The 71,379-nt window shown below is 45.4% G+C and overlaps 1 protein-coding gene across 1 annotated transcript; it reads left to right on the top strand.

The window, feature by feature from the left end:
- Positions 1 to 26,840: 26,840 nt before the first annotated feature.
- On the top strand, positions 26,841 to 67,907 carry FRMD1 (FERM domain containing 1). Its single transcript, XM_065631973.1, has 14 exons — positions 26,841 to 26,902; positions 37,115 to 37,279; positions 43,141 to 43,231; positions 52,443 to 52,522; positions 54,636 to 54,712; positions 56,409 to 56,595; positions 59,115 to 59,270; positions 61,516 to 61,581; positions 61,781 to 61,849; positions 62,036 to 62,210; positions 63,891 to 64,226; positions 64,367 to 64,495; positions 65,237 to 65,316; positions 67,410 to 67,907. Exons 2-14 carry the CDS (start codon positions 37,184 to 37,186, stop codon positions 67,695 to 67,697), a joined length of 1,830 nt encoding a protein of 609 aa, XP_065488045.1. The 5' UTR covers positions 26,841 to 26,902; positions 37,115 to 37,183; the 3' UTR covers positions 67,698 to 67,907.
- Positions 67,908 to 71,379: the final 3,472 nt, after the last annotated feature.

The following is a 71,379-nucleotide window of genomic DNA, read 5'->3' as shown; positions in this document are numbered from 1 at the left end:
AGTGAGAGGTGTGTTTGTTGCAAAGCTCATCCTGGCAGACAACAGGAGTGCACTGTTCCTTTCCAGGGCTGGAGCACAGCTGTGGGAAGGGCTCTGCTGACCCCAGCACTGCAGCGTGGCTCGTCTGCCCATTGCTCATTCCAAACTGGGATGTTTCTTGGTGAGAACAGAGTTGCTGTCACAAGCACTGGGCTGTCTGGACCTGTAGTTGAACAGGTTAAGTGACTCCAAACCTTCCTTTTTCCAAGTTCTCCTCTTTTTTCCTGAGATATTGCAGGCAGTACAGATACATTTGAGAGGTGATGTGATAAAAATACAAATAAGATAATCCTGCTGAACAATATTGTCCTGAGTGGAAAACAACTGGCCATTGTTTCAGCCTCCTCCTCTGCTTTCTTATCTCATGTGAAAAATACCTGTTGTTCTCAGAGGACATTTCAAATATGAAGGAGAGAGTGAGGCCAGCACAGACTTCTGCTTGGCAAAGCTACATCTGTCAAAGGTGTGAAGAACAGTGTTCTCTGACAGACATAACTATGCTGGCCAAGAGCTCCTACATGAGCATGGCAACATCATCAAGTATGCATTTTCTCTCTCTAATTTTAACCACAGAGTTTCTGACAAAGCCAGGCTTGTATTAGTGCTTTAAAGTACTGGTCTTCTGAGTGAATTTAGCAGTACTGCTTGGGGGGCTGTCAGTCCAGTGCAGAGGTTGCCCCTGGCATGATGGTGTTAACTCCTCCAGTAGGCCTGGGAATGGGCATGAGGGGAACGTGGGGTGTTCATTCATCTCCCCTGCTTCTCCCTGTGAGCCTTCATGAAAGACAAAGCATTTGTGCCTGTCCTGGGTAGACACCTGTGAGAGTGGAGACAGGGAAGATCTGTGTGAGAAACTGGGGTGGCACTGAAGACAGAGTGTGCTCCTGAGCCTGTGCATCCTCGTCCTTGACAGACTGCACAGGCACACGTGTGGAGCCACACACTCGCATCAGGGCAGCTTGCTGTCTTGTGGGTTTACAAAGCCCAATCCTCACTCACACAGATTTCACCATCTGTCAGCAATCTCTCCTCATTCTGCAGAAGCTACTTTTTTCTCTCCTCCTCTTCCACCGCAGCCCCAGAGAGCATTGTTCAGTGTGAAATGCGTCAGCCCTGTGCCAGGCACAAATCACAGAGAGCTGTGGAGAGGAGCTAAACAGAAAAGCGTTTAGTGAAGGCACTGCAAAAATACTTGTATCTTCACCTATGCTGTAAAAATAAACAAACAAAAAAACAAACAAACAAAACCCCAAAAAAACTAGCTTCCTTTGCACATCTGAGCTGCTTTGAGCTGAAGTCTGGGTGACCATGTCTTATATCTGTAAGACTCCCAGAGAGATTTAATAGCACAGTTTCCTCAGTAGCCAAAGATTAAAGCAAGCTCTATCTCTGGCTTCTAAATTGTGTGATTTTCCTAGCATCTTTAAAGATAATATCATAAAGTTAATTTTATTTCAGTTATGGTCCTGCAGTTGCATCTGGGAAGAGGCCATGTGTCACCAAGGAGAGAATAGGGGGGTAGAGAACCCCTGTATAGTGTACAGAGGTGGGGGAACTGTATATGCTGAGAAGCTGCTATAAGGTGTAACCTAGAGCACCTGCAGTGACCATCGCGATAGCTTTTCAGTGTTAACTTCACCACCTCTGGTAAGAGGGACTGAGGGGGTGCTGGTTTTAGGGGTGTAGAGCTGGGGCACTGCCAGCTCTGCCTGTCCCAGTCAGACCTCATTTCAGCCCCCTAGGGCTCCCCCTACCCTGCCCAGGGCCCAGGACTCCCATGTCAGCCCCCCAAGGACTGTCAGCCCCTGCTCCAGCATCGCCACAGCAGGGCCAATCTCCCCACAGCCCTGCTCTGCCCAGCCATGGGCCTCAGCCTGTCCCCATCCCCAGACATGAGGATAGTTAAAGCTCACAGCCAAGTTTCACTCCTCATTTGGCTGCTCCTGACAAGGACATTCAGGCTATGCACTCACCCTCCCCCTGCTCCCAACTAAGTGTCTACAGCATCTCAAAACTGGATTCACAGCACATTATGAACCAGCCCTTGAACCTAACTTGCTCAGAAATTTGTTTCTAGGGAAACAAGTGTGCAATCTTAAACAAAAAACGAACAAACAAACAGAAAAGCAAAAACTCTGCATGAGACAGACATCCTCATTGTCTTCCTGAAGGCTGGATAGTGGGGCTGGGTAATGAGTGCCATGTCCACCTTAAGCAGAAGCAATGAAAGCATCCACCTGACATATGGTCTGGGGCAAGAGAGGCTCCCCAGAGTAAAATCTCAGGTGTGTTCAGAAAGCAACCAGCAGGCTGGGCTGCAGGCTCAGTGCCTGAGGCCACAGCAAATTATGGGTGACCCAAAATAAACAAAGCATGGGTTAATGCTCTTTTCCCATGTGCTTCGTTAATGTGCAACAATGCTGAGTAAATAATGTAAGCTGAAAGCAATGACTGTTCTGATTCCAGCCTCATTATTTTCATAGTTCTTGGTATCTGAAAAACTATTGCTATGTGAGTAACAGGAGTGTCAAGCTTTCACGCCTTCCAAGTGACAAGCAGCTCAGATAACCCCAGTCCAAACAACCATATTTTTAACAAATCTATAAAGTCAGTGAGACTCCAAGGATTTACCACTTTAAATACTCAGAGTCTTGAAAGTCATGTGCTTCAACACGGAGCTCAATTCTGTGCAAAGGCAACCAGAGCTTCAGTATCCCAAGTTAGTCATCTGATCAATTACTTGATCATCTCCAAAGAAAACCTGAAAGTGGCTGGGGTGATTCTATTACATGTCATTACATGATGCATCTGTGTTCTCCTGGTGGGATGTCAGTGCCAACAGCGCTGCTCCCGACCGCACGTAGCCCTGACCTCACCAAACAGGTACCGTGGGTGAGCACAACAGGTAACTTGTGCTGGAGGCTTTCATCTTGGGCTTTGAAGAACAAACAAAAGACAGGGGAAGAGAAAGCCTTGAAACTTCTCCGTTAAACAGGATCTGTAGCTTAGTATCTATCTCTTGGTGTGAGGCAAGAAGAGGTTGGTTTGTAAGCTGAATGCAGAGAGGGGTAGGGAGGGAATTGTTGTGTATGGACATTCACCACATTCCCAGTGGTCAAACCACAGGTATTTCTTTAATTCATTAGAGCTTACCTACAACTCTGCTTAAGTATGTGAATATATAAATAATACACAGCTCATACTCCAGGCTTTGCACAACAAACACTCTCCAGCACAGCCGGGAACCATTGTGTCTCTCTTCAGCTTCACTGATAAAGTATGAATCATAATGAAGCAGCAAGAAAAATCCACCTGGATGTCTTTGACGTCTGTGACTATAAAAATAAATGTTTTCTTCCACCTCTGCAAAATCTAAACTTCAGACAAAAATCTTTTAAAAAAGAGCTGAGTCACACTGCCTTTTAAAACTTTATAAACCGATGAAGTTTTGATAATACTAAGCACACGGCATGAAGGAAATGCTTTATATAAGGTGAAATACTTAGCTGAAAGTGCTACCATATCCATAAGCACCCTTCAGTAACAATTGCTCCACACATCTCATCCTTCACGTATTTCCTTCCTGGACTACAGAATAGCAGCATCCCTGGGAAACCATGTGTAAAGCAGGGCCAGCTGCAAGCTGACTGTCATCATCTTGCACCTCATTCTTTCAAATTCATTCAGCCCTCTGGTGTGGCATGCAATGGGACACCCATACTGTTGTACCATCCCTTTCAATTTCCTAAAAGACCCAGATATCGACAGAGCCTGAAGGTGCCCAGCACTGCCTGTGGCACTGGCCAGGCTCTGGGAACACCCTTCACCTCTGATGGGACTTTCCTTCCACCCTCACAAAAGCCTGGAAAAGCAACATGTATGAAAAGGCTGATGGACGGTCTTGTTGCTTCCTCAATCAGAGGATGAAAAGCAGCTTCTGTCTTTCTCCAGGCATCAACAGTTCCTTAGCCATCTAAAATTTGGGTGTTAATTTAGTTATCCAAGCTTCATCTACAGTTAATGGAGATAAAGGCACCTCAAAAGTACAGATGTTCCCATATATGTTAGACATCTACTTTAACACAAGATCAGTTGCTACCTGGAGGAGCATTGATTAAAAAGTAAGGCAGACAAGTAGCACAAACTAAGTGCTGAACTTTCAGAGAGAAAAGCTAGGTAAATATTATCTCTGATCGCATATTTTGTTACCTGAGGAAAGAAGCAGAGAAAAATCCTATAAAGAGGGAGAGATTAAATCTATGAGGTATAAAAAAAGAGAAATTACAAAGATAAATTTGTTTGATGCTATCCTTCCCAAGCTGAGGATGAAGAAGGAGCAGGCTTGGCTTTCATGGGTACATTTGCTAAAGGCTCAGCTTGCAATGTAATCACCATCCCAAGCTAAGCACCCAGCCTCCATGGGCTTTTCTGATCTTTGCATCAGAGGCACCTGCAGGGAGCACAGCTCATTGAAAGCCCATCCCAGGGCCCTGCCAGGCTCTCTGGGGCTTTGTGTTCCCTGTTCCCAATGCAGAATGCAACAGCAGCTTTGTTTGCAGCTTTGTACTGCAGTGGACTGGTGTTATACCAAGCAAATCACAACCAGGCATAGCTAGGTTGTACCAGGCAGGGACAGAGTAAATCCAGGCCCTCTGATTATATTCCAAACCCTGGAAGGGGAGTTTGAGAGGCAAGTGATTTACAGCCTAGGTAATAACATCTTTCTCTCACTCCATTATTTTTATGGCATACATAGAGAACTTCTTACATTATTCATTTTAAAAAAGTGGAACAGCAAATCTGTGATGTAGGAAAGGCTTTTAGGCTGGTGTGGACAATTTATCAGAAGCTGTCGTGGGAGTGGTGAAATAGCTGGAACGAGGCAGAGATTACTGGAAGTCTCATTCCAACAACACTCTACCATATTGTCTGGGATTGCTGTAGCCACTTCATTGTCAATGCTCTGCCTTTGATTATGGAGACCTTTCATTAATGGATTAAGATGTATAAGAAAAAAACTGCTTTCTAGAGCTATTTTGAGGAATCTGGTCAAATGCTTCCACTCTAGGAGGAAGGATCATGTGCTAGCTCTCCCTACAGGTCCTGCAGTCCTAAAGAGAAATTCTGCGCTATAAAATCAGGACTTTGGCCATAGCAAGAAAACTCACCCTCCCCTCTCCCACTTTTCACACCTGCAGTCCTATTTCTCTCTGAGTAACAGAACTCCAAGCATTTTCATCTGCATTTTTGTTTGGTTTTGTAGCACCTCACAAGTGCCTGACCTTCATTTACTTCTCAACCACAGGAGATACGGCTGGTCTACAACTTCTCACAATGATCTCTGTCATACCTGAGCAAACTCAGCACATTACAACCCCACTGGGGACCTTGGCCTTTCCTACCATTTGTGTAGGACGTTTGCTATGAGGACCAGTCATGCCTGTTCACTCAGGTGAGGAACTAAAAGTCACGGTCAGGCCTGTGATGGATCCTACCTGTCCTTCCCCTCGGGGCCTTGAGCACCCCTGGTGATCTCTTTAGAAAACGAAGTGGAGACAGGGGCAGGGATGCCTGGGATTCCTGCAGCAGGGCCAAAGCGCTCTTTGCCTTTTCATCCCTTACAGAAGGCAAACATAAATGGGATATGGCAGTAGGATCATTTGCATCAGCATCCTTGGTGCTCATATCAGTATAGTAAATGCGTGGAAAATACATTGGCGGAAGAAGAGGGACTGTCGCTGAGAGGAAGAGGTCTCCTTACTCCTCCATACTGTTCCCTAATACCATGTTAGCCTTTCACTTTATAGCAGGAGTTTTGGGATCACCTTTTCAAAACGCTGCTTTTCCATTTCACTGACTTATCCCTGTATTACACACAGAGGAGTAGAGGTTTATCTGTACAAGGAAAGATGAATTTCAGCTCTACCTTCACTCCTTGCCTGTCTCCCTCCTGTGCTGCACCCCTTTTCAACTGTCTGCCCATTCCCTGAAAAAAATAATTTCCTTATCTCTCAGTCTCACCTGAGACGTGTTTCCCCATGCATGGAGCACGCATGGCTGGGTTTCAGCAGCCGGGGCTGTGGTGGGGACCTGAGTGGAGCGAGTCCATGAGTTGCCCAGGACCAGTTGCACCTGAGTCCAGACACCTCTGAAACCAGTGTGGGTGACCATCATGCACCACATCTGCAGCCAGGCAGAGGATCCCACAACACTGTGGCTCAGATGTATTTCAGGAAGACCAGCAGCCATTGCAGGCAGGAGACAGGCAAGGGACACTCTTAGGGAGACAGATGGCAGGAGAGACAGCTGCAGAGATGTGGAGCTGGAGGTGCACTCTTGGAAGGACGAGCTTCATGTCAAAACGGGACCTCCTGTGGCCTGTGAGCGACCCACACTGGGCTAGGACATCCCTGAGGAACTGTGGCTGTGGGTGACCAGCACCAGGGCAGCGACAATCCTGAGGGACTGTTGCTATGGGTGACCAATGCTGGAGGAGGGACCACCCTGAGGGACTGTGGTCACCAGGCAAACCAGTAAGAAGCACAAAGGAGTGAGGAAAACCAGTAAGAATGTCAGATGAACAAAGGAACCCCAGTAAGAAGCATGGAAGAGCAGCAGACCAAACCCATTACATACCCACCCTCAGCCTCTGGAGTTGCTCATTGTAACCCACAGCAAAACCACAGGGAGGTGAGTCCAGGAAGGATGGAGAAATTTAACTGAAGTTATGCCTGAGATAAAGAAAACTGATTACCCAAGTGTTTGTTTAATTGTTCATGTTTTCTTTTTCTCAATATCCAAATCAGTGATTAGAAGCTTGTATTAATTGGCAATAAACTAAAGTAAGTAAAAATCCCCTGAGCTGAGACTGTTTTACTAGTAAAACCACATCATTTGGCATTTACTTTCTCTGCCTCTTTTCCCTCTCTGCAAATAATCTTCCAGATGCTGTCCTGGTGACACCAGAGGACCAGTGTTTCAACAGACCCACCAGCTTTTCTACCCTGTCTTCCATCTCATCACTTCACTCATTTATTCTTTGTTCTGCCAGACCTGATCAGCTCAGCCTTGTGAAAGCCCAGGCTTCCAGCTAACAAAAGATAAAGTCACAGCAGGAGTCTGGTGAGCAAAGAGCACCTGGACATGCTCAACAAAAGAGGGTCGCCTCATCTTTGTGCCCATGTTGTGAACCTGGCCAGCTCTGACAAAGAACAGAGTGGCTGAGAGCAGCTTGTGCCTTCCTGGCTGCTGACTGACAAGATAATGGAGCCCAGGAGAAATCTCAGCATGATGCTTTCTGCTGCGCTGAGACATATCATTCAAGTAATATGAACAGTATTAAATACAAATAGGAAAGAATTTGTTTGCAGTATGCTGTTTGCCTGCAGCATCTCTTCTCCATTATTCACAGTCAATTTCAGTAGATTAGACTTGTGCAGACCTTAAGAAACTACTGAACAATATTTTGGCCCTTGTGCTCCAAAATTGATAGCTTTACCCTCAATGTTGTATGTTCACATATGCTCTTTATTTCCCATTCGAATTTATCTGCCTGCCTCTTCCACTGTGGCTCACCTGCCACTCAGTATTCAGAAAGAGGGAGGGAAAAAATTCAGACAGTATAAGATGCACCATGATCTTGCAGTTTAGCCAGAGAAAAGCACTAAACTGCACTGTTGTTATTCAGATGGGAGACAGAAAGATCAAGCAATGATGTATTTGAATAAAAAGAAAGCAATGGATTTCACTATTATGCAGGCAGCCCGCACAAGCCTTATATATTAATTGCACACTTGTTGAGATTGAGTCTGAAATCTCTTGGGGCAGCTACGTAGTGTACAAACTTTGCACTGGCTTTTACACTCAATTAAGAGTTTCACCCTTACAGTCTCTGCCCTTGAAAAAAGTAGACCCCTCTCTGTGAAAGCCACAGGTTCTCGCTGCCTGGTGAGGGTGGTGGGTGCCCAGCCCTGCTGGGATCTGCACTGAGAGGCAGGGAAGAAAGAGGAGAGCTGCTGAGTCCACTAGTGAGATCTGCTGAAAGATATGAGCAGCCTGAGGGTAAGGAGACTTGGCTGAGAGAGCCAAGAAAACTCCTAGGGAGTGGTCGAGCTGAACTAACAAAATTCTTTCCCATGCACATGCCTAATACTTAAAATAATAAAAACACCTTTTGGGGACTACCGAGGCATGGGAAAGCCAAACAAAATCTGTTTTGGATTTGCTTTAGTCAGCGGCACAGGAATATCAGAGACCCTGCTACATGAACTGGAGATTTAAATACTACAAAATTCCAGATAGTGCGATAAAGATGGACTTTTATTTGCCAAGAGGGGATGTGCTTGTGCAATGTTCACAGCAATGGTGCATTTACCCTCCTTGATGGAGTGGAGTGGTATACCTCCCAGAACTGGTGGGATTGCCTCCCTTACTCAGCCCTTCAGCCCACTGTGGAGTCCCGTAGAAACAGATTTCCCATAGACCAAACAGCTCAGTGATGGCCCAGCCCAATCTCTCCATGCAGAAAAATGCTGGGACTGGAGCAGTTCATTTATGCAGTTAAGCAAAGAAGCTTCTAGATTTCGCACTAAATTTTGCTTCAAAATTTTTGTGGGCTTTCTCTGGGCTGCCTGTCACTACTACCTGCAGCACTACAGCCAAAGCTGGAACTCTCAAATGCAACAGCCACCGCAGGTAAAAGCTCCAGCCTTGGGGTAGGTTGCACAGTTTGGTCACCTCTGAATAGTAGTAGCTGGAAAACCCAGTGGGCCTTCACAGTCACCGGGGAAGGGTGCTCATCAGAAAAGTGTTTTGTGGAGAAAATGTGTTCTTCAGTATGTTTCCCTCTTGTTTGGTTTAGAAGCAGATTTTGCCTGATGATAACACTCAGGCAGATGTCTCCATGCATTCCTTTTGCTTAATGCAAACATATGTTGATTCTTCGAAAGACAGCATGTTTTTGCTGATCGTGGCTTAGGTGGTGGTGTGGAGACATCTTAAGGAGGAGGCAGGGAGTGGGACTGGCAGCTGTAGACTTTGCTCTCTGCCTGCACTTTGAACAGGATAAATCCTTGATGCTGCAAGTGCTGAGGGCAGAGGGTCCTGGAGGAAAGGTTCACCTTGCACGCTACTTGACCTTTTCCTTTAGGGAGTGCTGTGAACACCACAAGACAGAGTTTGAGTCTGCCTTCACCTGTGGGAGCAGAACCAGGCATGACGGGGAACACCATGCAGAGACATCTGAAACTGTTAACTCAAATTCAGCACAGTGTAAACATTGCTGGACTGCTTCCAAACTTCTTGTAGGACATCTGTGTACTACTGCAAATGGCCAGACTGGGTTTCTCACAGCTCAGGAATCCTTCCTTCATGGGGAAGGCAGCCTGCAAAGACATGTGCAACCACTCAACTGAGGAGCAACTGGATGAAGAGACGTGTCAGAAGGCGAGGAACAATAGCAGTATTCAGTCACGACCAACATGGTTTGAAAGTACTGAACTAGAGATGAAAGAGATTTGCTACAGATGTGTCCCAGGTTATTCAGGACCCCAAGAAGAGTCAAGGCTATAGTTTGATTATATTGTAAATCCAGTTTTAGAGTTTTCATTAGATCAAAAATGTTGCATCCTCATGCCAAAGGAGACAAAAAAAATAAGTTTAAAGTAGGAGTAAGTGCTGTATCACTTATCAACTGTAACAGTTTCACTGGCATATGGCACAGTAATTTCTCTCCTCAGATGCTGTGTGAAAGCAAGATATAAAGAATCTCCAGAACAAGTCTGCAGGAGGGGAAACAGCTGAACTGACAATGCATAACATCATGTTTATGAAGTAAACAAACTGGAGAGACAAAAGCAAACTTCCTCTCAAATCTTTAGTTAAAAGAGCCTTTGTGTACAGCATGCAGCTATTAGTCTGAGCACAGCACAGATGAGACAGAGAGATTTGAAACTGCTGTTCCTTTAGTCTGCCATGTGCTGCTGGATCAGTAGCTATCTCTCAAAGTCCCGGTTTAGAAACAAACACTATTTACTAGATTACCAGGAGGCAAAGCCGTGTCACCAAACTCATATCCAGTAGTCGCATCAAGAGTCACCGAGTTGCAGCATCTGAGAACCACTGTCAGCAGCAGACTGGATCTGCAGCCTCAATCAGTTTCTCCAAAAGATGCTTCCTGAAGCAAACACAGTGGGGGTTTGAAGTATTTCAGTGCTCTTGTCCTCTCCAAAAGTACCTGCAACAGGATGCAAACTGACGTGTGCAACTGCAGCTTGCCTTACACAAGTGACGCTGGATATTTTTCTGTGTGTAGAAGAAGAAACACAAGTAACTCTGCTGCATGCAGACACCTTGTACAATTAGAGGGCCATGAACAGCATTAAAACTGGACTTGCAAATGCATTCTGTCAACAGGATCTCCACACCACTGATCCTTCTGCTACATCAACATGCTACAGAGACATGGACGCTGTGTCTTGAATTACTCCATAAGTCATAGAATCATTTTGGTTGGAAGAGACCCTCAAGACCACCAAGTGAAACCATAACCTAACTCTGGCACTAAATCACGTCCCCAAGAACTTCATCTATATGTCTTTTGAACACCTCCAGGGATGGTGACTCAACCACATCCCTGGGCAGCCTGTTCCAATGCCTGACAATCCTCTCCGTGAAGAAATTTTTCCTAATATCCAGTGTGAACCTTCGCTTGTACAACTTGAGGAGGCCACTTCCTCTCATCCCATCACTTGCTACCTGGGAGAAGAGACCAACACCCTCCATGCTAAAACCTCCTTTCAGGTAGTTGTAGACAGCAATAAGGTCTCCCCTCAGCCTCCTTTTCTCCAGGCTAAACAACCCCAGCTCCCTCAGCTGCTCCTCATAAGACTTGTGCTCCAGACCCTTCACCAGTTTCGTTGCCCTCCTCTGAACTCTCTCCAGCACCTCAATGTCTTTATTGTAGTGAGGAGCCCAAAACTGAACACTGTATTCGAAGTGCAGCCTCACCAGCGCGACAATCACTTCCCTAGCACTACTGGCCATGCTATTCTTGATGCACACCAGGTTGCTGTTGGTCTTTTCGGCTACTGCTTGGCCTCTTCTTGATCAAAGACGAACCAGTTCTGCCATGTTGAAGCCAGCTCTGCCCATAAGTCGGGGTAAGGTGAGAACCCCACGCATGCACATACTGATGCACTCACACTTACTAAACCCGGCAGTGAGTAGTTGTCCTCAGCACCATTTTGCTTTCCTTAGTCTCGCATTTTTCCCACAAAACCTTTGTGGTGACACCCAGAACTACCACCGTGGGGTAAATAAGCAGGCTGCTTCAGCGTGAATGGGGGCTCTGGGGGCAACAAGTTAATGTTGTGGTGCTATTATTCCAAACGGTAAGCTATCAGTGCAGAAAAACAAAGAAAGAAGGCTTGAGAAAGATGTTTGTTTCATGACGTTAGGTCAGCTGGTGCTCCACTTGTCCCAGGTGTTAACCTTCCATGGTAGAGCCCAGCCAAGACCGCCTGGATGCACCAGTCTAAAAGACTGCATGAAATTACACTTAAGACATTCAACACTAAGGCCATTCATCTCCTGAGACATGGAAAATTCACTCTTGGATCAGAACATATCTTTGGTTCATTTTATTGGCAAAATACCCTGGAGTATGAACCTCCCAGCCCTCACACAAAGGTTCAGAGCATTTTGGTTTCAGAGGGGTGGGCAAAGGCACTGGGGAGGGTGGGGGGGCAGGATTATGGCTGGTTGTTGTTCTGTTGAAAGTCGGTTTGTTTTCGTCTCATAAAGTATGCAAGAATGTTCCCAGGCTCTGCTCGGGCCAGCCCCAGCAGCATGCTTTGCACATTAGCAGCTGATGCTGGAATGCGGCGTTCCCAGGGCAACTATTAACCCCCCATTGAGCAGAGCCAGCCCCCCGCCATTGTGTGGGCCTTGGCTGGAGGCCGCTTTGTTGGGTGATGTAATGCCGTGTATGCAAACTAAGCCAGGGGCACAAATGGCAATTGGAAACTGTTCCCTCACTTCAAAGGGTGGTCTGACTGACTCCAACTCAGGCTGCCTGGCTCAGGCCTACAACTTCGCTGCCATGTTTCACCTACTCTCCCACCCTGTCGTTACTACTACCGTGGCAATAGCCCTGGCAGAAGATCTGCCGTGGATGGGACTCAAGTGTTGCTACCACTATGTCAGCCTAGCTTAGTCACCCACGTGTCCCCCACTGCACCTCTAGGGTACAGTCAGGAGGCTTTTTTTGAAATATTTTTCTTTCTTGCTGATTGAGTATGGGACTGAAGAGAGTGCCTCACAGTAAGAAAGATTTGTCCTCTCAGATCCATATCCTGGCTATGGACACAGCTGAATTCTTACCCACTGTCTTCAATAATTCAGCTAATTCTATAGCACTATATCCTCAAGTGATATGACTTCATATTGATTAGAGTTTTAGGCTCCAGGGACACATGACTTGATGTAGACTTAACTCTGTGTAAATGTTAGAAAAACATTATTCTTGTCCCTGAAGCTTTGCTGGGTTCTACAGGTAATGAATACTGAGAGGGCAATTGGAGGTTTGCCACCAGCTTCAAAAAGATAGATCATTGTTATTGTTACATTTTAAATCCACTTATTAGATGGCTGACTAAATTCAGTTACATCAAGTGCAGAAATAGAATACATCAGGGCATTGGGGGGGACTAATCAATTCCTTAACAGCATCTCAGGTTCAATGAAAATCTCTGCTTCAGACCACTTACATGCCAGATTGATTGAGAAACAACGAAAATGTGTCTGTTCTGTGAGCCTAGTTTCTGTTCTCAACAAGAAATTGGAGGAGGTATTTCAAAGGCTATTAAAAAAAGGCAAGTGGAAAATACGCAGTGTTCAAAACAATCTTTACAGCGCTCTTTGGTTGTGCAACAGCAAACCAATATGTAACTCCAACTAGGACAGAGAAAACTCCTTCCTCAGAACCAGTGGCATCCCTGTTCCATACCTATTTGCAGATTGCAAAATGCCTTAATACTGACATCTTGTCCTACTACAATTTGGCACAGTTGTTTGAAGATCTACAGAGTGCAGGAAGATGCATATAAGCATCAGTGAGTTAAGTGTCTTATAACAGTTTGGGCTGTCCTTCTTTCTATTGACATCTTTCAGTAGCAAGACCTTGTCAAATTATCTCAGACATTTCCTGTGGCGCTTGTGAGAGGCAGGCAAGTCAAGTGCAGCGATGATGTTTTTATCCAGTGCAAAATCAATATGCAAAGTGGTTAGTATTTTGGCCACTGTGGTGACAAAATTCAGACAAGAAGCGAATAGATGCAGATGGAAGAACTCCTCTTGATTTCAGGAGGGCCTGGGCCAAGGTTGCTCCTGCAGCTGCCTAACTCACCTGCCATATATCACGGTGATTTCATGATCACACAGTGCCTCTGACGGGAATGAGAACTGAATTACAGTGTTCTCCACAATAAAGATAAAGCAAAATAAAATAAAATAAAACAAACAAACAAACACATGATTGAAAGCCAAGAAATTCAAAGATACTCTTAAAACAACTTTGTAATGTGGAAGTAGAGATGAATATAAAGCATATAACCTTAAGACTGTCAATGTGTCCTTACCAAAACTGCAGCAGGAGGACTGCTGCTTCATTCATCCAGCCCCCAAAAAATGAAGCTGAGTAGAGAATCTTCCTGATCTGCTCTAGTGAGACCCAATCTTGCTTCCCTTCAGGTTATACAAAGCTCCCATTACTTTCAGTGGGAACAGCTTAGCAGTTCTAGCAGTGTGAATGAATGCATTATAATGTCAGTAATAACAAATGTCATGCACATTCCATGATTCGCTAGAAAAATGATTCTAGGGTTAAATAGGCATGTCTTATTCAGATGCATGTCACTGAGCTGGGCCCATCACCTAGGTACTGGATGCCATCTCTCCCTTTTTCTCCTTCTCCTATTGCTAAACATGCTAATCCCGCACAGCAACCAAACATCATTATTGCAGGCCTGTCCAAAAATTATGCAGAGACAATTAGCCTCATTGAAAAAGGTATCAAAGACCTCACAGTATCATTCATCTGTCCCTCAGTGCACACGCACACAGGCATCCAAGGGATTTTTAACATAGCTAAAGACAGTGTTTTCATTAGTTCACCGTGAATGGCAGTGACTTCATGCATTAAAAACTCTGCGCCTCCCCCTGTGGTGTAATGCCTGAGCACTGAGATGAATGGCTTTGCTGCAGCTTTTTGTCCTGAAAGGCTAGGAGAGAGATACTCACCAGTCCCAAGGGAGATTGCAGCTCAATGTGCCCTATTATGATGATGCTGGCAGCATCTGTTGATTGTAAAAAGCAGGTGATTGCATCCCCATCAAAATAAACACAGGGATAAATCAAGCACCTTGAAGTGGATGACATGGCAACTGGTAAAGGGGAACTTAGAGGAATGCCACTGTTTTAGCTTCTCCTACAGTAGAAGTAGTCAGCAACAGCAGAAGTTTGTACTTCCAGGATGCTTTACTAGTATGAACAGTCACAGTGCTCCTGAGAAGTAGAAATGACATCCCTTGTCTTCTTTATGTTATAAAGGTAAGAAAAAGAAGCATAAGGTGTGTTTGATCACAGTGCTTCCAAATGTAACCCTCAGCACCCACACAGCATGTGGGGACAGAAAGACTAAAAGGTAGACAAGTGGATGCAGTAGGGATCCAGATGTTTGCAGGAAACTGTGTAAGTAGTCTGCTGTGGCTATAAGGTTTCTGCAGTGGTTTCCATATGAAATTATACTATTAAAGGAGTGTTTCTTGTTAAAAAAATGCTTTTCATGTATTTTGATATTGGTTTTTACTACAACAATGCATATATTCTGTGTCCTGTATTAGTTATTTTCTTTTTCACAAGTGTTCAGTGCATATTTATTACAAATACATGTGGTGATACAGTTGTGAGAGAGTATCTGAAACACTACAGAGCGGTACTGAGTGAATCGGCCCACTGAATGAGATAAGAAATCGCTTCACACTTTATGTTGTCAACAGAGAATGTGAAAAAAGCCTCACAATTGTAACTTTTGTTGGGAGACTTGGCAGAGCAGCCACAGCTGTACCAAGCTATCGAAGCTGAGCTCTTGGGAGCAGCTGATGACGAAGAGCCTCTGGGCCCAAAAGCTGAGTCACTTTTTGCAGCTGTATAGCTGTTACTGCCTCCTAATAGTACTTCTCTGGATCTCCAAAGCTGCAACAATTTCAATGCTGCAACTCTTCAGACCAGTGCCTTTCACAGGATGTATCAACTGCCTGATCTGAAACTGATAGCCACAAACAGAAGCACAGCCGTTCTAAAAACTTAGCTCTTGAGTCTGCTTGAAAATGCAAGCCCAAGCTTTCCCAGATTCTTTTAATTAAAATATATACATGCTTTGAAATAAACTACAGACTACTATCATCCCTGTAACAGCTCTATGGAAAATCATTGTCACAGCAGATAAATACATTTTTAAGTCAGGCTACTTTTTAAGGGTGAATTAAACCCCACAGAAGAGGCTTCACACAGCCTTTAGGAATTTGTTGCTGTTAATGATTAAACTGCACACCATTACCTAAAGTTGGTGCTGCAGCCAAAACGCAGTCCATAGGTGGGCAGCAGAAACCAGGCAGAGTAACTGTTCTTCTAATAAAGAACGATTACTGCCTTCAAGCATAATGCTTTTGACAGGCTGGTCTAAACTCTTGTCGGGGTCACAAGGTTAATCTCACAGCAGCCACAGGCCCCCTTACTGCTGAGCGTGAACAATATGGTTAACATTTTTGGAATGGAGTTAAACTTCTTTGTCATTCCTAGCCTACACCTGACAGACACAGCCCTCTTCTCTGCTTTCATAACCTGCCATCTGGAAGATAACAAATTCTTATCTAGCCCGTTGATCTTTTCTTCAATCGCCATGGAGTGTTTCCCACTGCTGACCAAAAGACCAGAAAACAGAGTTTACCCACCTGAAATAAACTCTGAGCTTTCCTAAGGCTAATTCCTTCAGATCCTAATGTGACTGCGAAATACAGGAATGTGTGACACAGCAAAGAGCTCTCAATCGCAGCAGCATTCCTCCGGCTCATCACCACAACCACCACAGCTCTCATTCCTGGGCTACTGACTAAATGAAAATAAATCTTGACATTGTTTTTTGTTCATTATCTCATCGTATTTGGCTTTCTTCATCAGTTTATCCTCATGTAAGACTAAGAGTAGGTTAATACAAATGGATGATGCCGTTTAGCTTATGTCCCAACAAACAAGATGTTGCACTTTGCCTGAGCACCCACGTTGACGGTGCAGTATTTACTTTTGGTAAATTAGCATCATCAACCATTTACTGACAATTTCAGTAAGGGATCTACCTGTTCTCATGAAGACTTGTGCCCCATGCAGGGGGAATTCTGTAAATCACAGTATTAAGACTCAATAGTGAAATCCTTAACCTCAGTCCTTGCAATCATCTGCAAGTGTCACCTACAGCCCCATGTCTTATCCAAATGTATTTGTGGCTTAGCATATTTTCTTGGACTCAGGCAAGATTCTTTTCATCCTCCATATTCCTGTCAGGAGCTCAAAGATGTCATGGCCAGGGTTTCATATCCAAACCTCTCTCATTCTACATACAATTAAGCAAGAAACTGCAAATTTGTCAGCAGTGCAGACCAAATACTTATGGTCCCGTTCTACAAACAATGAGGTCTTATTTACATGCACACATTCATTCAAACAATTGAAGTCAGGTGCGTACACAGTCATGAAGACCTGGACTATTGACAGCCATTTCTGCTGCCTAATTTTGGGTGAAGCAGCCTGTATGGTCACAGAAGGGAGAGAGGACACCCAGGCCCAGTCAGAGGTAAGGTTTTTGGTCTCCTTTTCAAATCAGCTGATGTGGCCCATCCAGGGTAAAGGGAAAGAGAAAGTACTCTGGGAAAGGTGGATATATAGAGAGCCACAAAACTCTCCCAGAAGAGAAGAGGCATGGTATGAAAAATTTGAGAATCCTATCTCTTAAGTAGCATCTCTGTTGCCTCTGTTAGGAACACAGACTAACCTCCCAGATGCAGCAACTCTAGCTATCCACTCCTACTCTCCTGCTTCACATCAGATCTAACGAGCATGCAATTGCCCGGAGATTTAAGCCTTTTCTTTCTGTGAGTTAGGCGCTACTTGATGTTTTACTAGACCTCATTAAAACAGTGGGTTTCTGTTGGAAAAGGTGGTTTGCAACTGCAGCATCTCCAACTGCAGTGTCCCTGCCATCTCTCCCATATCCTATGAGAGCAGAGTGCTTCAATTCAGCTGCCTCAGAGTGATAAAAACCGTTCAGTTTTTCCACAAGATTAGTCTTCTGGGGTCGGCCAAATGGACCGATTCACCCTGCAGCTGTACAATCACTAGGCTGCACCCCAAAGAAGCAGCAGAAGTGTACGGCAGAGAGAGGAAGAGGAGCAGAGTGCTCCTTTTGGCTGGCCCAACTTGTCTGTAACCTGAAACCATACCATAAATTAGGTGCCTTAAACACAGATAGCAGGAATTTGCCCCCTTGCCACCCAGGAGCAATGCTTAGGCCACATGGCAGCGACATGGTCAGCAGTGAGCTGTGCAATCGGTTTGCCTCCTCAGCAGGTCGTGACATTCCCACTTTTAGGTCATGTGTGGGCAACAGAGAAGAACAATCTTTACCATGGGCATTCCCAGTACATCGGTGTCAGTGATGTTCACCTCGTCCTTTGAGATGTAGGACATGCCTGGACACATGCACATAGGTATTTATGCGTGAAGTAAAATGAGGTGATCAAGTCCAAACTATTTTGGAAATACTATTTTCTGTTTCAGACAGGTGAGCTTGCAGGGGAAAGAGCAAAGTAGATAGATAAAAGGTATCGTAAGTGTCTGAAAGTACTTTCTACCTGTTAGTGTAGGGACTCAGGACTGGCTTTCTACACTTGAGACATGACTGAGAGGGTGACAAAGGTATCTCTATTAACTTAACAGTACTTACCCTACTCATTTCTACCCCCGTGGAGTCACAATACAGTAAATTAAAAACCTAATGAGCACAGATGCACACAACTGGCATATGCATGGTAATTGTAAATTAATACCCATTTCTACTTTTCCTAGAATTCTTTTCAACACAAAAACTTACGGAAAACAAAAAGTATTTGTCATCTAAAATCAAGCCAAACAACTGAAAAAAGTATAAGATGGGCATTATAATGTGCTATGTACTTTACTTCTCAATGGCCTGAAAAAGGAGAGCCTGCAGCCTAAGACACGTGGTTGAAAACCCTTCGACTTTTGCTGAAACGACCTTTTCCAGCAGTATGGGTATTTCCCTGTACCTACCTGACCAAGCGCTATATATGGGGCAATGTCCAGAGCCCACTGCATCCCCTGATAACAAGACCACTGCCAAGGAACTCTCTTCCATGCTAGAAAGGCTTCCCTCTGCTACAGCTCGGCTTTACCACTGGAGATGGCAAACAGTAACTCTGAAAATTGCTTTCACTGCTATGAGATGCTTATTTGCTCTGTCATTTTAATGGATGGAATAGAACTAGCTATTTTTAAATAGTACGACTCAGTTCTTTATGGGATCGTTTCTGAGAGGCTGTGTACATCTTCCTGCAGAAAACAAACAAACAAACAAGCAAACAAACAACTAAAACAAACAAACAAAAAACCCCACCAAAATTCAAGCCTCAGCTTGAAACTAGAAGATTAAAAATAATCAGTAGTAGTAACAGTTTTTATGGGATATAATTGATATATACAAAGAATTAAAGAATACTTCTTACCTTTTAGAGTTTTTAAACGCATTTTGGAAGCAACTTTAAGTGAACGAGGCTTACTTGTGTTTCTCATCTTTACTTGATGTATGATGACAAAAGGAGATAACCTCAGTATAGATGGCATGATTTATTCAGAACTGAAGACAGTGAGACATGCTTGCAGTCATTGCAGATTAGTAACCCTTGTGTGTACATTTTTTATTACTTTAGGCTGTTCTCCACCTCCTACCCTTCATCTCCAGCTTTTACTTTGTCTTTGCCTGTCTTGAAGTAATGTCCTTTCTAAAGGACAGAAACCAATCCCACTGAGGATTATATTTCACAGCCACATTCTTTATTTACAAGGGGTTTTCACTGCTCAAGACTTTTTATACTTAAAATACACTTCAGTTGTTTTTATAACTTGATGAAATGTTTATAATGTGATGAAATAGCTTTCAATTCAGAAATACTTTAACAAGAAGAGTTACAGCAGACATTTTAACACCTCCAGGCAGCCTCCAAAATTATTGTAGTTTGGTGAAATGTGATTATATCTCTTGATATAAGCTTTTAAATCGGCTCTGATTTTTTTCAGGAACAAGTCATTTTTTCCTTCCTGCAGAATGACAGGCTGAAACATTCAATTGCAAGTAAATTGCTTTGTTCAGGCACTAAAAGACCCACTAACCCTTCCAGAGCCAAGGCAAAACTACAAATCGTCAGGAACTGCTATTACAGGCAACCAAGCCTCTGAGGGGAGGAGAGCTGCTGGCGATGGGTAGGGGAACAGCCCTGTCTGTGAGCTAGAGGGGGGCTGTGTGGAGCTTCTGGAGCACCGTCAGCCCTGACCCCCATTTTCAGAGGTGAGAGCAAAGCCTGACTAACTCCACTCCAAGGCACCCACCCAACCCATCAGAAGGCACATATAAGAGGAGATCTACTTGCCTCTTTTATTCATTTACTTCAAAACGTGCTCTCTGGGTGGAGTAAACCCCATATTTCAGGCACTTTTACTAATGTCACCTCCTGTATGGACAGGTATCACAGCACTCTGCCCAGGGACCTCTCCTGGCTTTGCACAGGAGCTGGGAATTTATCCAGACCCCCTGCTCAGTGCCCAGGTAACATGAGGAGGAAGGAAGCAGACGGGACCTAAACACCGTAGGAATTTTATCCAAAACATGCTGGAGAGAAGAATAATATTTATGGAATTTATCTGTGCAGGAGATGAACACACTACAGCAGAAGATACCTTTTTGTGAATTTCAATAGCTTTTTAAGTCAGGTACAGGCAATGCCTTTTCTTCATGTTTTGAACTGTTTTGCCCCAATCAATGCAAAAATTAGAAACAGGCTTTAGCTAAAGTGACTACATTTGACCTCCATTTGCATTGACATTGTTGTAAATTCAAATGATTTCACTCTAGGATCTTAATTTGCTAGAACATAACTGACTTCTAATTATCATTTTTACAAGCCTTTGTTTACAGATTTCACCAATTCTTTGCTGCCATATTATATCCCATTCCTGCTGCCTAATTTCAAAGCCCTTGCTGCTTTGACACAGCATACCAGTGTTAATACATAACTCATGCATTTACTAAATGGGCAGGCGGGAAAAACAGATGAGCAAGAGTAGGGTAAGCGCTTGAGTGTAATTATCTGTGAATAGGCTTAGGTCAGCAGTGATAATGGTAGAAATAGATTTTACGTGTCAGGCTAAATTCGTCTTGTGGGTAATTCAAATCATCTTAGTGCCGTTCCTTCATGGAAATGTTCAGGCTAGATGTGGCTTTTTTTTCTTCCCTTTCCTCACTCATTTCTCATTTAAGAAGCAGGATGGCATAGCACATAAGGGTATCTATTCTCTTCCCTTAAACGTGCAGTATTGTATCCTCATTTTTGGCTTTCTCCCCACTTTTACGCAGTGTTTTCCCATCTAGGCACAAGACTCCCCAAGGCGGGGGAAATCTGCAACGCTGCCTTGTAACAGGAGGCAGAGAAAGGGCTGGGGCATCTGCAAGCGGTGGCCTCCGTTCAGCCAATTGTTTCCTGCACATAGGATTCTGGAACTTGTGGAGCTGCTCCGAGGCACGTTTACCTCCCCCAGCACTCCAGGCCCCCTCCCCGTTCCCCCACCAGAAACACCAGCTCTCCTTTGTGTGAAGGCGCACGGCACTCCCCAGGCAGGGGGCTGCAGGCAGGACCCCAGCAGCCAAGATTACATTTCTTCCACATCCCAGTTTGCTGGGGGTTGGATCAAAGGGGGCACAAACAGCATTTGCAGAAAACGGGAAGGGGCAACACTTTTGGCATGAAAGAAATCTGTGATTTTGTAAAAGAATCTTTCCTAGTTCTACTGCCTCTTTATTAATACTAGAACGCTTTGTAATTGCAGACGCTTCCATTACTTGGCCTAGGGAAGAACACAGAAATGCAGATGAAAAATATGAAAAAGGTAAAACACTGAAATTCAGATGAACAATAAAATCTGCATTATATATATATGTGTGTATATATATATCTCTCTCTCTAAGCCTAACCAGGGAATATAGTTCCAAATATGTCAAAGGTCGATTAGTTTTTGTAACCAAAATCTACCCTTTCCCATCACATAGTGGTGTTATTTTTCCTTTTGGATTAAAAGTACTTAGGTAAGCTAGAGAGAAAAACGGAAAGAATCAGAAAACAATATTACAGAAAGTAATTCTAATCAGAGCAAAAATAAACACGTACCTGAAAGAAAATAAAATCAAGACAAAAGCTCTTGTGAAACACATCTTCAGGGATACCAGAGGCCATTTACTCCCTTGGGAGGTACAGCTTTGGCAGGATTGTTGCTGTCCTTAGGGGGAGAGAGGAAAACTTGCAGGGAACAGACAGCAGGAAAGATTTTCGTAATAAGCAGCAAATGACAATGTCTGTATATGTTTGCCATGCAGAGGACATGCAATTATTTCAGCATTATGATCGAAGCCTAGCACACACATGATAAGCACTGAGAAACCCTGGGCAGGGATTTAACAGCTGTGGAATAGTTTCAAACTCATCTGAAAGTAACCAAAACTTCATAGGTCAAACTGCAGCTTATGGTTAAGTAAGTAGACAACTCCTTTGTCACTACGGTATTAAACACTGACAAACTCCACTGGGGAAGAGCTGTTATAGATCTATTACATTTTATTTGATAAAGTACATGGAAGTGGCATCACTGAAACCCTAGAAAGGGCTTCATACCAGCAGTTTATGCACTTTGTCTGTATTCAGCTACAGATACCAACTTGCCAGAGCACCTGTATAGGCAAATGTATGTCAAGTGGGTTCTGTTAGAGAGAATGTGATTTAAACACCTCATGGCCAGCAGCCACGTCAGCCCTAGCTGTGATCTCAGGAGGCTGTAATGAACGCAGGTTCGGGCTTGATTAGAGCTTGGGTTAGGAAATCTTGAAATGAAGGGCCCTGGGAGTCTGGTCAGATTTAGAATGAAATCATGAGCCTGTAATGATGTCAAATTATTTAGTGTTACTGAAAGACTCTATTTTTCTGTTTCACTTTAGAAGTAAAATGAAGCTTATGACCATTTCAGTAAATGCAGTCCCACGGAGACTCTGCCAAGGGTAAGAGTTACAACCTCTGGGCTCTAGGGACAAATTTGACTTAGGAATCCACTCTCCCTACCCAGATTCCCCACACAGTTTCCAAAGGCTGTTGATGGGGCGACATTAAGCAGCTGTTTCCTTACTACCTGAAGGTGTCTCTGTTTCAATGGCAAATGAAAAAACTCCCTTTGAGGAAGCACATCAGGATCCGCTGGGGTGAAAGAAATAATACACAGTGCCTATAAGACGCAACAGGGTGTGACGCACTGTGCTGGCAGTCACACGGCACAGCCCTGGCATAGGAGCCATACCTCAATTGCCCACAACAAGTTTATGGCTCCAGAGCTGTACCTTGGCCTCATTCTCAGCCTAATGTGGTCAATGATCATCACAACAAACATCTGATTTTTATTTATTGTAAACTGGTGTCTCAAACCTCACAAATTATATCTATACCCTGTACACAGCTTTTGGTATGATAATGACTAATTATTACTAATAATGTAACCAATAGTGTTATTAGCATATAAGCCACCCTGCAACTTCATAAGTATTTTTTGTTTGCATCTATTGTAGACAGATTTGATCTTTTAGATGTGACCAAAAAAAAGAATTCCTTGTCCCAGAGCTCAAAACTAAACCTGATTTTGCAACATGCTAATCATGAAAGCCCTGGCATGATGACTAGTCCCACTGAAGCTATCAATGATTTTCCAGGAATAAGGCAAGAGCCAGCAAAATCAAGCTCTAACATGCACTGAAAACATCAAAAAGTAAGATTTTGCTTCAGCATGTACGCTAACAGAAAGCAGATTATTATCATTTCATCTGTAATACCTATAATGACTGTATACACAATGACAAATATTCACAAATAATTATTACTCCTGCAAGAGCTGCATTATGGTTGGAAGGTCTCTGCAACATGCAGCTGGTTAAATCTGACTGGTTTAAACTGAGAATGCAGAGTTCTGCAAATAACCTTTCACGTAAGACAGTTGAGTAATTTTTATTTTAAAGGTTCCCTGACTGTCAGATCACTGCAGCCACAGCAAACTTTCTTTAGGATTCATTTCATGCCCTCCTTTCTGTTAATATTCCCAAGATCAATCCTTTCTCTAATGAATAGCTGACCTATTCTTCTTCGATTTACCATTGATTTCCTCTGCTTACCTCCCAATGCTTTGCCTGTTGATTAAACGCTAGACATAAGAATGCCTCAAATTTCTGACTTCTGAGTCATCCTCTCATGACCTGAACAGCTTGAACAGCTTGAAGCCAGCTTCAGCTCCCCGAGATCATTAGTGAAAACTCCTTTTGTTTCTAGACTCTACAAACAAACCATTTCTCTCCAAGCTTAGGTGCTGCTTGTGAACTAGATAATAAATAGCAGCAACAAAATTAGCTCCTATATACATTGCTAAAATTATTGTAAGAAAAGGAAAGGGATACTTTTCCAAGGCTGTGAAGGAAAACCCCAATTTTCCCTTTTGCACTGGGAAATCTTTGCATCTATATGCAATGCAGACAAGACCATGAGCAAAGACATCTACTCATGGAAATTTTTACTTTTGCATAGGGTCCCTCTGAGTTAGGCATGTCTCTGCATGAGACACAGGCTTGCAAAAGGGGCTCTATTTTTGATTTTTCTAAATCAAGACACTGGTTTACAAGAACTCGTTCACAAATCTCCCTCTCCAGCTTCCACTTTGCAGAGCAAGCTGGATGAAATTGCTTATCTGCACTGAAAGATGGAGAGCTAGAGTTGATGCTTTGAAAACGTGCAGTGGTATTTCCTTGGAACGCAGATATCTTCAGTCTCCAACACTTTGATGTTTTCTCCAAAAACAAACAGACTAATGTTATCTCCATTTTCCTGCAGTTCTGATGTTTCTCAAGATGCAGCTTGTTTTCTCTGGGCTGACACACAAGGTCTGACAATCCTAGGAGACCACCTATGCATGATAATTACCACACTTCTAATTAAGGTAGTCATACCCGACATACTGTACTGTATTCTATTCTGACCATGGCGAGATGGGGAGCATCAGCCGCACATGACCCACACTTTCCTCACTCTCCTACTCAGGTTTTGTGGGAAAGGAACACAGCTCTAAGGTGAAAGCCCTGAGGTTTCTGGTGGGAATGATGAGGACAGCAGGTTAACATGGTGTCCAACGAAACACACCCCCATCTCAACAGCCTAAATAAGGTCCTTTGCTCCTGTGATAGCTAAAGCACAATGCAACATAAAGCCAGTCTAAAAGTTTGTAAGCAACTGTAACACTTTCTTCTTCAAATGATCAGAACCCAGAAGCATGCAGCAACTCTTCAGAGCTGTTTGCTAACATTTCAAGTTCTCCACTAGCTGTCAGGACATGACAGAAAGTCTTGCCGTGACTAGAGCACTGTGCTGGCTCTGCTGCAAGCTTCATGTATGGTATTGGTCAAGTTAAATAAGAACAAGTTCAACAATAGAGCCTACACTTGGGCACCAGATTCCCTGCCCTTGCATTTAATCCTGCAACCCATGCTGGAAAGTGAGGAGGTGTAGGTGATGATATTACAAGATGCCAGTTCCAGCACTGTTTGGACCACTCCATGAGACAAACTAAATCACCAACATGACAGACCACTTGTCCAGCAAAAAAGAAGCTGGAATTTTCTGTCCCTTTAGTGAGTTTGGCCAGCTTAGCAGTCTGAAGTGCTCCAGTGCTGGCACAAGGATGGTCCTACAGCCACAAGCAAAGTGAATGAAGGCAACAGAATACTGAAGATGGGAAGGAATAAAAAGGAGAGGACAGTGAGACATCTTGCTATAAGCAGAGGGGAGCTGTCATGCCAGCTTAGCTGCCCGTGAAACCACATATTAGGCGACTCAGAACAGCATTAGGAACAGCTGGCATGCTGAGAGGGTAACTGTATAAATCAGCCTAGGTTCAACGAAAGGACAAGCCATGAGAGACTTAACCTTCGTCACTGGGGGTTGACTATCCACCTAGGGCCCACAGCCCTGAAACCATTACTGAAATTAAATGCCTACACACTTGCTCAGATAATGAGTAAGATGCCAATATTTTCTCTCAGAATACCACTGTGGGAAGAGAAAGGGTTGGCGATGAGATGTCCCCTGCACCCACAGAGCAGCCCCACTACTACAATCCAGCTGGGAAGAAGCAGAGGTAAGCTATCATCCACGCTGGCAAGGCTGAGATTTATCCAACCTAAAACACCGCAGAAAAACCTGCAAACAAGGTCAGGTCACCCAATGTTCTGCTTCCCTCACTCTAACAGGTGGCCACGTCACACCAGCAAGTCAGGCTTGCTCTTGTGCTCTCCCCCAGGGAAAATTCAACTCTTGCTGCAGAGCTGTGCAACACTGCACAAAAGCCTTCCCGCCTGCCCCCTTAGAGCTTGCTGCCACTCCAGTTGCCATGCGGGCGGCACCCTCAGAAACAACTGGATATGGTGGGAAATTAAGGGGCGGGCTACTTGTGAGGGAGAGGGAGCAACACAACAGAACTTGAGATGATGTCAGCCTTCTTTAGGAAATTTACTTTATTAAAAAGCAAACTATTGCACAAAAGAGGGAGGGGGCAAGAAGATTTGTAACACGTATGCAACACAGCACCTCGTTCCCCAGCAGGCTGCTCCGGCACACGCTGGCCCCCAGACCCCGCAAGGTGTTCCCAAACCCGACCCCGACTCTTCGGCTGCACCTCTTCACACTTTGTACCATCTCCCCCGCTGCCCATCCAGCCTGGTTACGGCGGAGCGACACAGCCTGAATTCTCCTGCCTTGCTGCCATCACTCGTAATTAAAATTTCACCTCCGCAGAGTTTATTGCTGCCAGCGCGGAGCACGTAGCTCCCCGCCAGGATCCAGAGTGACACTGAAGAACGGGTGACAAAACCCCCGGCAGCCCCCGCAGGCAGCCCCTCGTCACCCGCCCACACGCGGGCTCCCCACGGGCAGTTCGCACGGGTCCCCCCCGGCCCGCCCCACCGACCCCCGTTTCCCATCAGCGGCCGCTACGGCCCCGCGCTCCCCGCCTCGCTCCACGCTCCCCAAGCTCAGCCGCCGGCCGCGGCGCGGATTGACGGCCGCACTGGCCAATCCGAGGCCGCGCGACGGACCCGCCCCGCCCACTCCCTCCGCGGCTCTGCCAATCCGCTGATGGAGCGGCGCGGTGTGTGTGGAGGGGCGGGGGGTGCCGTGCGGGGCTGCTGCGGGTGTGCAGCCCCGGGGCGGAGTGGGGCCGGGCCGGGGCTGGAGGGCGCGTCCCGCCACGCCCGCCCCCGCCCCCAGCCCCGCTCCTCCTCCGGGGCACCGGCGTGCGCTTGCCGCCTGCCTGGGTACCTCGCTCGGCTCGGAGGACGCTGGATACCGCTCCGGAGAGGACGTCGGAGCGCTGCGGCTGGGGCCACCCCGCGGTAAGTGCGCGGGCGGCGCCGTGCTGCCAGCAGAGCTCGGGCTCCGCCGCCGGGGCAGCGGCACGGGGAGGTGCTGGTGCTCCCGCGTCCCCCGAGGCTCCTCTGTCAGCGAGGGGGGCGGGCGCGGCCCCGGTGAGCTGCCGGGGGACAAAGGACGGGCGGGGGCCGGGTCCCGAGTGCGGGGCGGGCGCGGGGCAGGAGCGGCACCTGCCCCCGGCGGGCTGCGGGGAGCGGAGCGCTCGCAGCCCGTGGGGCCGGTGCGGCTGCAGGCGGGGCTGTGACCGGAGAGACAGGCGAAGTGCCCGCCGCCCGGACCGGGTGAGCGAGCCCTTTGCACCGGCGCCGCGGAGGCGCTCGGCAAGGTGCCTGCTGTCCGGGGAGCTGCGGGAGCCTTTTTCTGTGTGCGCCTTTTTCTGTGTGCGCCGGTCGGTCTAGCCCTACGTTAGTGGCTGCAAAAGTCGATTCACAACTTTGTCGATAAAGGGAGGTCTGAGTTTCGGCTGGAGCGCCCCGGTGATTTCTAGCTACATGACGAATTTTGCCGTCAAAGGGGTGGTTAGCGCTGGGCTGGGGCCGCGGGTGTCTCTGCGAGCGCGGAGCTGCGGCTCCCGGAGGCAGCGAGGGTGGGCGGGCACCGGCTGGAAACGGGAGGGGATGTGGCTCTGGGAGAGTTCTGGGGGTCGTGGCGACTCCTTCATCCCTCGCTGTCGTCTTCTGCCACCGGTGCGTCTCGCCGGTGCTAGAAGACGAGGTGATGCCGGGACGCATTCCCCGGCCCCGCAGTCCCACCGGCTGTGTGAGGCGAGGGACCTGCGGCACGCCCGGGGCGGCTGCCCGTGTCCCCAAGGGCTCCTTTGGGGCAGAAGATGACACTGATCTGGGACCCGGTAGACTCTTGTTTCCCTGCCACCTGCCTTGCAGGTGCTGAAGGAGAATGCCGTGGCCCAGCGGTGCAGGATGGCTTCGGGGCCAGTGGGGTGCAGGTCCCTGCACGCCAGAGCACCCCAAGCAGGGTGGCCTCTGTGGGGCAGGCAGCCGAACACCTGGACCTCCTCGGGGGCAACCTCGGGGGCGAGGGGCTGGACGGAGGCATCCCGTGGAGCTGGTTTGGGTGTTCTGGCCATGGTGATGGACTCAGCCACCAGCACAGGGCAGGAGGGGGATGGAGATGAGTGTCCCAGCAGGTACATGTGCACGGGAGAAGGGGTGGGTGTCAAAAAGGAAAAAGTCTCCATATTTCATTGTTTCTCCATCTCTTGAATTCTTTCTTGGTACTGATTTACAGGGAAAGGCTCTGGGTCTCCTGTGCTGAGAAATTGTCATCCTCTGCATCCAGAGATGTTCCTCCTGCTGCTCGGCAGTGACGGGCTCTCAGGTTAACTCCCAGGTGGCATTTAAAATGCACATCTGTTTTTTTCCACCACACCAGGAAACTGTGATGTGCTGTCTGAACCTTGTCCCTTCTTCAGAGAACCGCCATGATGCCCAAGCCTTGACAATAAATACTTAAAAAGCGTAGGGCACTTTCCCAGAGAAGATAATGAGGATGTATTTCTAGCACTGATTTTGTCTGGAGTAATGTTTTAAAAAGAACAAAACAAAAGAACTTTTTGAACGTTGGCTTCCCATTCATTTGTCTAACTTTTATCTTTGTGGTGGTTGTTCCTGAAATACTTGGAATGGCAACAGAATGCCTTGACCTCACTCTGTTTATTCCTCCAGTTTAGTTGTGCACTCGTAATCAAAGTGTTCTGTTTTCAGCAGTGATGATATTGAGAGTATGTGTAGTAGCCAGTGTTTTGGCTTCATGTGAGGAATACCAAATTGGAAGAAAATGGAAACCAAAAGGGGGAAAAAAAAGGATTTTTTGCAGAAATCACCTTAAAAAAAGAGGGAAGAGGAGAGGGAAACAAAAAAGGGTAATACAAGTATAAGCAAAAATAAAACTACAAAATGCTATTGAAGAAAATGAGTTGTAGTGATTCTCTTTAGTGGTTTACCAAAAAATACTGTCTGTGCTCTTCGGACAGGTGGGGTTTTTTTTCCCATTTGTTATTGTTGACTAGATTTTTAAAGGAAATCTATAAAGTGGGATAAACACCAGTGATGAATAAATTTGTGAAATCCTAGAACAAATAAACAAAAATTGTATTGTATGTATACAAAAAATTGTATTTAATGTGTCTTTCCAATTTAAGTGTCTTTTGAGAGCAGGTAGGAGCCATGCCATTTCATTTCTTTTATTTGTTTGGTTTGGGATTGGTTGTGGGGGTTTTTTGTGTATGTGTGTGTGGTGTTTTGTTTTTGTTGTTTTTTAAAAAAACAAACAACAAAGCTGATAGTTCTTTAAAGCTACAGCATTCTCTTCTATTCTCAACACTACAGGTAAAAAATATATGAATCCAGTGGTTAACTCTGTATCAGTTAGCTTTTGTAGCAGAGTAAATGTTCGTCCTACTGTTCATCCAGTGCAAGACAATGTAAATTACTGGCATGCCTACTGTGCTCCAGGGTTACACTTCTTTTCTTGCAGAAAGTCCGGTGCTACTGCACCGCTCCTTGATTATCTTGGTGTTTAGCAGTGGTACCTTAATTCGTCATGTGTGATTAGTAACTGAGCATGGGCAAATGATGGTCTCAGCCCAAAAGAAGTCCTCTGACAAGGAGGAGCTGCTCCTTGGAGAATCGCAGAAGGAAATAATTTGCTTCTTGTTAAACCATTTCTTATGCTTGCTTTTTCTTTTTTTTTTCCTTTTTTTTTTTTTCCTCAATTTCTTCTTGCAAAATTTGGCATCACCTCAAAAGTGCAGCACCCTCTGTAAAGCTGTTTTTTGTTCTGTTTCTTTTTTGGGACATGTCTTCCTGTTTTCCCTATTGCTTTGCTGAAGTCAATGCCCGGCAGTACTGTGTGCAGTCTCTGGAGCTGCATCTAATTGTAAAGACCCTGCTGTTTGTGTTAATTGTGTCAAGGTGTTGGCAGGTTGGCATTTTCACACTTGTAATAGAAGCAAGCTGTGTCGCAGGGTGAGTTTTGTCTATTATTTCTACAAGTCCCTCCACTTTGTGTAAATCAGTGTTCCTTTCTTTTCTGAATATGTTCAAGACTAGCTGTATACTTTAGCGGGGGGGAAAGTTAGAAGCAGACCAATGTGGAAGCTGGCTAGTTGGTCTAAATATTTAAACAGTCATTCAAATGCCATGAGATCAGTGGTGAACCTTCTTCTTCCTCTGGGGAAGTTAGCCTCTTTTTTATTTTTTTCTTTTTTTTTTTTTATAACCTGCTTATTACTGGTAGTTAAACTATTCCTGCTCAGAAGAGTTCTTTACATGATATATTGGTAAAAGCATGTCTGTTCTTATTTGTCCTGCAACTCCAGGTATGGCCTGTGAAGTTATAATTTTTTTTTTTTTAATAAAGATTTCATAGTCTGATTGCTTCTAGAACTGTTACAAGATCTTGATGAGAATAGAAAATGAAGGAAGAGTTTATTCACACTTTTTTTGACAGCTCTGCAAAGTATTTCAAGGAGGCTTGGTGATCTGTTCCAATTTAGTCCAGCCCAGCTCAAGTGTAAAAATCCCATCAGAGTGGAACAATTTCTGCAAAGACAGTCTTGTAGAAGGGTGTCTCTCAGCTGTTGTGCTTAAGGCAAGAGTATAATAGATCTGCTTGAGAGAAATCCTTTTTATACCCTTGGTACACTTAAAAAAAAGGAAGAAAAAAGGGTCACGAGACCTTGCACATTTGCAATTTGCATGATATGGAAAGGTGCTTCTCTCCTGAGTTGCTGGTAGAGAGACCAGGTCTTGCTGCTGCTTTCCATGCTGAAGCTTTCTGACAGTTACAGGACAGGAAGCCTCACCTCCCTTGTTTTAGAGACCTTGCTGCGGCTCTCCATCTTGCCTTTCCTGTTACCTCTAGATACAAAAGATGAACAGTCTCAAGTAAAGATTGCACTACGTGGCAGAAGTGTGCAAGGCGAGCAATGGAGCACCAAACTGAAGTATCTTCTGTTGGTGTCCTTCAACACTGAGACACCAAACTGTGGCATTTCCTTTATTGTGCTCCTGGCTCTGCATATGTATGCCCATGGATAAGCTTCCTGTAAGGCTCCCTCTCAAAGTAGATGTGTCCATGTGTTTGAGTGGCGGCAAGCTTGCTGTTATTGAACGCCTATTCAAGCAATTCACTTCCCTTAATCTTTGGAAGATCTCATGTCATGCTGTCTTGGTCATCCAGCTGAGAAAACAGAGCTTTGCACTTGTGAGCAGGCTTCCTTTGCAGCTGCTTTATGTGCAGTGTAATGGACACTGAGGTTGGCTTGGGTCTTGTCCCATATTTTGCTGGTTCTTTTTTATGATTCTGCATTTGTCTAGGCCAATTGATGCCTTCCATGGCTACTTACTCAAATTTTAATGCGCTTGATTTATGAAGTATGAGGAGGCCCTATGTGTGGTTGGTAGTTAATAAACAGGTCCAGTAGTAGATTATGCAGAAGTAAACAAATACATTGTAATGAGAAATTTCATGTTGGTAGTCAGATGTGACAGGGTACACACTACTACTTTTACCAGTCACTGAAAAGGCAGGATCAGCTCTTCCTGCGTTGGCAAGACGATGTTTTTTCCCCTCAAGAAAAAGGCACGCTGGAAAGGAATTGCATGCTCTAGCTTCAGACTTTACTGTTTGGGTATTGTTTAAAGTATGTACATTGCTAAGTTTTGCATATACTTCTGATACAACAATGTATTTTAAAAGGCTGCATGTTTTTGTATACAAAAATTCAAAGGCACTTTCCATCACTTGGAAGTGGTGGAAAAACATAGTCCCTGTCAGCTTAATTCATGCCTTTTTGCCTGGAGCCTTTAATGATCATTGTCTGTTTCCCTCAAAAGGCTCCTGAATTCAGTTTTGGTTTCAGAGAAGGATGAAGCCCAGATGATTCACACTGGACTCTCCTCATTGGGAGCAAGCTGCTGAGGAGCTTTTTTCATCCCATGGGGAAGCGGGATAGAAGTGTGGCAGGCACTTTGCATGGTCCTGCCACTGCTGCCCTGCTATTGAGCTTCCATGCGCTGTTGGAGCACCTCCTTTGGTGCTCTGTCCTCAGCTAAGACTTCTTCCTCCTCTTGAGGACTAGTTCACAGCAGTAAGGACTGAGGCGTGCCCAAAACATGTGTTACTTTCACTTGACTACCAGAGGATGCTGCATCATCCATGGGTAGGAAAGTTGTCCCCCGTCTTTGAGCATGAAGACTAGGGTGGGCTACAGACAGAATAGCATAGCAGTGTGGTATGGGGTTAGGAATGGGAATGTTGGGAGGCTCCTTCTTCCTGAGCACACTGGCCACGTTGTGGGAGGTGCAGAGCAGAAGAGTTACAAACTCAAGAGCACATTTCGTGTTCTAGTGCTCACTGGTGCTGCTCGACTTGGGGCAGGGAAACTTCACAGCACCAAGGTGGAGTGTGAGCAGTCATGCCTAAGTAAGAACTGTGTCTAATCCTACGATGAAGACTTAACAAGAAAGCATTTTTCTGTCTATTGTTAAAGCTTGTTGTCACCAGGGAGTGCTGCTTGTACAGAAGGAAAAGAATGAAGAATGTCAGTTGACATCTAGGACCAATGCTCAGCGATTTCCCCATCTGTCTCAAAAGGTACAGGACAATGACCAAGTCTGCTAGAGCTGCACAGCCCTGGAGTTTTCAGAGGCGTCTCCCATTGTATCTTTTGAAAAATCCCAAAGGAAAGGTGGGAGCCAGGCCCACATCCCACCTCTGTGAGAGGGCTGCCCAGGTGTTGCCAGCCGATGCCCAAGGCCTGCTGAGGTTGCATCTCCCACTGCTGTGGACTGACAGCCAGTTGTCTTTGCTGCCAGTGTTGCACTGCCCCGTGGCCAAGCTGCGTTGGTTCGGGGATCCAGTCCTTTAGAGCACCCAAGTGACTGGGAGGTGTCTTGGTGTTCCTCATTCAATGGTTTTCAATAGGGGCTTCCTATTAAGGGGCGCTCAGTGTCTGAAGGCACGTATGTGTTGTATCCCAAAAGCGATATGTGGACGGTGAATTCAGGACCTTACGTCCTTGTGGCATTCTTACCCTTGGATGCGTCATGCTAGTCCTGGAGTCATGGTGAGGCAGGTATGTTTGAGAACTCAATGTCCTTCTGGGAACTGGCTGCAGGACATGACCTAGTTGTCCTGGCTGTTGGTTGCAGGTGACATTTTCACACCATCTGCAGCCGGTCTTGCTTTCTGCCCTGATGAGCAACTTTGTTTCCCTCCCTCCTCACTGATGCGTCTTTCCAGAAAAACTTTCATCATCTCAGGGGGTAGTCAAAGGAGGTGTATTTGGGGTCTTAAAGTTGCTGGGAAAGGCTAATATATGCCTTAATTACATCTTTTACTCGCTCAGGCTTTTTATTACTCTGCTTTGCAAATAGCACAGGTGTCCTACTGGTTTGCCTCTGAGAGGACAAAATACCTGGTAGTTGGTAGGGGGTTCTTGGTTTTAAGGCCGTGTTTCATCATCAGTATGAGGCAGCCCAGGTGTGGGTTGCTGCCAAAGGCCGGTTTGTTTCCTGGCAGTTGTCTGTCTGTCTGTCTTGCTGCAGGGTTGCCTTGATTAAAGCTGCTTAAGCTGATTGTGAAACTGCAGCCTAGGAGTCTAGTTGTCTTAGGAGCCTAAGATGTCTCTGGATAATGTCTGGAAAGCATTAAGAAGAGTATTAACGTTTCTGGACATTTTTTTGATAGGACTCCTTAGGGCTACTCTCGTAAAGTTTTTCATCTGGAAGATGCTCAGTGCTAATTTTCTGTCAGCTCTAGCAAATCCAGCTTTCCTAAGATATTTTACTGTAATAAACCTTACGAAACATGTTTCCAGGTGTTTCGAGAGCAGCACAAAATTCCTCATGCTTTTTTCTTGATAGAGGACTTCTGTTTTGCTGGTTTGAGTTCGCTTTATCCCCTTGACAAGTAGTTGCGGCAGTACCTAGAGGCAGAAATCAGGATTAGGACCCAATTTACTGTGGCCTTCGAACTGATGTGTAAAATACACCTGTGCTCATAAAGCGACTTGAACCCACATGCTGTTTGGATGCGACCTGCTTCTGTACAGGCTGGCTGTGGCACGGCCCCAAATTCAGCAGTGGCAAGTCATCCTTGCGCCCTTGTCGTGTACCTGGGCTGTGTGAGGTGGTTTACCTAGCCATGCTGCTGACATCCAAAGCAAACAGTCTCCTCCTCCTCCTACCTTGGATTTCCCTGCCACTATTGCCCTCTTGCTGGGGCGAACCTCAGCAATTCCTGCTTTGACCCAATGAATGCTGAGGTTCTGCTCTGGTGCTGGGAGGCAGCTCACGGGGCCACAGAGAGAGGAGGGGAAGTTTAGGGCTTTGCTTAATGAGTTTTTAGGGCTGTGCTTGAGCTGTTTAATCAGAGGAGTCTCGAAATCTATGACAGGCATGTTTTCCAAAGCTCTGGTGCACGTGTGTATTAGGTAAAATAAATGGTGCTAAACAAGGTGTACCATCATTCTGGGCACTAATAAGTCTCCTGACTGATACCAGAAGAATACAAATAAATAGCACCTTTGATGGTTTCATTGATAGACTGCAGGGACTTTGACCAAGTAATTACATCTCAAAATGTACTTCTCTGGGGGCTGAAACATGAAGTCATGTTGTTTAAGAAAAAAATACAACAAAAACAACCAACCCGTAGGATGTCCCAGAGGCCAATGATTGACTTCAGCTTTTATTAATTCATCTGCAGTGTATTTGCTGGAGCTTTTAGGGTTTAATTGAGGTTAAGAGGTTGGAATCTGTGGTAAACAAAAGAATGGCATATGGGCAGTCTGAAATTGTGTGTGTTTAAGTAAGAGCATTCCTTCTGGCCACTTGTTTTCATTGGACAGTTACTCTTGGCTCACAACTTTTTTTTTTTTTTTTTTTTTAAAAATGTACATGCAATCCTAGCAAGTTAATGATTCATTATGTTTTATCACATCCTAACATACCTCTAAAGAAGAGAAGGCTGAGCTGGGCTTGTGTTTGACCTCCCCCTTCAGATTAAGGATGTTTCTTGTTTAACCTCTTACCTGCTGTGACGGGGTCCACAAACTCATTTGTTTTAAAACGTAAGAAGAAAAAAACCTCCCTCTCATTTCTCACTTCCTTGCTCCCAGGGTCCACAGTTGTTCTTTTTAAAATTCAAATGGACAAAGCAGGTATGAGACCAGAGGAAAAGCTTTCCAGAAGCTTTGTTTTATAGAGGCTATGGGGGAGTGGGATTTAGTTTCCTCTGTTATCCACAGAAAACTGTGTACACGTGTTTTTTACCATCACTACTTTGTCCTATTTTCAGTTCTGTTATGAGCTGTGTGAACATTTTCACTGGATATGATCTCCCCTTGCGAATGGGAATGTGCACCAGCCAGGGCAGTGCCTTGATAATTAAGACAAACCTCCTTATGTTGGAAAGCCTGAGCTCATACTCCTAGGTCTTCATGCTGTTGATAAAATTTATGGTGCATATGACATCAGCTGGCAATAATAATGGTGACCTGCTGCCCTCGAGTCATTCTGTAGACATTTGTAATTTATATACATCTGTTAATAGTGTGTAGCCTGGAGCTTAAGAGAGCTCATCGCTATAATTATATTGATAAGAAAGAGGATAAATCACAGTTTTTCTCTTAATATATCATTTAATAGAAGCTTTCACCTGACCCAGGAAGTCAAATGTGTCTTTCCTGCTTGGTTATAATTTAGAGCAATCTTCTTTTTAAAACTCCTAGTTCTTGTTGAATTAAATTCTGATTTTTGAAAAAAAGTAATAATAGCCATTAATAACTCCCTCTTTTAATTAATACAATAAATGCAAATTTTTTGTACTTCTGTCTCATAAGGGATGCTCTACATAAATAACTTGTATCAAAAATGCTCTGTTAAAAAGCATTCTGTATGCTGGCTCAGGGAAGGAGGTGCATGGAGCAGCTTTTGTACTTGCAGAAGGACACTTATCTATTTTCTTTGATTAAAAATCAACTGTAATGTTTGAGCACAGAATTGAAGGGAGGGTAAATCCAAATTCGTTTTTCTGTACTGTACTTTGTTTTCCTGTGGTTTGCTTTTCTCATCTCCCACAAAGGACAAACATGATTTTAAATACCAAACGCTTTTCAAGCTTGCATGTAATGCACACATGCGTGCATACATATATGTATGTACGTCGTGTGTTAGCATAACATGACCTGCTTCTTTGCTGGTTATGATCCCTCATCCTTTTTGGAGGGTGAAGGAGGAGCCCCTGTGTCCCTTCTCAGCTTGTCCCCCACAGGCGGGCTGTGCCACGAGTGGTGGGAAAGGGCAGCGTTCATCCCTAACCTGCAAGGAGCCTCTGCCCTTCCTTCTGGATTCGGCAGGTGCCATGGGATACTTCCTCGCCCTGGAGAGTGTCAGGGCAGAGGGCTGTAAATAAAACATCACAAACTGTTGAGCAAGGTGTGTCTGACCTAGCTATAATGTGAAGATGATGTTTGCTACTGTGCTTTTGGGCATAAATTGAATTTCTGTCTCTTATTTCTGTTATTATTGTAACTTCAGCTCTAAGATGCTCATGCAGCTTGGGCTTAGCCCTCAGAAGGGGGCTGGCAGTGCTTGTCTTGCAAAAAGTACGAAACAGCAGCTTGGCCTTGTGAGTTTGTGGTTCCACCTCCTCCTTTGAGTGGAGGTGCAGAGGTTGGTTTCAGCAGTTTCCCAGGGACTAGAAGTGGAGAGAGGGGAAAGACGGCTCAGAAGAAATCCGCTGCACTGACAACACCTGCTGATGGCTCAGTGTAAACTCCGCTTTGGGCAGGAGCGAGGTACCCAGTTGAAGGACAGGTTACTCTCCTCCCCTCCCTCGTGGGTGTTTTTGGGAAGCAGCACTTGGTGTCATCTGCCTTGTCACTTGCATGCATCTGGAAACCTTGAGTTTGGTTTGTTATTCTAAGGTGACCCGATTGCTTTATGGCACACTCATGGGCTATTTAAAGGTTGACTCTGCCCAGTTTGTGCTGTGATGCTGGTGGAAACATTGGCCGTGGTGCTGTAAAATTGATAAGTTTGCTTTTTTTTAAACAGCAAGGAGGAAAACATCCCATCAAACATGTGCTGCAAGCTGCTCCCAGCGCCAGTGAGAGCGCGGCACTGATGCTCTCACCTTCTTGGCAGGTGTGTGGGATGAAGGGAGCCTGAATCCTGCCTGGAGAGGAGACCCTGGCCCCAGCGGAGCTGCCCACCATGAGCAGGGTGCTGCTGACCAGCAGGATGCAGCCAGAGAGACGGAGCGTCTGTGTGTTCCTGCCTACCCGGGAGCAGCTCAGCCTCGACGTGGGGGTGAGTGGCTGGGAGGTTGCAGCGTCGGGGCTGCTGCTGCGGTTCTGTTCTGTTAGCTCCCTTTGTTCTCCCCAAAACCTGGTGCTGGTCTGCTGACCAAAAGTCTATTAGTCAGCTTAGGGTATTTGGTGCTCCATTTTTCAATATGGCAGCTTCAGCTCATATGCAGAGTTCCTTAGAAGTCCCTGTTGTGTTTTTGGATAGGGATCCCCTCTGCTCTTTGTCTATTGTTATTCCTCTGTTTATACTTTCTCAGTGTTTTTGCCCCTAATAATTAGCAATTTTTAAAAAAATGAACCTGAAATACCTTCATGATGTAGCAAGCATGCCCAACACATGACCATTTCAATGGCATTTTAGCTATTTCTAGTTTTGATAGTCTGCAGATCCCTTCAAAGACTCTAAGGCAGAGTAAACAGCCATTGAGGGTTTTTCTCCTTCCTTTGAGTACTTTTACACAAAAAAAACTAGAGGTAAGTCGCTTCTTTTCTTTGATCACTGCTTCAAATGCCTAAGTGTGTGTGCATGAGTGACAGCAGAGCTGGATCGGCTGGCAGCCCAGCATGGCACGGTGTCCACCACGGCGCGGTGCCTCTTTGTGCAACGCGGGCTGCACCTTGAACTTGTGAGAAACTGAGCTGACAGAGGCACTTCAAGTGACAAGCTAGCCTCAAAGATAAGTGCTCTCTTGTCAGCGTGTGTGTGCACTCACGTGTGGGCTAAGGAGGTTTTTTTTGGGTTTGGTTTGTTGTGGTGGTTTCCCCCATTCCCCAACCCCGGGATGGGGAGGGGGAGAAGACAGTTGAGGTGAACTGTTATTTTTAAGCACTTGACTGAAACAACGGCTTATGAAAGTATGCGTGCTAATCTTCAAAATCCATGTAGGAATTTTCCTACCTGCTGTGCTTAAGTGTGGCATCATTAACTGAAACAGCCACAAGGGTTGGACCCAAGAAAGCTTTAAGAGCAAAATGTGGAGCGCTCTTCTTCTAGGTCACCAGTTCAAACCCAGCCCATGTACTTCTCCACAAGGCTTTTGCAATCTGCTGGCTTTTGTGCAAGCCACAAAACGATCATTTAATTAAGTTCTCGGTGGCAGGTGCACAGGCTGGGGTAATGGTCTGTTGCGACTGACCCTAAATGTCACCCTCTTATAGCTTTTATCAGGGAGGCTGAAGATTGGAGATAGTGGAGGCAGCCCTGCTGTGGGGAAGGTGTGATGGGGAGCAGGAGGGCAGGTGGCAGGGCTGGTGCCGTCGCCGCTCCTTGCTGTACCCGGTGCCTGAGCTGGGCAAATGGCTGTTCCTCCACCACTGGGTCATGCTCCACCGTATTAAGTTTAGGCAGTGCTTAGAACATATGGTATAAGAAAACCTGGATACCTGCAGTTTATCTTCCTTGGAGCAGGCGTGTCCTTCTTGGTGAGGGAAGTGGGGCTGGGGGCATGAATGGGCTGGGTCATCACCATTTGGTTTGGCCTGGTGTGAGGTGAGCACTGGCTGAACCAGAGACACCTGAAACGCTTTCTGGTCTTGCTCCTCCAGCTTTGGCCCTGGTATGCAGCTCCCCCCAGGTTTGGGGGAGCAAGGTTTCCCAAGAAGCTGGGCAGTGGGGCACGGGGGCCCCTGGGTGCATGGCCAGGAGAAGCCCTTGCCTGCACTCGGCTGTTTGGGCAGGGATGGGAGCTGGGGCTGCCCTGTATGCGCTCACCTGGGCAGGCAGCAATAGCTGTGACCTATATTTAAAACCTATGCTACTGCAGCTTAATAACCCTAAGAAATGATCTTTCGCATTGAATGCTGGCAGGGCTGGAGGGAAGGTGTTGTGTCCCCGCTGTTCCTGCCGGCTGCCCCTCCAAAGATTTGGGGCACCCTGAGCATCGCCAGCTCATCCCGCAGAGGGGTCCCTGCCACACCACCCCTTGGTAGCCCTTTTAAAGGCATTTTCCTTCCCTCCTCACTTCTGCCACTTCTTGCTTTGGTGGCTGGGAAGTTAGGAAAATATGTATGCAGAGATGCCTGCATGTGAAAAGGAATAGCTGCCTGGGCCAAAACATGAGACCTCGCTGCACAGTTTTGTCCTAATTGCATAAAGAGTGAAACATGACCTGTTACATCTGGGCAAGTCACCAAAACCAGCTTTCATTTGTCTTCTGCCTCTACCACAACACCCCTTCAAAACAACAACAAAAATTAAGACTTTGCATCTGGAGACTTTTTTTTTTTTAAAAAAAAGGAACATCAAGGCAATAATTTTCTAATGATGTTGGTAGAACCCGTATTTAATTAGCACAACCACAGATGATACTTTGTGCATTTATTAGAATAATAATGCTACTACTTAATATTTCCAAAGCCTTTTAGCCTCTTCAGTGTGGAATGCAAATACTAAACAAGCTTGCAGCTCAGTGAGGTAGGCGGGAATCGTTATCTTTCCAGCAGAATAAATTATAGATCCTTCCTGTGATAAGCACATTGTTTATGCAGGTAATCCCTTTCTCTTCCCTCCATATAAATTCCACCCTTCCAGATAAGAATTTACCTATATGTGTTTTATGTGGTCACATGTAGATTGAAGCCTGCTCTTTAAAATGGGTTTGTCTTATGTCCTTCACAGAAAGTGTTGTTGAAGACAGAAGAGCAGGAGCCATTTTAAAGTCTCTTCCCCCACAATCGGGTATCTATTACCTTGGTGTCCACCTTTCTGCATGTATAGATGAATTTGAGAGGATGAGGAGGAAAACTGTCTTCCTAGGACTGACTGTGAACATGATGAGAAACCGAGCAGTGCAGAGAACTAGTGGGTTCTGCAGCTCACCAGCTGCCCCAAGGATGGTGAGGTGAAGTGGGAGGTTTCTGCTGGGGAGGCTGGACATCAGAGCAGGGTGCAAAGCAGCTCGCCTTGCTCCAGGCAGCCCCAGCGGGGAGATGGAGGGTGAGCACTGGGAAGCTTAAGCAGTCTGTGAGCGAGAATGGTGCAACTAAAACCTATATCGGTTGCACCAAAGACCTTGGAATGGTATCCGGTTTGTTCAGTTTTGTCAATCTGCCAGCATTGTGGCTTATCTCCCTCATAATTCTGAACCTGCCGATCAGTATGAACTAGTATTTATGACTAGATTTCTGAAAATTTTCTGGGGTGGTAGCAGCTGAATAAAGGAGAGAGACCTGTGCTAGCAAAGGTCTGGCTGCCAGCGAGGGGAGCAGGGCAGGCAGGCAGCCACCCTGCCTGTGCTTGGGTAGGTCCGAAGAAGCCACAGCAGATGCTGCTCCTTGTGTAGCTGCTGGAGAAAGGGTGGAAGCGTGAGGAGAAATTTTTGGAGGGGAGGAAGTCCGGTGAGGTCCTGCGTGGTAGTGAATGGCAAGCATAGATCTGAAGTCTTTCAGTTCTGTAAGCAAGAGAGCTGATATTTTAAAGCATAAGGACCAAGAAAAAAATAGAGATAGGTAACCAATACATGTGTATATTTGCACACAGAATGACCCTGGAGTAGCAGTTACCTTCTGTAAACTTGCACTCCACTTTGGATTAGATTTCACGTGTAAAGAAGCACCGAGTCTGACATGGGGCAAGGCTGAGTATCAGGGGAAGGAATGATTCATGGCGTGTCTGGGACGGAGCTTGGCACAGGAACCATACGCAAAGGGAGGGAAGTCTGAAGAGAAGGGCACAGAGGGAAAATGCAAAGGGAAATGTTGGTTGCTGTGAGCAGAGGGGAGGGCAGGAGGGAGCAGCGATTGCGAGTGTAATCAGTATTGCATAGCCTTGAAGGCTGGGAGTAAAACTTGATACAGAAGGGAAATGCCAAAAGTAGAATGAACAAGGTGGTAGCTCACATACCTGCTGTGCAAGAAATCTGATTAAATCACTGCTTTAGACCTGAGTGTCACAAAACACTGAAGTGCTTGGTTCCCTAGAACTAAGTGTCTTAAAGCAGGTTTTTATTCCCTTAGGAGTGAAGGCATGTCACTTACAAAATTTATCTAATAGGATAGCTTTTACATAGAGTCTTGTGCTGCCAGTGACTCTTGTATGCACATAACCATTCTGGCTAGGGGTAGGTCACCTCTTCTTTAGTGAGTCTTTCCCAGGTAGGAGAACGTGCTTAGAGCTTGCTTCCTTGAGAAAGGAGGCAGGACCATGCTCACTTTTCCCTTCCAGCTGCTTTTTCTCAGCAGCCGAGCAAATGCTGCATTTAGGTGTGAGATTGTAAGGGTGTAGTCTCACACAGAGACCCATAATAAGACCGTGATGTGGTTTTGGGTCTTACCAGAACTGTGCGCTACCTCCTCCCCTCCCAAAACAGGTATACGCACACGTGTGTGTATTGGTGTAGCACAGGTTTCAAAGTTCCCGATAAAAAGATAGCAAGTGGCTGGCTAGCGATGCCTTGTCAAGTAGAAGAAAATGAGTACTTAAATGACCTCCAGTTTCCCATTGTCCATGTCTAGTGACATGGCACATCCTGGGGCAGGGAGGGGAGCACAGCCAGTTTCTGGGGAGTGTGGCACGCCTGCACTAAAAGGGTTTGAAGAGTTATGGTGGCGATTAGTTTGGTGGTGGTGATTAGTTTGTAGGAGAGTTCACTTGTTGACTTCTGCCCCATCGTCTTTGCTGCTGTGAAGGTAGTGCTGCACTGTCTTCTCTCTGGAAGGCTGCTCCTACTCATCTGCATCGTCCAGCAGTGGCGTAACAAAATCCAGAGGTTCTGTCCCATTTTGCAGCTGGTTGCACCTTTGGCTGGGCTGAGCTTGTCTGTGTTTGTTTTGTTCTGCTCTCCCCATCTGCTCTTGCTAAAATCTCATCTCCCATTCTCTGAGGGTTGGGGTTTGGGGATTTTTGTTTGTGCCTGGCTGGCTGTGCTCCGGGGGTGGTGCGATGGGGCAAGGGGAAGTGAGGCTATAGGTGGGAGGACATCTAGTGGGGGAATTTTCCAGCCATGGTATGCATCCAGGTCTGCACATGCAGATAGCCCCCTCTTGCTGGGGGAGCCTGTGCCCCAAGCCACCCTGCCAGGAAAGTGCATTCGGTAGCCGTGCCATGGTGCTGTGCCTCTGTCCTGCCCTGTGCCCCTGGCAAACGCTCCCCAGCCCCTGGTCCCCTGCAGGAGTGGGTGCTGGTACCTCTGCTTCCCCAGTGCTTCCTCGCTGCGTGCGCAGCGTTATGGGGGGCAACGGGACGGACAGGTCTTGATGTGGCATGGAAACGGGCAAGAGCTTACAGGCCACTGGTGACAGCTTCAGAAGATGAAGATGTTAATTGCTGTGTGACCAGAAGTCAGCAGGGGACAGAACAAGCTCTTCTGTGTGTGGTAGAGAGCAATCTCCTCTCTAACCCAGGAGCTGTTTCTGCTCAAGCCATGCAGTCTTGGGTTTGTTTGTGTACTTTTGTTTTCAGCTCTCCTGAATGAAAGTTTTCTTTTTTGTTTTTACTTTATTCTCTTAACCTCTCTCTCAAAAAAAAATCTGTAAGACAGTAGTATTTTCACTTCTGTAGTTACAAATATGCTTTTATATAAGAGCACCAATAAATAGCCTAGTCAGTACTGCACAAAACTAGGGCTCCAGCAGCCCTCCAAATTCTTATACAAAGATGCTAGTAGATAGGAAACTTTACGTTCATGTCTTACTGAGCTGAGCTACTTTGCACTGTGAAGGAAGGAGAATGACACATTGATTATTATTCTGTGATAATAGTAATAATACTGAAAACAAAGCTTGTTCTGTGGCGTGGGGTTTTTTTTGGTTGGTGGTTGTTTTTTACTGTGATACCCAAAAATGTATTGGCCAATGTAAAGAAGGAGAATTGTGCCATCCAGGTGTGTGAGCCATCTGTAATGTTGGATTGGTTGTTTCTTTCAGGTCAAAGCCACTGGACAGGAGCTCTTTCAGCAAGTTTGTGATTTAGTGAAGATTAAAGAGCCTCACTTCTTTGGCCTCAGCATTGTTAAAAGTAAGCAAACTCAGTGCATGGAGCAAATGACTTGGCAAACATCCACCGACCCGCTTGTGTATTTACAGTGCGTGCATATATACACAGCGGCCGTGCCTGCGGGGAATTTGATTGTAATAAGGTCACAAAGTATGTAGATTATGCACAGGCTTCTCAGAGCTCTTTTGATCTTTGGTATGTGGGCAGACAAATTGGGAGAAGGGGGAGCTTTTGTCCTCCTCCTTTGTTCTTACGTTCCACCTCTTTGTGGGGTTTTCTTTCTCTCCTGTAGCTGAGTTGCTAGCCAACATATTTGTCACTGAATTCAAAACTGTCAGTAGTTGAACAGGAGGTGAATTTTAAAAGGACTTCGGGGCTGAAAGTGTTACTTCTCTTCTGAAGTCACACGAAAAGAATGTGGTGTGGGGAGCGGGGGGGTGGAACTCAAATGGTTTGAGGGGACTGAGTGCATGTGTGGGGGACATTGAGTTTTGAAATATTGCATGAGAAATACAAAACTTCCTAGTCTGTAGGCTGAAGTCCAGCCTGCTTGGTCCTACAGCTTAGTATTGACCAGGGGACAGTGTAAGATGGTGACTTAAAGGAGCAAACTGATACGAGATATTGCATTTCTAGGATGGTGTGTGCATTGGCACCCCCCACAACTCTTACTAATTAGAAATGGATCTGTTGTCCTCCTTATCCTGCATACTTACATTTCCAAAAGCATGGAAAGGACTTTTCTTCCCTCCAAAATTTTTCTCAAATGTGTCATTATTTACAACTGCAACTCTAGATATCATTTCATTGAAGTGAGAATAGGTTTTTTTGGGTCCTTCTAAATGAGGTTTCTTTTGTCTCTGTATGAGTATGTGGGATAAAATAGTTTCTTTTAAGTTTACTTGTCTCATTTCCTTTCTATTCTCATTATTAATAACTTTTTGCTTTTCTTGAGCATAGTACTCAAACTAAGACTAGAGTAAGCTGTTTATCCCCATAAGATTTATAGAGTTTACAGGAGATTCCATCACTGCAACTAGACTGGTAGCTAACAAATACATGTGTGTTTAAACCAGTGTAGGGTTTTTTTTTAGGTGAGGAAGACCTGAATGCTCTTAACTTTTTTCACAGATTGACTGTGTTCCTGTGAGTCCCCACTCCACAGCTTCTTTTTTTAACAACTGGTTTTTGCCTATTTCACTTGTGGGACGTCTCAGGTGAAATTCAAGCTCCTGTCCTCCCCTGTGAGACAGGGTAACTTCATTCCCATTTTCTTTGAAGGAGATGCTCTTCTCCTGTTCTCCTTGTGTTTCTTTTACTTTTTTTCCCCTTTATATCTTTTTTTTTTCATATTTTCTGTACCCTGTTCTTTCTTTCTTTCTCTCCCACCTTTTGCATGGAGCACTTTCCTTCATCCTGACAAGCACAGGGGCTCTGGCTCCAAAATACCTTATTGTGGCAGATGCCTCTCAGCCTGTTGGAAATGCAGTATAACTGCTCCGTTGTTTATGTTTAAAGCTATTGGATATTGCCAATAACTTTAAACGTAAACAATCTTCTCACTTCACATAAATGCGCTTCATTTTTAGAGAAGCTAATTATTTGCAAAGGTCTTAGAAAAGAGTCGCAGGAGCCCAGTAGCCTGAATTAACCTCTCTCTCTTTTTTTTTTTGTGTTGTTTTCGTGACTATTCCTCATTCATGCTTGCTGTAGCTCACTTTGTAAAGCTGCTTAATTTAAGGTGCCGCATGCTCACCCTGGCTCCTCCTGACAGCCATCTCCCTCTGCCACCCAGGCAGGTGCCAGCATTTTGGTTAAGGAGGAGGTTTATTTTTATTTGTGCCTCTGTTTAAGAAACTGTTGGGGCCAGACAACAGGAAAGTGTCGGCAGTGAGTTTCTCAGCCCAAATGGCCACCAGGAAGGCTGTAGTCCACTCTCTCTCTCAAGCAAACCTGGTCTGTCTGCTATTGCTTCCTCTGGTCTCCACCTTTAGTCTGTGAAAGTCCAGTAAGCTGCTGACTGGAGTCGTGTGGGGTGGGCTTTAGGGGTTTCTTTATGTTGTTTATAAAATAGCTCCAAGTTATTACTGTGGAACTGTAGCAAAGGAAGTATTTTGTTTTCTGTTCCCCAACCTGATCTTTTTTCCCCGCCCCCCCCGCCACGTTTTGTCCAACAGACTAGTGATCTTCTCCCTTGCTGCCAGTGATAGGTGAGGTCTTGATTCCATTGCAAATGTAGCACTCTCCATCTCGGGCATTTGGACGTAGCTTTTAAAGCATGGTCTGCTTTTCAGGGATTTTTGGTTTCACAGCAAGCTATCATCTCAAGAAAGGGAAGCAGACTGGTCAGGTTGTGGGGAGGCCTGGGTAAGTTTTCCATTGCCCAGGGTTGTCTTGTGGGTTCATAAGTCAAGCGCCTTGGCCAGGCAGCAAGTTGCTGTAGAGGCTGCAAAGGGAAGGTTTGCGACTGGTCTGCAGGGCAAGGGTGGGTTAGATGTCACTAAACTGGACAGGAGGCGTCTGCATTTCAGACCGAAGTATTCCTTTTCTGCATCATGCTTTCACCTCTCTGTCCTGCAGCTCTAAGATGTCATTTTTTAAGAAACAACCGCCCTGTTGTAATAAGGGTGTATTTCTCAGTTTCTTAATGTGTATTTATTTTTGGCAGTCTGATGCTGCCACATGCAGAACAAGATATTCAATCCGTCTGCATCCACTACCTTGCTGCTAATTTGTCAACAAACCCCTGACTGTCAGCAGTGGCAAGAGAATGAAAATTAAGGGATTTCTACAGAACTGTAACCAATCACATTGGGTGGATTATCTGGATTAGGAGCCCATTTGACCTGTAGACGTTGTACAGATAGACTAATGCTCAGTTGGTCTCATAGTAAGTATGTGTGTGAGGGGGAGAGGTCGGGGACCTTAATCATAAACAGAAGTTTAACCCCTGAGTGTGGCAAAAATGAAAACAGCACCACAAAGCACTGGGCAAACTGCAAACCACAAATGCTGTGAGATCTGAGCTGTAGGTCTTGGAGCATGTCTTCCAGCATTCATTGCTCAAATTTGTTGCCTTTACTTCTGGTACAGATGCTGAGGGCAAGCTTCAGGATTTAACAGTAATGGTGTCAGGACAGGGTTTTTCACCCTTTTTGCTCTTGAGCTTTTTTTATTCTCAAGATGAAAAACACTGCAGCCAACTGCATTGAGGTGCAGGGGGGGAAGCTTGTGTCTATAAGAAGAATTTGATCCCTTTGAGAATAAAGTTCAGGAGTGTATATTAATGGGAAGCCACACCGCGCAAAGCTTGGGACATGTTGCTCTTCTACTTTTGTCACAGATCATCAAGCAGGCTGTATCTTGTGTACTCCTGCTGCTGCTAAGTTTGGGTTTTTTTCCTTTTAGTTTGCTCAGTGAAAGACCCTGCAACCCTGCCAGGTTCAAGCTGGCTCCATAGCTTCAGCAGCTGGGTCTTACATTGCAGCTCCTCCTGCAGGGTCACCCTTATCTAGTGCCCTGTGGGAGGTTTCCCTCTCTTTATCAGAAAGGGTATGCAGCAACACAATTCAGTCTTCTAAAACAAAACTGATTGTCAGCAGACAAAGGACAGCCAGGCCTCCTTTGTTGTTATAGCCCGGATCCCTCTGATCCTGAATCTTGGGCTTCTTTCTAGGAGCAAACCTTGCTCAACCCAAGAAGGAAGCCTTGCATTGGGAAGGAGCAAGCCTGCAGCTCCTACACCTTGCCACTGTCTCTGTGTCTTCTTACCAGTTTGTCAGGTTGGCTTTCTAACAAAGCCAAATCCCTTTGCTCCAGCTCCCTTGCCTCAAGGATCATCGTGCAGTTATTACAGCTATGGCTGTTCACCGTGCCAGACCCAAGCCTCCCAGCCCTCCTTCCTTGTGTGCTTTGCCAAGGAGCTTGGTGGTTACCTCTGCCAAGACCACTCTGCCTCCAGTTAACTCTTCTGTGTCTGTGTATCCTCCAGTACCAAAGTTCCTGGGCAGCATATGCTACCATGTTATTTTTGTATTGTGTGGGTATCTCTTATAAGAAAGGGCCTTTTAAGAAGACTAGTGACAACAGAAGTTGTACAAAATACCGTTGGATGATTTCTACACCCCAGTCCTCCCCACTGTCCCTGCTTCTGCTTCTCCTCCCTCAAATATGTGCTTGGATAGTTACATTTCCTTTATGAATTGCTTCTATATCTTAACCTAAGAAGATACAGCTCTATTATAATGACTTGGACACCTCCAAAAAGAGTTAAATGCAATGTAAGGAAAGCATGGGCAGAGATGTGCCACCTAGAGGGAATTGCAGAAGTTCAGGTCTTAAAGTGTATAATGCTCCTCCAAGGGCCATCCTGTCTGACACTTGCAAGGGTTTTGTTTGCTCGTGGGTAAGCAGTGCTGGAAACGGTCCTGCAGCTCTTCTTGTGCAGAAGAATCCCTTGTGACCCTGCCAAAAGTCCAAAGAGCTTTGCCTGAGCATGCCTTGTTGCTAACTGTTAGATGCCAACATAAAATTCCTGCAGTGCCTACCCATCGTCTGGAATGATTGAGTCTCTATCTCAGTCTTCAGACCTCAATAGATCCTAACAGCCACACTGCCTTGGTCTTCTTGGTATTGCCTCCTTTCGCTCTTCACTTCATATCCTTTCTGTCCATCCCAGGTAAAACAATCTCAGCCAGGACCTCCCCTGCTTTACTCTCAGCCTCCGTTGGGGTTCTTCCCTTCTTCACTTGGGATACATATACTTCTCAGCTAAAACTAAAAACACAAGGTTATCCTGAACCAAGTTCTTCTAGACCCTACAGTAAATTAAACAACCAGGTATTGAGAAGTGGACAAGGTTTCTTGCTGTTGACTTGAATAGTAACACCAGGAGCATCAAGAAATTACATAGAGGTGGTGGGAGCAGATGCCATATGGATAGTGATGTTCACAGGCCACCAGCACTTGGAAGCCTGAGGAGCTCCACGTGCAAAAGGAGTGTGTACCTGGCTCTTCTTCAGTAAAGAAACAAAAAAATCCATGCTGGTATTCAGGGAAGCTAAACAGGTTATGTGAGGTCTACAGCGTGCATCAAGACATATTTCTGAGCAGTCTTTTTACAATTTTTAAAATTTTTTTCTTTAAGCTTTATCTCTTCCCTAACCCCAGCATCTCTCTGTTCTGTTCCTGGAAATAGTGGTGTTACCACGAGGCTTCTTGCAGCACCTGGGAGAAATTAAGTGCTATAGCCAAGGATCATTTTTTCCCTTTCTATAGTGTGGGAAATGCTTGATAGGTAGAAGTTTGGCTTTGCACTAATTTGTGTTTTATTTGAATCCTGTTCTTCTGGACTGTGTGAATAGTTATAATATTAAAATATACTTGGCTCAGCCAAAGATGCTAATGGAGCATTCCTGGCTGCCAGCAGGGCCTGAGCTCTCCCTCTTGGTAGGATGGGTAAATAACTTATATCCGTGGAATTTCTCAGTGCTCCTAGCCCAAAATGGGCACTGGAGAACAGGTTATTGGCATTCAACATTACTTACCTATTCTGCAGGGAAGTTATCCTTCATAAAAAAAATTAAATGAGGAGGCACTGGTTAATGTAAAATAGTGGCTTTTAGAGTAACAATGACTCAGAACTGATTTGACCCTATATTACAGCCATAATTTTCTATTCCTGTTTTCCCTGCAGTGTAAATAATACCTATTGTATCCGGATAACTCCCTGGAACTGTGTCACTTTTTTCTGACTGGATACCTGGCCCATTATTTTTTTGCAACAATCCATGCTCTATATTTGCTTAAATATGTGAATTTTTCAGAGTAGGAGCACTTGAATGTTTGCATTTCTGGTGACTGCTTCATTTGAAGTGAGATTTTTACAGCACAAACTTTCCATTTTATTGGAGAATTCTTAAAAGCTAGAACTTGGAGAAATGTATAAATTGCAGTGCTGCAAACTAGCCAGCTGTCCAGATGTGTTTGTTGGGATTGCAGTGCAGCGCACTGGTGTGTTGTGCCAGGCCTGGTATCTTTGTGCACATACATGAGGGAGCCTTTTGAGAGAAGCTGGTATGATGTATTTTTAAGCTCGTTGCCAGCTCTGAGACAAGATTCATGAGTGCAGTGTCAGTAGCTGCTGGTGGACATGTGCGTATAGGCATGCGTGCGTCCTTCTAAGCCAGCTTCTTAGTACCTTTCAGTTGTTGTCCTTCAGCTGAGGCCAGTGAAGCAATGACAGTTCATACCTGCTGAGTATCCAGCCCTGTTTGGTTCCACAGATCGGACATGTTCTTCCCTGGAAAGGCGACAATCTGTGAATTTCTATACTGTCCTTTACAGCACTGCTCTGAGGTGCTGCAACTCGGCGCCCTCATCTCTGTTAGAGATGCTTGTTTTCAAACCAGAGACAGTTTTAGCATCTGGCGAAGATCTCCAAGTTTTACCACTAACCCAGTTTAAGGAAAAAAACCCACAACCCACGTAGGGCTGGGACAGGAAATACCTCTTTGTTTTTGTAGATGGAGGCTTACACTGCAGGTTGACATTCCAGCAATATTAAGTTCATTAAGGCAGGAACGCGGGTCTGCATTCCTGCATGGGAGGGAGGATGGGAGGATGCTGGGCTGGGGAGGAGCAGGACCCCCAGGGAGAGCTGGTACATTGGAGTGTCCTCCCCCTTCAGCCTGCCTTATTCTTGGGGTTTATGTGCACCTCTCAGTGGGCATGATGATGACCCTGGAGTCCTTAGGCTTGGCATCTGACCCTTCCAGAATCATCTCTCTAAACTAATTAACACGACGAAGATAAATAGCAGCTATGGGGTGTGGGTAACAAATGGCTTTGCTACAGTGGAACTGCTCTGTCATCCCGTTCCCCTTTCTGTCCCGGTCTCCATGTGTGGTGGGATGTCTCAGGGTATATCACCGTGCTTGCCGTTGCCATCGTTCACTCGTGGCTGAAGAATAATTCTTGTATTTCCCTAAATGCCTCTGGGCGTAGGATCATTCCTGATCGAGAAGGGGAAGCTGCCCCCACAGCTGGTTACAGCTGTGCAGGTTCCCCACCCTCTGTGGGCAGGACCAGCCAGGTGCCACCAGGAGCAGCCCCAGCCCAGCCTGTAATGCCCTGCCCAGGGGTTGCTGAAGCCCAGGGAGGGACTGGATGCCGTGCTCGTGTTATCCCACTTCTGCTTGCTGTGCAGTTGCTTCTTAAATGAGCTGTTATTTACTTCTTAAGAAAAGCTTTACAGAGGGACGCTTATCAGCTTGGCAGCTGACAAGGGACAGAGACAAGTCCAAGAGATGGATCAAACCCATCTCTCTCACTGACTACCACTTATATCAACCTTTTCAAGGCAGCATTATCTGATCTTAATGGACTTAAGAACTGAGGCCAGCGTAGCCACCCAGCCACCCCATCTCACAGGCATAAGTGAAGAGGCAGGTACAAGATGCGGTCTCTGCGATGCTAAAACTTCTTCCTCCCCTTGTCAAAATACCAAAACAACTTCTGTATCACCTTGTGTGCTACAACACTTAAGTTCCCACCACTAAAATTTTCAGGATTTCTGTACAGCAATTTCAATGCTGCCATTAAATACTGTGTTGTATATGTATGTGACATGTCAAGCAGTGTGTTAAACAGATGTGTAGTTATATAAAAATTACAGCTGTAATCAGTGCAATGCAGGAAAGACTGTGGAGATGGAAACAGGATTTTTGGGGGGATTGTCCTCTTTATTTGTGTCCGATGTTACCGGTATTTTACATAAGGCTTCCTGTTAGTGTGCGGTGTGGACCAGTTCTGGCTAGCACCAGCTGTGGTTTCTCTCACTTAAGGTGGGAGCTGAAGGAGGTGACGATAGCGGGTTGTTTGGCTTGCTTGTTTCTTAAAACGTTGCAAAGGAAATATTTCCTGTATCTGCCCCTGTAAGGGACTGGAATGCTCTGGGAGGATGGCTGTGCGGTAGCTCAGAGCCCCCTTGAATGCCTGCTGTGACACTGGCCTCTGCCAGTCCTTCATCTGCTGTACAGACACCAGTGTAGGTGCTCGTTCTGTTGTAAATCTCCATTAGTAAAAATTCACCTCTATCCTCCCTTCTTTTTGTTTGACATCAGAAAGCAAAAACCAAAGCTTGGAAGTCTGGGCTGGTCTTCAGGGCAGAAGGTTGTTTTGCAAAGGGTTCTTTTTTATTATTTTCTTTCTTTTTATCTTTTTAAAAAAAAAATTTAATTTTTTTTTTCTTTTTATTATACCCTTTTTTTTCACTGCTCCTTTCATGTCTAAAGAACAAGCTCTTCAACTTGGCTCTTATGTCACCTGTCAAAACACTTTCCTGAGCAAGACCAAAGAGTAGAGGGACTGGTCATCTGAATGTGCTCAGCTGACATTGTCACTGAAGCCTGAAACGCCAGTCATGTCTTTTTTTAAGAGACTTGAGAACGCTCAGGGAAAAATCTTTTTACTGACTTGAGTTGTTAGGATTTGATAATTGGTAAGCAGTGTTACAAAACATTGGCTTTGAAAGCAGCACAAAGCTCTTTCAAGACGATGTGCTGCTCAGGCTGTCTCGTATTCACCCTTACCTGGGTGGAGAGCAAGTCCTGGTCCTTTGAGGCCAGTTTTCCCTTCCTTTTATTCATCGTTTTGCTCTATGAAAGAAGTTGGGTGTGAGGAGGTGACACCAGACCTTCTGAGGAGGGCATTTGGGTTTGGTCCTCTTTCTCACCATTTCAGAGGATCCTATTCATATGTAGACAATGAAACCTCTCAAATACCTGACTCTGTCCGCTTGCTTATGCCATGTTGGACAATGATGTGCCACATGATGGCAGAGTGAAAGTTTGGGTAGGGCTTACTTGCTTAATAATAATAAAAAACTGAACCTGCTAAACTGACAGTACAATTAGGTCAGTAAGATGATGTTTCCCTTTTGTAAGTGCCTTCTTGCTTATAAAGCAAGAATTCTGCATTTCTGGGTGATGGGCTTGGGAAGTTTTAGCTCAGCATCTCTTGATTCAAGGCATATCTGACGTTCCTTCCATACTGGCTGGAGTAGCACATGTACTTGAGAGACTCGGTGCCCTCTCTTTTCCCTGGCCTGTTTCCTGGCCAGCTTTGTTTTAAAGTGTATTGCTTGGAAACAGCGTGTGTAGTCATCTAAGTGTTTAATAAATAAGAATTTCTAATTCTTTAACATTAAATGCTTTTTCCTCTTCTCTTTCAGATAATGAATATGTTTTTATAGACCTGGAGCAGAAGCTTAGCAAATACTTTTCAAAGGAATGGAAGAAAGAGACCACCAAAGTAAGACAGAAGTTTAATTTTGGAGGCTACTGCTTTGATATTGGACTACTCAGTTAATTAAAAGCTCTGAAACTAAGGTCCCTAAAGCATTTCTTGAAGATGGTCTGCAGAATGCTGTTTAGCAGCAAGATGTAGTGAGTTGTGCATTGCTGTACAATTAATTAAATGAGCTAAAACAGCCCCTTACACAACTTTACCTGAGCAATAGTAGCCACTCGGTTGCTGCTCAGCTGCTGCAGGAGTGGAGAAGGTCAGTTGGTCAGTCTTCCTTTTGAGCTTTGCCAAGCCCATGAAGAGTCTGGAGTCTTCCTTGTTATCCTTAAGCAGAACAGCCTAAAATGACTTTCTGTGACTTGAACCTTATATGAAGGAGAGGACTAGGGCTCTGACTCTTCCAAAGTACATGCAAAAGGGCAGTGTAGTAAGAGGAAGGATATTTTGTTTGAGAAAAGTTTTAGCTCTTTAAGGCTAGTGAGCCTTGCCAAGGGAGGGAATAGCTATGTGAAATAAAGACAAGCTTATGTAATTGTTTAGTGCCAGTCATTCAGACATGATAATGCCTGTTTGTGTGTGACATTATTAGAGGAGCCGCAGTCTAGAACAAAGTGTAGTATGCAATTACATTCAGATATCTTAATTAGCTCATTATGACTTTTTCCACCTTCCTTAAGGGTTTTCTTTTGCAGAGTAGGCACGCTTGCTATTTCTGCTGCTTAGAGAAGTTTGTGGATGACTACTGAGGTTTGGGGATCTCATATCCCATACTACTTCTCCCAAACAAGTGAGGGTTACTTCAAAGACAGCTGCCAGTCATGCAGAGGGCTGTCTGTCCAGCCACTGTGGGTATCCCAAGGCAGGTGTTTCTGGTCACCTCGAGATGGGGTATGCTTTGTGGTCGCTTTGAGGCTGGATTCTTGCAACATTTTTCAGGTTAGGATCAGTGTCAAATCTCTGGTGAGAGACGAATTATGAAAGGCTGAATGAGTTGCCATTGGCAGTACTGAAGTCTGAGAGGAGTTAGGCTGTTGGACTGGGTTAGCAGACAGGGATTTAATTCCTAAGAAGAGGTTTCAGGTGGGAAGCCCAGTCCAGCTGATAAAATAGGGTGATTATGAACAAGTCCCAGAAATAAAATGTGAGTATTTGCATGATGATCAAGAAGCTGCTGTCTGCATCAGATGTGCATGTCATGCCATGTACCTTGCCCCAGTAAGATGGGTCTGGCCAGCAAGGTCTTAGAACTGCCTGTGTGAGTGAAGTTACCTGTATGAACATTTAAAAAGTGACTGGCAAATTAGGAAAGATGAGAGAATAAGCTAGTAAGACCAGATGTTCCTTTTTTTTCCCTTTTTTTTTTTTTTTCTCCTGTTTAAATAAGCTTGTAAGTCTGAAAGGTAGGCTGCAGTTAAAATAACAGCAGAACTCATGCTGGCTTTCTTCTAACAGATGTCTTCAGCATGAAGCAGACATCAGTGTCTCCTTTTGGTCTGTGGCTGCAGGAAGGTGTGAATAACTAAATGCTACCCCTGCCAAACAAAAGGCGAGGAGTTAAAACATCAGGCTGGTGCACCTCAGCCTGGGGCAGTAAATGCTGAACGCAGCGGCAGCAGCGTGTGTGTCCCCACTCAGTGATGTGGTGAGGTGCAGGCATGGCTGGTTACTCCCAGGTGTGCCTTGGCAACATGCCGCAGCCGTGCCGGCGTGGCACGCTGCCCGGCTGCCGCGGCGCCCTGCCTGCTGCCGTAGGGGAGCCTGCACGCAGCTCCCTGCGTTCAGCGCTGACACCTCTGTGGTGCTGCCAGGTGCTGAGCCAGGCAACTCCGGGCCTGGCCGGGCATCCCCAGGCTGCACTGGGACCTGCTCATCCCCACCATCCAAAATCTTCCACCTTCCCCTGAGTGTTTTGCCTTTCAGCCGGTCTAAATGTTTTGTGGGGCCTCACTGTTGGGAGCCTCCAAGACAGTCACATCCCCCCCCCCCTAAAACTTGCCAAGAGCAGAAAAAGAAAAGCAGTATGGGAAAGCGAGCTTGGGAGAAGCGAACATTACCAGAGGGGGTAACAGGAATTTTGGATGCCGAATGTTATTTAACATGTCTTCTGTCTCTGCTCTAGGGAACAGAGAAATTCAGCCCTCCTTTTGTTGCATTCTTTAGAGTACAATACTACGTAGAAAATGGAAGAGTAATAAGGTAAGTTCCCTTCTGTGGTAGTTAACTGCGTTTTGAATTATTCACTGTGTTCTTAAAAGACAAGAAAAATCATGTTTCTTTGTTAAGCTCATATCTGTGAGCTCACAAAAATAAGCTTAAAAAATCCACTTGATTTTTTTGTTTGGTTGGGTTTTTTTGTTGTTGTTTTGGTTTTTGGTTTTTGTTTTTGTTTTTGTTTTTTAAGACCTTCACAGACTTTCTCACTCAGCCATGAATGTTTTCCTCGTAGATCATACTCCTTACCTCTAGGAAGATTGTGGCTGCTTTTCCATCTGTGTTTAGAGAGCAGGTTGAATGATGACAGTATCAAAATATGTTTGACACTCTTTTGGTTGTATCTTTTGGTTGTATGAAAAACATCAGATGAATATACATAAAATAGCTATTTATACTCCAGAGCACTTGCTAGTAATTTTTTTTCTGGTTTTTGTATCTGAGCAGTGCCCTGTGCAGTCTGCTCCTGGAAATGAACTTCTGTAAATGGACAAAAGGAATGACTTCATAAGTTAGCGAGTTTTGCCTTTGAGTGTAGTCCATTCACATGGAATATGGCCTGCACTCAAAACACCACCACCCTCACCCACGGTACAGAACAAAGGATGAGGCAGTTAAAAATGAACAACTGACAGAGTTAATTTACATCAGCACTTCTGGCATGGCTGTGACCCCAGGGCAAGCCAAGAGCTGGGATCATTCAAGTGGATTAAAATCTTTACCAAATTTTTGGCATTTGTTCTCATCTTGAACAAAGTTTTGTGTTTTTTTTGTTTTTCTCTATGCATAGCCTTTCATTTTGGATACAGAGGAGTCTTTCTACTGGAGTCTGTTTGGCTGTTAAGTGTTTTTTATTTAGTTTTGCTTTTAGGTACAAAGGGAGATTGCATATCATTCTGCCACCCCCCGATGTACATGTCCTCTAGCATCCCAAGCAACTTTCTTTTGCACTGGTAATTTCATTTTAGGTTTGTGGAGCCATACAGAGGTAGTTACATGGCCCCTTCAAATTATGTATACACTCACACTTTTACGAGCAGACTGTCACCTCATCCATATGTACATGTCAGCAGCCTGCTCCCCATGAGCTCAGACAGCGGGAGGTGTGTGGGTTATCATTGCTTATGCCTTATCAGACTGTCCCTCTTTGGCAGCTTGAGGAAGACAAAAACAAGCCCAAGGCTCCCACATCTTTTGATCTACCTAGCAGGGAATTAGCTGTTGAAAAGTACCTTGAGCCTAAGGCAAGGTGAAATGAAAAAGCAGTGCCAGGTTTGGAGGGGAAAGGAGGACAGGTGTGCAAGAAACAGAACTGGGAGTCAAGGGAGTTGACTCTCCTAACTGCTAGAGGCTTTCCAGAGAAACAGAAATGCTTGATGTCACAGCTGTTTTGGAAGCTCGCTACATGGTTTTTCTTTCATCTACTTTCTGCCCTAACTTCTTAGATCTCATGTTCCTCAAGATAGAAGCTACCATTTCCCATGTTTCTACAACCCTTAATGTGAGAAGACCTTGATCTTGGCTTGGTGCTTCTTACATGCACATAACTGTATTGGGGGGTATTGACACACATCAGGGATGTTGAAGTTTAATCCCTCCTCTCACAAGGAAGGTGTGTTTGAGGGGCCTTATCCGTGACTGAACTTTCTTCTTCAAGTAAATTTGCCTTTGTGTCTTGCAGCGATAAGGTGGCACGGCAGCTCTACTACTGCCATCTCAAAGAGCAAGTACTTATGTCTCGGTGCAACCACAAAGAAGAAATCTACTTCTTGCTAGCTGCCTACAGCTTACAGGCAGACTTGGGCAACTACAGGGAGAAGGTCCATGCTGGCAAATATTTTGAACCTCAGGCTTACTTCCCGCAATGGGTAAGTTTGGGGGGATCTTTCTGTCAACAGATTGCACATGCAGCAGGAGCTAGGTCGAAGTGGTACTTAACTGCAGCCATGCAACTTCCCCAGCTCCACTTCAGTGATTAGGCAGAGTGGCAGAGCATCACCCTGAATTTCCCTCAGGAGATATCTCCTCTCTTTCCACTGGATGTAGGTGCCCATTCCTCATCAGTGAGGTGGGTGGTGTGTGTCCTTCCTTGGTGAGGGAATGTGTTGGTGTCGAATAATTCTGGCAGTATGGCTGTCTTTGGTCAATTCTTTTATGACTTATAGGGCTGTATGTTTGCAGTGGTACATCAGCAAGATCTGCACAGCCTAAGCTCTACAGAAAATCTCAGGGCCATGAAGCCAAGTCCATTGCCCTTTGTTCCTGTCTCTGTAATGCTTACCTCTGGGATGGATAGACCCAAACCCTAAGGGATAGTACTGCTGTGCAGCACCTCTGGTGGTTGCTTTGTCATTAATCTCTGGCTCATCTGAAGTAAGAGAAAAGGGAAGGGCCTGGAAATAGGTTTGCATGTTTGTTTATAAGCATGTGCACATAGACTTGTGCCCTTCAAGACTTACAGACAGCACAGAAAGCCAAGAGTTCTGTTGTCAAATGAAGGCAAATTAGCTAAGACTGTTAGAACTGGTTATTTGCAGAGAGTTCTTCTCTGGTGGTAAAAGGTCAAGAAAACTGTCGATAAACACTTTAGTGTCCATAAAAATAGAAAAGGAAGCTAGCTTTGTTACAGACATGGCACTGTAACGTCTTCTGGAGCAGGATACTCCCTGGGACCTGGACAGACCCTCCTCTGCAGCCTGATTTAGTTCTGGAGCCGCCTTCTCCTCCGTGACAGTGGATTTTAGCCCAGCTCACACCTTGGGATAGCTGTTGAAAAGTCGAGATGCCTCTGGTAGCTGGCTGCGTGTCCCTAGGCAAGTCACGTCTCCCCTGAAGGGTGGCACTGTCCCCTGCTTTGGGCAGAAGGTTCAGAGCACTGGCAGGGGTTCTGCTGGGGAGGCAAGGCTGGTAGAGTCTCCTTTACACACAGCTGCCAGCCTGCCTTGCTGGGCAGAAATGCGCCTTTCTCCCAGACAACAGGCCTTTGTCCCGTGCTGTTCCTGGCTATGGGGCACCTGGCAGGAAGTGGCCAACAGAGGGCTGGGAAAGGTGGGTCTCATGCGTGCTGTTTCTGGGGCAGTAAAAAGTCTTATCACCAACTATTGCTCATCTGGCAAACGTTGCAAAGGCCAAGGCAAAACCTGGCTCACCTGCACCGAGCCACAACCCCAAGCAAGTATGTGGGTGATGCATGACATCATTACAAAGAGGGAAATCTGGCAGGCATGGGGACGCTTCTCTCCCCACTCCCAGGCTCCTGTGGGGAGATACTGAGCGATCTCCTCCTCCAACACGATCTCTTCCTCCAAAAACACGTGCTTGAGATCATTTGGCCAAGCGCTGCCCCAGGCTTCATGGTAACAAGGAGAGACGGTGCTGCCCTGGGGCGAGCAAGCCGGCTTTGAACTGTGAAGCTGGCGTGTCTCTTTTTGCTGATGGTGCATGGCTGATGGCATCAATGTTGTTCTCTCCTAAGCCCAGCCTTCCTCGTGGGAGGGCAATTAATCTGGCAAGGCTTGCAGAGAAGGGCAGAGGTGTTACCAAGCAGAGTAAATGAGAGGCTTCATTTAAAATGGAAGTGGGAAATGGGTGGTGGAGGAGTCTGGTTGTTTTGAGCCAAGGCAGGTTGTTCCTGGCAGGATGGTCTCAGGTTCCTGCTGGGATCTAGTTTTAAGTGCCACCAGTGGTGGGGGATTTTGTAAGGTGAATTCAGCCAACACTCCTCTTATCTGTCACTACTGCTCCCAACCTGGAACGGACCAGTCTGGCACAGGAGGGGGCCGGGCTGCCCTGTAGCTTTGTGCAGAGAGGACATGTGGACAAGCGTAGGAACTGGGCACTTGCAGGGCAAGAGCAATAGGCCCAGTTTGGTCTTTTCAACTGCTTATCAAAGCCATGTGCTTGCCACCCACTCCTGACAGATACGAAATACCCTGAGATAGTGTTATCCACCCCTTTGAGAGTGGGAATGCTAAATAAGCCTAAAGTGTAGTTTCTGGTCTTAAAAGGACCACCTAGGATTTCTGCACCGTTTGGAGATACTGCTGTTGATTGTGTTGGCATGCAGAGTAGTATTTGTTATCTGCCCATAAGCATTTATGGATGCCAAGAGTTAAGAAAACTAATTCCAGTACTTAAAAATGAAAAGAGCACAACCTCTATAGTCCTGGTCTGTTATGATTTTGGAGGATCCCTTTAGAGACATCGGTATCATCTGTGTTGCTTTAAATGCTTATCTTCCAGGGAGGTAGAGGTGAATGTGGACTAACAACCTGAGGGACCATATGAACCTCCTCCACCTCCATTCTCTGCTTTGCTGTTGATCATCGCTGCCTCCCATGGGGATCGCTGAAGAGTTGCTGACCTGTTTGTTTTCCTTGTGGTTTAGATAATTGCAAAGAGGGGGAGTGACTACATCTTGAAACACGCCCCAGAGATGCACCGAGAACAGCAAGGGCTGAGCGCTAAGGAAGCGGTGCTGAAGTTCATTAAGGAGTCCTGCCTGCTGGAAGATGTGCCTGTCCACTTCTACAGGCTGCAGAAGGTTGGGCAAAGAGCTGCTTATTTTGAACTTCTCTCCCATCATTTAATTGGGTGCACCATTGCATTTTTCACTTTCTGTTTACTTGAGGGATGGTTGCCTCTGATTCAGAGGGGCCAAACAAGTCTAAAATTGCTCAGCAAATGAGGCCTGTCCCCACAAAAAAATCTGTTGCCAATATACAGGTATAGCTGGAATCTAGTTTTGTTCCTTGGCCAAGAAACTGGCCACAGGAATGGCAAAACTTAATTTTTGTCCCTGCCTGTCAGTAGACTTGCACCAGGGAAATCACTGAGAAGCCTTTTTTTTTTTTTTTCAATGCAAGTGCAATGTAATAACTGAAGGTGACACTGAGTCATCCTGACTTTCTTACCCCCCTACCTTCAACCTTGTCAGAGTGGTTGGTGTTTTTTTCAGCTGTATGTCTGTTTTTTGATTCCTGGATTGTTGTTTGTCCCTGTGTCTTAGACTCCTTACCCAAGCCTGCTTAAACAGAATGTGCTTTGTTTTCACATGCTGAGAGAGTTTAGGTCTAGAAATAGGACTAAAGAGAAGTTTTCTGTTCCACTTAGGTGGGTGAAACCTACTCATGCAATTAGGAATGCCTTGAACCCTTTTTTGCAAATGGAGATACTCCACTTTGTCAGCCTCATAATTAAACTTCTTGGTTGTTTGTACTCAGTGGGAATTATGCCTGGCAGGTGTCAGTGTCCTTTGACCAGCTCTAGTTCCTGGAGAAATGTGCATTTTCTGGAGGAAATAAGTTCCAGTTTGGTCTGTAGTCCAGGGTTAGTTCCAGCTCCTCACAAACCATAGGTGTTCCCCCAACCTCTCCTCTGTCCTCTCTCTTTTGATTCTAATGCTGTTAATGATGCAGTCATAAGAGGGTTGTTTACACTTGAATGCCATAAGAAATCCAGCTGGCAGGACATGATACAATTTATATCCGAAAGCACTGGGTCTGTGAAATTGGTTGCTCTTAATATCCAAATTCCTGTCTGACTTAAACTTATATTTTCTGCATTACTAACTCCTTCGAGTGTTGTTTGATCCACAATGTGCTCTTCTTCCTGCTGTGTGACAGAGTTGTCTCATGTCTTGATGAGATACCCTCCTCCTGGGTGACACCTGGGTCACAAAGCTCCTGATCAAGCACTTGAGGTGTCAGGTGGAGGTGTCAGCGCGCTGGCTGCCCTGAGACTTCAAAAGCAGTCACTTTTGCCTTACACCTTCCTCATGGTTGCTATGGAGGTTGGGAACTCTGAAAAAAACACAGCACTGCACCCTGTATCTCTACTCCAGACCAATAGTGATTTACAAAGCTCTTTGCTCTTAGGAGGCAGAAAGCCTTTCTTAGTGACTTTAAACTGGAGACATAGATGTTACCAGGGGCAGAGGGTAGAGTAATGTTATGGCATAAGGCTTGCATCCTGACAAGCCAGATGAGGAGAGAAAGTTTTGATATAAAGGTTTAGCTCTGTGAGCCCATAAATTTTTACCCGAAAATTCTTCTGCTCCTCCTCCAAAAAAAATGTGTTCCCCTCCCTAACTTTGCCATGCCAGGACAGACTGAAAGAACTAGTTTATGGTATTCTTTGGTCTTCAAGCAAAGGAATCTCATTAGAGACTATGTCATACCAAAATACAGCATGAGGAAAAACAAGGCAGTATTCCAATCCAGATGCAAACATTTGAAACAACCAGCTCCCAACACTGAGATCAAAAGGTTAGAAGGAAAGTGCCTTTAACTATGGGCATTGATCAGCTCCCTCTCAGCCAAGAGACACCTGAGATCCAGCAAATACCTGGAGGGGAACAGCAGTGTCATGGCAAAGAGAAGGGGACAGGCATCCTTTCTGTTTTGGGCTCTCTGTCACCTGGAGAGTGAGAGTGGTGCATGTTCATGGGGACAGCAGAGATCGTGTGTGGCAGTATGAGGGGTACAGGGTACCTCTGAGAGCAATAATTGTCCATGCCCTCAGTTCACTAAAGCTACAGGATTCCCTGTCCCAGGCAGCCAAGGTATTTGCTGGTGAAATGCTTGAGATGCCTGGCATGAGGGGATTTTAGGTGTAGATACTTCAGGGGTCAACAAGGCAAGGTGCACTTTACAAACACAATAAAAACCAAATGAGCTGATGGCATCTGCCTGATGAGCAGTCCTGCTACCTCTCCTGCAGTAGGTGCCAGAACAAGAGTGTGGCCTTTGTAGATTAACCTTTGACTCCAGGCTCTTCTGTTCTTTTAGGATAAGAAGGAGGATCGCCCGACGGTTATCCTGGGCCTGACCCTGAGAGGAATGCACATCTATCAGGTAACAGACCATCCTGAAAGCCTTCTGGTGTAGCATTAACTCTGGCCAGCTCCCCTGTCCTCCCCCCCACCACAGCTCCCCTGCGAGCACCAGGCTCCACATATCTCAAATTCTTGGTTGTTTGCAAATTCTTTGCACATCGCTGACTTCACCCTGTACCTGCCAGTCCCTGTGTCACTCAGAGTTTGATGTGTTGCAGGAGGTGAATCATGTTCGCCAGCTCCTCTACGACTTTCCCTGGTCGCACATCGGGAAGCTGGCGTTTCTGGTGAGTATGATGGAAGGGAGGCCATTTGGCAGCTGTCAACCCGGGAGCTGGCAAAGCTGTTGGCCTGCCTGTGCTGCCACGTCAAGTCCTATCACTCGTATGCACAAGACCGCAGCTATCTCTGGTAGCTTTGTGGCTGAAAATATGCTCTTGCTCATTTTGCTGGCATCTCTTCTCTCTACACAGGGGAAAAAATTTGAGATCCAACCAGATGGTTTGCCCTCTGCACGGAAACTGGTTTACTACACGGGTTGCCCCTTCAGGTCACGGCACTTGCTGCAGCTCCTCAGCAACAGCCACCGGCTCTTTCTGAATATCCAGCCGGTGTTGAAGCAAATCCAAAAACTGGAGGAGGCTGAAGGTATGTGATGGAAGAGCAGGTGACTTTGGTAAGGGGAAGAGTACAGCATGTTAGGCTCTGCTGGTGCTTCATGGTGGCTGATTTCTGTCTAATTAATGGTGTTTCTGCCTTATCAGGAAGCTGGTGAGAAAAATAGAGGTGTTAGATACATCTCAAGTCCATTACTAGGAAGTGTTTATGGCTCCTACATTACCAGACTGTGATCAGAAGGCATGTGTGAGAGCAGTAAAGGGGGAATATCTCCTTTTGAGTACAGAGATCCTCACTGTCTGTGCTCCCAGTCTGTGCACATTTGACACATGCTGCTCAGTGGAAGTGATTTTGCATAAAAAACTTTCCATTGGTGTAAGATCTTGTATTCAAGCAGCAGTACAAGTTGTAAGCCCATGTCTTAATTTTTTAGTGCCCCTTACTAAACACAGCACACAATTTGGTCTGTCTGTAGTGTCAGACAGTTAAGAGCTAGGAGCTGCGGGTGCCAGAGGCAGCCTGAGAGCAGATCAGGACTCCCAGAATTTGTTTTTTCTGATGGGGTCCCCTCTCCATAGGAACAGTGATTGAACTCTGACAGTCCTTGGTATCCTTCCAGGCAGACTTCAGTCATTTCATCAGCTCTCAGCTTGCCTCCTTCAATTCTCCAGCTTGGCAACCTGGGTCTCCTACAATTTCTCAGCCTACCTCTCCCTGGTGACTGTTTTTAATGCATTGTGCAGATGGTCTTTAAGAGAATTGTGTCCCCTTCCCTCTAGCCTTCTCCTGAAGACTTTTTTCCCTTCTTTCCTGACTGCTGTTCCCTGCATTCTCCATTCACACTTGCTCTGTCTTCCCTGGGGTTTGCAAGCCTTGCATCTTTACCTTCAAGGTCAGCCAAAGTCATCGAGCAGTAGTTGGTCCTCTTGTCTGAGACACAGGCTGACTCCTTCCAGGGAGAAGTCAGGAAGAAACTTGTTTCTGCTTACTGCCTATCTCAAACAACTCTAAGGAGCTTACATCCATCACTGAAGTGGTGATTGCTGTTTGTGTGGAATTTGTACAGGGCAAGGTAGCCCTTGGTCTCATCCAGCTTGGTTATTTGTCTTTCTCTTCAGCAGGGTTATAGAAGTGGCTTTGAGCTTTGTGGGCACAGCCAGTGGCACTCACTAATCAAGTGCGTGTGGGCAGGAGGCCCTAGGTTGTTTTGTGTCTACTAGTGTCTTGTGGGTTTCTTGACCATGCTCAGCACACCTGTTTTTAGGTAACAGATGTGAGCCACAGGAGAAATAATTAGTAAATCATTAGTAAACGTCAGCCATGAGGAGAGGATCCTGTTCTTAGCTGTCTCCATACGTTGGTGACTGTTTTAAAGACTGAGCACTTAAGTTAGCTAAGTAATTCTCTTTTTTGACCTTTCTTTCATTCTCGAAGCTACTGTTTTCTGTATCATAACTGCCTCTACCTGCCTGTTCTAATTCAGGAGATGCTGGATTTATTGCAAGTAAGACTAATTCTTTTACAACCAGCTAGGAATCTCAGGATCTATTGAGCAAAGTACAAAACTGTCCTTGTATTTGCTCAGTACCTGCAGCAGTTGTTTCTTAATTGTTGGGTTGTGCCAGTCTCAGAACTTACTGATTATTGTTGCTACTCTTCATTTGGTCTTGCTTACAGTTCCCACTGGTTTCTCTCATCTTTCTTCCCCAGAGAAGAAGCGCTACCGGGAGTCCTACATCAGTGACACGCTAGACATGGACCTGGACCCGTGCGATAAGAACTCGCGTGGTAGCGGGAGCAGCGGGGGCAGCCGTCGGGATAACCGTCTCTCGCGACAGTCCACGGGGAGCCACGGCAGCTCGCACACATCGGGCATCGAGGCTGACTCCAGGCACCGGGTGTCGGTGGAAATGTCGGTGGATGAGCCCTTCAGCATCGACCGGGTGCACAGGAAAGAGAAATCCTGCAGCTCAACCATCAGCTACGGTAGCTCTGGCATTGACAGCGGCAGCAAAGGACGGGCTGAAGACGACTCTCAGGACGATGGTAAAGAATTTGGAGATGCGGAGCAACTTCTAAGCCCACTCTTGCCTCCTCCTGCAGGAGAATGGGGAGTAAAAGAATGTGAAGCAGCTTGGAGCAGAAGCATAATGCTAACCCTTCTCCTGCCACTCTCTTCCTCCTAGAGCTTGAGCTGGCAGTAGATGAGCCAGAGGAGGTGCCTGTAGATGAGCCTGTAGAGGGAGACCAGTTAGAGGAGGCCACTGTGGGAGAATCTATTGAATCTCTTCCTCTAGATGCTGCTAGCTGCCAAGGTGAGATGGCTTTCTGCTACTGCTCAGTGCTTTTCTTTAGGCTCTAACAAGAGGAAGATACATTGGGCAAGGCAAGCATGATCTGAGGGATGTCAGAAAGCTATATCTGCTTCCAAACAACTGCCGGTGCTACTCAGTGCCCTACTGCAACAGGATTTGAAGTCAGCTCCTCTAGAGCTAAAGGTCAGCACCCTGTATTGTACAGTGCTGCTCTCCTCTGTGCTCCTCAAGGTCTCCCTTCTCCAAATGTACCGAGTTCATACTCAGTTAATCACAAAAAGATAACTGAGGCAAACCTTTTGTAGTGAAGGAATTTATTTTAAAACCTTGTACATGACAAAACAGCCACAGGGTTCAACCACAGGTTAATGGGCTAGTCGCAGGAATTAGTAGGTGAAGTTTTGTGGCTTGTGATACAGGGAAATGGTATAGACGATGGGGTCACACAGGAGCTGTCTTGCCTTACAACATACCATCTTTGTAGCAGAGCAAGACTGGTGAATAAGGGGCGAACTGGGAAAAAGTTGTTTTCTTGTGAGTTTTTAAACATTGATTCTTAGGGACAAAGAGGAGTACTTGTGAGGAAAAAACTCCCAGAGCATTGAGGGTGCTTACTGATGTATACTTACATTTATAGGATAGCATTACTTGAACGTGGCCTGTGAGGAAAAACTTCCCTTTTCTCCAGCCCACAAAACCTCAAACCTGCAACGCTTTTCAATTCTTCCTTCTCCTTTGCAGCTGCAAATCAGGAATCACTGTCTGTGGTGCAAGTCACGCTAATAAAAATGAGAGGTCGAAGTGTGGAATCCCTTCACCAGGTAAGGCAGGGCGCTCGGCAGGGGGTCTGTGTGTGGGCATTGAACCAAGGTCTTGTGTAATGGAGACGGCTGTAAATCAGGTGAACTTGATTGGTGTGGATTTGACTGATTTAAATGGTGTAACCAAAACCAGCTGTTGGCCAGCTACTGCTATCAGGGCAGGGTTAGGGTCCAGACTAGCCAGCTATCGTGTGCCTTAGGCTTTCAGATGGGAAATGGGAAATAAACCACTTGCAAATTTCTAGTGCAATATAGAGCCAAGGCCATCCATGCAGCTTGGATGTAGGTTGCAAACTTGATCATCTTCCTGCTCCTGAAGACAGAAGGAACTCACATCGGAGCAAAACCAGATGCTAAAGCTCTGATTACTCATTTGTGTGATTATACTATGTGTGTGCTGAAGTCTTTGTTGTCAAGGTTTTATTTTCATCAAACCCTTGAGAAAAGGCAACTATATATGGTAAAATATGTCATATCATAAGTTGTGCTTGGAAAAAAAGCTTATTAAAATGCCTTTTTAAGGCCAAACTATATTTCTTTTTGAAGCATAGCTGTAGCCACTAGGATAGAAATGTGTGGGTTTGGAGTGTTGTGGTGGTGGGGGTTTTTTGGGGTTTTTTTTGTCTGTTTGTTTTTTGTTTTTGTTTCTTTTGCTGTCGTTGTTGGTTTTTGTTTGTTTTGTGGGTGTTGGTTTTTTTGGGGGGAGGGGGTGTTTTTTTTTAAAGCCTCTACCACTTCTTTTCTCTCTGAATCCAAATTAGCCTTATCTGCTAAAAGAATTTTTAAAATCTGTTTATCATTTTCCCCTTTATTCCAGAACTTTTCGGAACAAAGACTTCAATCACTTTTTAAGACTTATTTTTCCTTTTTTCATGCTTCTTCCTGGACTCAGTCAAAAATGATAAGAAATTTTCACTTATCAGGAAAATAGCCTGTAGAGTGCTATAGGAGATTTAAATAAAATCTTGGTTATTTTCTTCCAAAGCTCAAGACTGTGCCATACAAATCATAGTGAACTTATTCCTATATTTGAGTGGAAAGACTTAGGAACGCAAGGTAGAGAGTGAGCTTAAAGTGATGTTTTTACATTAATGCTTTTACCAACACATTCTTATGCTATTAATTGATCGGGAGGCATCTAAGCAATTGTAATTGTACCTGGCTGCCACTTCTATTTATCAAATATTCCTTACAAGGCCAGGTAACTAAACGCTGCAGGACTGTGTTTGCTTGGCAGTGACTGGGCTATACAGTGTGTGCCTGTTTCTGGGAGCACAGCTGAGCCAGCACAGGGTTTCCTCAGGGTAGGTTTTTAATTCCCATCCCATGGAGATGAGAAAGTGATACTGAGAGGAAGTTTTCTGTGTTGCTAACAGAAATATCTTGGTTTGAAAGTGATGTTCCTGAGATCAGCCTTAATATTAGCATTTAAAAGCTGGTTATGAAGAGACAGAGCAAGAACAAACAGGTGCGGAAGCTGAAAATGTTTTGAATGGTAATTCTTCCACAGAGGCCAAGTTGCCACAGCTTTTGTAGAAAGATGCTGCCTCTGGGAATTAACTGCTGGTTTGTAGCTCCTGTTTTCCTCATTGCTGAACAGTGTTATGTAGATGAAACTGTATGTTGCACTTCGTGAATTTGGACACTGTAACCCATTAGTTTTCATGGTTGCCTTCTGAACTTTCCGCTTGTGAGACTTTCACTAACTCAGTGTGTTCAAGTACTTGGGGTAATTTTTTATTATGTGCTCTTTATCCATTTGAGGATGACTGCATGGATCTGCCAAGAAGTGTGAGGTCATTCACATGTCCATACCTGTCAAGTGTTTTGTCTGTTGTAATGGACACTGAGGACACAGTGCAGACAGATCAGGATCTGGCTCAGCATGGCAGGGGCAGCTTAATGCACTTGTAATTCCTTAATGGTTCACAGCTTCTTCATTAAGCCAACATCCTTCAGAAGGCTGGTGGGGCTGTTTTGAAGGAATGGAAGAACAATTTTGGAAAACTTATAGCATGCATAGCCAGCATCCTTAGGCTTTGTCTCTGAGCTCATCGCTTTTATTCATTGTGTGTGTCTTACTGAACCGGCAGGTGGGATCACCCAAAAGCAGGAGCTGCACGGACCAGCACAGCCAGAGTTTGGATGACATCCGCCTGTACAAGCACCAACACCCACCGCTAAGTGCCACACTGTCTTCAGACACATCCCACAGCTACACATTTGGCTGCAGCCTGGAGGACAAGCTGTCTATCTACGGCTGCGTTTATTCCACTGCGGATTGCAAAACCAAGTCTGCCCTTTATGGGAAGCGATCCATGAACTGCCTCTCCTTGGATCTTCTGGGAGAGGACCAGCTCCCAGAGGAGTTTGTGGTGTAATGAGATTGGAGCTCTTCCATACCAGGAAACAGGTCATCATGGAAATATATACCTCATTAACACATGTGATGTCACTCTGGTTCTTGCAGGAGATTGTGAGTGGCTTTGTTATTCAGCTCCGTAATCAGTAAGTGGCATCAGTTCTGCAGACCTGACTACAGGGCAAATCGACTGGAGTTTAGCACTTAACGCTGGCATTTGAAGTGTCTGTCTGAGCAGAAAATGGAAGTGGCCTGCACCATTAGCAGTGACACAACCAACATAAAAACCAAAAACAGTGGACCAAAACTGGCACTGAGCTAGTAAAGCAAATACTGCCTAAAATGGATTTATCAGAAAGAAATTGAAAGTCTATGTCAGTTTATCTTCCCGCCTGTCTCCCGTGGTTCATTTGTGTTAATGCTAGTATACAGATAGTGTGGTTGTCTTGAGCTTGTGCTGCTGCAACACTGCCAACAGCTGTCAGGCCAGGGAATTCTCTGAGCACATTTGGAGGGCTGTGTGTGGAAGTGTCTAGCCTGTTTCTGATGTAAAGAATGCAAGTTGCCTGTTTGTTTTACTGGGAGCAAGACCTGCTTTACCAAGAGTTTCTCTTGTTTTGTTGGTTTTGTTTTGTCGTAAGCACCCAGCCAAATACAATGTGTGGTGTTCTTTTTTTTTTCTTTTTTCCTTTTTTTTTTTTTTGTTTTTTGCTTTAATGCAACAAATGGAACTGTCTCTCAGCTGTCTACTACTGCCATGACGCAGATTGGTAAATAAATGCTTATATCTTTGGGAGATGGGGGAAGGGATAAAACAAATGACTTAGCTGCTTCCGAGAGTACAGCAGACAAGTTAAGAGCGTTAATTGTCTGGCTCTTGAAGACAGGACTGTGACTGGAGAGTTTGTCCAGGCATGATCACCCCTTACTTTGAATCATACTTCTATGTCGTTCTTTTCTTTGTTTTTAATAAACCTGTTTCTTAGAAATTTTTCCTCTGCTTAAGAGGCAAGTATAGACTGGAGAAAGTCACTTTGGAAGGACATAGTGACTGTGTCCAACTTAGTCATGGATAGGTCATGCAGATGTGAGTGTGTGGTGCTGCGGGGCTGGAGATGGTGGAAACGCAGGATGTTTGTGTGCCAAACCAAGGCTACTTGTTTGGTGCTTTTGAGTGGTGGAGGTGGCTGTGCTGGCTCTTCCTAGGAAAATAATGATAACTATGCTGTTTGATTCAAGCATTTGGTGTGGAAAACATTCTGCTACCTTGTTACATCCCAATAAATTTAAGTTTGATTTCCTTCATTATCTTCCCCCAGTACTTCCTCCCCTCAGCAATTCCCAGCATTTGGGAAGCTTTTACTTACAGGTGTGTGTAACCTGTGCCCAGCTTTTGACAACCTTGCAGGTAGAAACTAATCATTTCTTGGCAAAGTCTAGAAGCAGACCAATGCTATTCTGCTAGTTGAGGAAGTGTGTGTTGTGCAGCGTTGATCACTCAGAAGCTGAAGATAGCCAAATTCAGGAAAGGAGAGAAGCCAGACCACAACGAGGAGGGTTTGAGCTGTTGGTTTGACAGTGGGCTTGCAGGCTTAGTAGTTATCTGGTAAACTGTGTTCACATAAGCTGTTAAAATAGCAAATCCGTGAAGTCTCATCTCACTGTTTCAGTGCAAGTGAGTGTGGTGTAGAGACAGGGCATGAAGGTGCATCTGCATTTACTGAAGTGGCATCAGTAGCTGTACGTCCTCTGAGATTAATCCAGCACCAAAGCCTAGCTGTGTGTTTGAGAAATGAATGATGGGCACAAGCTCACCGTAGCCACGACTTAATTGACCGTGCCCTCTTTGATCACACTGTTCTTTCTTTTTGTAATGAACAATTAGGAGCTGTGTGTTCACTGTAGCCTACTCTCCTGCCTTCCAAGCAAAGCCAAAATGCCTTTACAGAGTACTTGAGGTATGTTTACTGCATCCAAAATAAACTCTGCTAAATGGATCTAAATGGGTAAAGAACATCTGGCTGCTCACGAATAGTCCAGTCAAGCCTCCCGCTGTTGGTCTCTCCCTGTTATGTAGGGCCTGTTTGGCCACAAGCTGTGGGAGACGGGCACGGCCAGAGTCCGGGAGGACAGAGGCCATGCTGCAAAGAGCAGCCTTGTTCTTGCAACCACCACGGAGCTGGAGGGACGGCTCTTACTGCAGCAATGCCCATCTGTCCCTGGAAAAGCTGAGGCATCTGGAATGACAGCCCCGCTAAACTGTTTTCTCCCACCCCTGCAGATGTACAGTTACTCATTCTGGCAATGGTTGTTAACAGGGAAAAAGCTCAAAGTTCAGTGGGTATAGTTTGGAAAAGTGTCATAAAACACACACGTGCGCCACATGCTCACATCCATGTGCACTTGTCTCAAAGACAATCACATTCATCCGTGCTTCAGCCTAACCACCTTACTGAAGTGTATATTGCCACCAAGCAGCTTGGTATTTTCTTTTTGCAGTTACCAAGTAGTCAATGGATTTGGTGAAATGCCGTAATCCTGCTGTCTCTGGTTACAAAATACACCAATGCCTGAAAACAGTGTAATTGGGTCTTGCATGAGCATCCACTGCCTTGTATGCACATGGAGGTTTCTTGTATTTATTCATGGCTGGTGAGGTAGGCAGACTTTCCGGGTCTGACCATCTCCTCTTGGTGGTCTATGCAGCTCCCTCCAGTGCTGTGAGTTACATATGCACGTCAAGGGGAGACTGGACACTTTTGTGTGTAGACTGAGAATGAATATCTTACAAGCACTGTGAATATCTATTATGCAAGTTTCTGCTAGTAATAGATTTATTTTTTGTTTGTCTTTGGATTTAGAAGGCCTTATTAGTTTTGGTTTTGACTAGTTTGGTAGAGGGTAATGTGTAAGCGTTTATCAGCTGATGTTAGAAACTAGCCGCCAATATTTGTACATATTTGTAAAATATTCATGGTATAATCACTCTATTTTAATGGTAAAAGTTTCTCCTTTCCATGAAAGGAATTTCTTGTTTAAAATAAGATATAAATAATTATATGTACACCTGCAATAAAGTATGGATAGAAAAAGGTAATTGTGTATCTGTATAATTTTCATTCCTCCGAGAGGTGCATGTCAGTGACATCTTCCGTTCGAGACAGGTAGGTTGTAGAAAGTAATTTGCTGCCAGACTGTAATCCATATGAGTAGTGACTGGAACAGCTCCTTTTCCTCCCTGCCACTCTCAGGAGTGCAATGCCAAAGGGGCCTCTGTCAGGCACTGCGGACCCAGTCGAGCAGGTTGGAGTCAGTGGGAACACTAATGGGAGCTGAATCTAACTGAAAAGGCAAGTTAAGCTGCTTGTGGTGGCTAGTCCAGAAAACTGAGCATGGGAACTCCCAGGGGTGTAGAGAGATCCTGTCAGCATCTTCCCAGGGGCTAGGAGGATGGGCACACCAGCCCATGTGTTACCAAGTGCTGCTGAAGAGCTCTCTGCCCTAAGTCGCCTAACCTGCTGGCCCGCTGTCTGCCATGGAGAGAGGAAAGTTCTGCTTTTTTTGAGGACATAAATCTACAAAGAAGTGCCATAGTATAACTACTCACATCTCTTCTCGAAGAAGCTTGCTGACCGAGGTTCCCTTGCATATGTATTTCCCCCCGCCCCCTTCCTCTGGATACATTATGCACTGCTAAACTA

Source organism: Caloenas nicobarica, chromosome 3 (assembly GCF_036013445.1).
Source record: "Caloenas nicobarica isolate bCalNic1 chromosome 3, bCalNic1.hap1, whole genome shotgun sequence".
NCBI lineage: Eukaryota > Metazoa > Chordata > Aves > Columbiformes > Columbidae > Caloenas > Caloenas nicobarica.
Note: the sequence above shows the minus strand (reverse complement) of the source record. Positions and strands in the feature narration are given on the sequence as shown.

Coding starts and splice junctions, on each gene's coding strand:
- FRMD1 (XM_065631973.1), top strand. CDS start 37,184: ATGAGCAGGGTGCTGCTGACCAGCAGGATGCAGCCAGAGAGACGGAGC. Junction 54,713..56,408: donor GAAAATGGAAGAGTAATAAG/GTAAGTTCCCTT, acceptor TGTGTCTTGCAG/CGATAAGGTGGCACGGCAGC. Junction 59,271..61,515: donor ACTTCTACAGGCTGCAGAAG/GTTGGGCAAAGA, acceptor CTGTTCTTTTAG/GATAAGAAGGAGGATCGCCC.